General features: G+C 38.9%; 4 protein-coding genes and 1 long non-coding RNA gene across 10 annotated transcripts; 3 read left to right on the top strand and 2 right to left on the bottom strand.

The window, feature by feature from the left end:
* Positions 1-24,699: 24,699 nt before the first annotated feature.
* Positions 24,700-26,682, top strand: LOC145129817 (uncharacterized). Its single transcript, XM_079064629.1, has 6 exons — positions 24,700-24,891; positions 24,975-25,185; positions 25,742-25,813; positions 25,890-26,034; positions 26,377-26,534; positions 26,614-26,682. Exons 2-5 carry the CDS (start codon positions 25,070-25,072, stop codon positions 26,392-26,394), a joined length of 351 nt encoding a protein of 116 aa, XP_078920755.1. The 5' UTR covers positions 24,700-24,891; positions 24,975-25,069; the 3' UTR covers positions 26,395-26,534; positions 26,614-26,682.
* A 97-nt stretch (positions 26,683-26,779) lies between these two features.
* On the top strand, positions 26,780-55,537 carry LOC145129816 (DEAD-box ATP-dependent RNA helicase 52C-like). 4 transcript variants are annotated; one of them, XR_013717669.1, is made up of 8 exons: positions 26,780-26,878; positions 26,982-27,045; positions 27,546-27,632; positions 27,744-27,800; positions 54,099-54,179; positions 54,294-54,582; positions 54,758-54,971; positions 55,058-55,537. XR_013717669.1 is itself a non-coding variant. In XM_079064628.1 (7 exons), the coding sequence occupies exons 2-7, from the start codon at positions 27,619-27,621 to the stop codon at positions 54,973-54,975; spliced, it is 567 nt and encodes a 188-aa protein (XP_078920754.1). In that variant the 5' UTR covers positions 27,061-27,453; positions 27,546-27,618; the 3' UTR covers positions 54,976-55,048. The 4 variants fall into 4 exon arrangements, 1 of the variants encoding a protein (XP_078920754.1); XR_013717668.1 differs by lacking the exons at positions 26,780-26,878; positions 26,982-27,045 and adding an exon at positions 27,061-27,453; XM_079064628.1 differs by lacking the exons at positions 26,780-26,878; positions 26,982-27,045; positions 55,058-55,537 and adding exons at positions 27,061-27,453; positions 54,972-55,048 and having other exon boundaries at positions 54,758-54,879.
* LOC145129818 (uncharacterized) lies at positions 31,774-33,726 on the bottom strand. Of its 2 annotated transcripts, XR_013717672.1 has the most exons (6): positions 33,340-33,725; positions 32,829-32,957; positions 32,638-32,741; positions 32,417-32,544; positions 32,199-32,333; positions 31,774-32,115 (listed from the first exon to the last, which is right to left on the bottom strand). It is a non-coding gene; the product is annotated as an uncharacterized LOC145129818 (long non-coding RNA). The 2 variants fall into 2 exon arrangements; XR_013717671.1 differs by having other exon boundaries at positions 32,638-32,957; positions 33,340-33,726.
* On the bottom strand, positions 36,273-38,472 carry LOC145129075 (F-box protein CPR1-like). Its single transcript, XM_079063828.1, has 2 exons — positions 38,270-38,472; positions 36,273-37,663 (listed from the first exon to the last, which is right to left on the bottom strand). Exon 2 carries the CDS (start codon positions 37,603-37,605, stop codon positions 36,430-36,432), a length of 1,176 nt encoding a protein of 391 aa, XP_078919954.1. The 5' UTR covers positions 37,606-37,663; positions 38,270-38,472; the 3' UTR covers positions 36,273-36,429.
* Positions 55,538-55,702: 165 nt separating the features above from the next.
* On the top strand, positions 55,703-59,179 carry LOC145133103 (uncharacterized). Of its 2 annotated transcripts, XR_013718401.1 has the most exons (8): positions 55,703-56,514; positions 56,879-56,925; positions 57,005-57,193; positions 57,272-57,535; positions 57,629-57,706; positions 57,791-58,350; positions 58,438-58,552; positions 58,923-59,179. XR_013718401.1 is itself a non-coding variant. In XM_079068038.1 (7 exons), exons 5-7 carry the CDS (start codon positions 58,292-58,294, stop codon positions 59,055-59,057), a joined length of 309 nt encoding a protein of 102 aa, XP_078924164.1. In that variant the 5' UTR covers positions 55,703-56,925; positions 57,005-57,193; positions 57,272-57,535; positions 57,629-57,706; positions 57,791-58,291; the 3' UTR covers positions 59,058-59,179. The 2 variants fall into 2 exon arrangements, 1 of the variants encoding a protein (XP_078924164.1); XM_079068038.1 differs by having other exon boundaries at positions 55,703-56,925.
* Positions 59,180-72,089: the final 12,910 nt, after the last annotated feature.

The raw sequence follows: 72,089 nt of genomic DNA, 5'->3' as shown, positions 1-72,089 counted from the left end.
TTGTTGAGCCAATTATTGCCTTGAAGAGTGCATTAAAGCTTGGAGAAGGAAGAAGGATCTTGAGGGTGCAAGAAGGGGGCTTTAGATCTGGGATTGGGAAGATATTTCTGAACATTTGAAGGTATTAAGTCGTTTCCCTTCCTTTAGATCTATTTTGGTTGTGAGTTTTGGGGCTTTTTAGCCATGATTAGTTGTCCATTTGAGTTAGAAGCCGGATCTGGAGTTGCTACTTCAGATCTAAGCATATTTTGGTCTTGGGAAGCATAAAGTATCATCCCTTGAGTTGATTATGGAGCCTTTTTCCCTTAAACCCTAGTTTATGGTGTATTTAGCCTTGGTCTCCTTCCCTACACGTAAAGTTTGCAACTTTACGTGAGGAATAGGCTTGGGAAGGGTAGATCTACAGTTTGGGGTCCATGCATGACTCAAAAGTCCTCTACATGTATGTAGATCTGAATGGACTCGGCGAGTGCTTTGAGTGGACTCGGCGAGTAGCATGAAGATTAGGAGGAACTCGACGAGTGGGATGAACAGCTCATCGAGTCGGATGAGGTTGGGCAGGAACTCGGCGAGTCTGTTGAAGGTTGTCCTGGACTCGACGAGTCTGTTCTTGGACTCAGCAAGTCAGGTCGCAAAACCTCAAACCCTTCGAGTTGAGACTCGAATCAGTGAGTCGAGTGGAGACCCAGTGAGTTGGTCAGGTCAGGACTCGGAAATCAGTAGACTCGACGAGTCATGGACTGGCTCGGCGAGTCGAGTCGCGATTGGAAGGACTTTGAGCACGTGAACTCGGCGAGTCAGTAGGTAGACTCGGTGAGTAGGGTTGACCTGGAAGGTTGACTTTGACCAGGACTTTGACTTTGACCAGAGTTGACTTGGTTGACTGTCGGGGGTCAGTTAGACTAAGTGTTGCATTGATATTGGTAGCTCGGGGAGCTAGTGGAGCAGAAGTTCAGAGAGTTGCCGGGCAACAGCTAGTGGGATCATCAGCGAGTTCAGCCAGTGCAGGTGAGTTTCCCTTTGTGTAAATGGGTCTACGGCCACAATGCCGACCCATATAGTTATGAGTAGAAGACCCGGAGGTTAGCCCTAGGCACAGTATGCTAGTATGATATTCAGGACGAGGTCCAATGATAGCGGGCGGGTGCCCAAGGAATGGTTTATGTGATTGTCTATACTTGTTATCTGTGTGATACTTGTATGTGCCTGGTAGGGAGGTGAGTGTGGGCGAGGTCTCGTACCTCACCAAGAGCAGAGTGTGGATGGTGTTCCACATCTCGTTAGCAATAGATCAGGGGCGAGGCCCAAGTTAGGGAAAGAGTGAGTGTGGGTTGGGCCAGTATCTCACTATCAGTAGGAGCATGGACGGGGTTTCATGACTCATCAGTAGCAGGATAAGGGTGAGGCCCAGGATAGGAGAGGCCTTTGGTCAGGATCCGTTAGTATGTATTTAGATTATGTGTTGTGATATGTTTATGTGCTATTATATGTTAGCGGGCGAGGCCCTATGACAGGCGAGGCCTAAGTGAAACAGATATGTATCCGAGCGGGGCTCGAAGCCAGGCGGGGCCTGGAGCGGCAGGGCCGTTGTAGCGGGAGAGGCCCAGGATAGCGGGTGTGGCCCAGTATGTGCAGTATGTGGTTATGCATGATATGTGGTAGGGTGGGGAACTCACTAAGCTTCGTGCTTACAGTTTTCAGTTTTGGTTTCAGGTACTTCCGGTAGGGGAGGGAAGAGCTCGGGGTGATCGCATGGCACACACCATAGATTAGACAGCATGGGAATGTTTTACTCTGATAATGAACATGTGTTTTGGAAATTAACACTCTGATTATGTTTGAATCGATGATTTTGCTTTAAGTAATGTTTTATTAAAAGAAATTTTTAGTCTTGAATTTTGGGACGTTACAGGTTGGTATCAGAGCCTTGGTTTGAGGGATTCGGACATGCTCTCGGGTGTGTCTGAACTCAAACTGATGAATTGGTATAGAAGTTTTCAAAATGAAAAGACAGTTTTGTAAAAAGAGAGTTTTGAGAAAGAAAAATGTTTTAAAAAAAGGAAAAAGAATTCATAAAGAGAAGAACTTTGAAAAGAGGAAAAGGGTGTGGTGCATGCAATCAGTTGAGCTCAAGTAAGTACCCCAAAATACCCATACAAGTTTATGATATGATTATCAGTTAGTAGAACAACATGCTAGATTAGGACTAAGGATTTAGGGAGGATGCCTTATGTGCCTGTTATATGTGCTTTGAGCTGCATGATAGTGCTAATTAGACAGTAGTGGGATAGCCTGTTCAGGTTATGCTTGAGTTTATGAGTTTGTGTTGCATGCTAGTGCAGATTCTTGCTATGAGATCATGATTGCTTGTTTATGTTATGGTTAGATTTTCCCTTGTCTGAATGTTGTTTTCTTTGTGCATTGTGGGATTCCAAGTGATGGGAGTTAGCCATTAGGTGGATACATCACGCCACATGTGATCAGGGTTGGATAATCTCAGAGTGCTGGATTTGGCCCTATTTCGCAGCTCTTGTTTGGGTCCAACCGTTATAGGGACGAGTCTTTTACTCGAAGGATTATCTGAGCCTTGTCACATGTCATGGTATTCAGGTGATGGCTAATTGGCATTACAAGGAGGCCTTCAGCAGCTGAGGACTGGTTTGAGTTGAGTCAGAGGTTTCCCTAGGGTAAGCCTAGGATGAGATAGTGCTGGGAGCAGTAGTAGTGGATAAGGGACCTAGTGGAGTCGAAGCAATTCCTGAGGAAAGTATGGATAGACGTGGAAGGTAGTATGGGCCCGTACTACTAAAAGCAGAGGATCCGTACTCGATTCGGGAAAGGCCGAGACAAGACCGGGAACTTGGTAGGGTGTGTGTTTGGTCTCGTCGTAGTGATGAGTATTCTGATAGTGGATGTATTATATTTTCAGCATGGTGACGTTGAGAGGATGACCAGCGGGCGGATCAGGCGCCAGAGAGGGATCAGGCTCGGGTTCAGGAGCCGAGCAGCTCGAGGAGCGAATGAGGGAGTTTATATCAGCTGAGGTTACGCGCAATATTCTAGACCAGACTCCTGTGATCTTTGGTACGGTCAAGGAGGGTATACTGGAGATTTCTCGTCCAGGTTCAGGGCGGAGTTTTCACCGATTATTGAGGTGCAGCAGTTGGCACGGGAGTTTTAGGATTTGACGCAGACCACTGAGACTGTGGCGGAGATCACCGCCAAGTTCAGGGAGAGGGCCCTTCTTGTACCGCAGTATGTTGTGGATGAGGAGATGAAGAAGGCCCGATATCATGAGATGTTGAGGGATGACATCAGGGAGTTCGTGAGCAGGTCCAGCTGTAAGACACTGGAAGATATGATTTGTCGGGCTAGACAGAGGGAAATTGATTTGGAGCAGATCCGGAAGAGGAAGCCGGATGAGGTTCAGGTAGCCGCAGGTTCGGGTAAAAGGCCCAAGGGATCGGATTCGAGATCAAGGGATTATCAGGACCGCAGCCGGTGCGGGAAGTATGGTAGGGCGCACGGGGGCGCGTGCAGGAGTAGTAGCGGTGGTGAGTCTGGTTGTTTCAAGTGCGGTCGAACTGGTCATTTTAGCAGGGATTGTACTGTTACCACCACATAGGGATCAGACTTGATATGTTTTCACTACAATCAGCGGGGCCACAAGAAGGCCCAGTCCTCCAGTTTGTTTTCTGCAGGACGGGTGATGACACCTGCCCCTGCAACTTTGAGGATCACAGATGGCCGTCAGGGCCGTTCAGGGGCGCCTGCGGTAGGAGGCAGGGCTTTTCAGATGGCTACCTTGGAGGCGCGATCAGCACCGGACGTTGCAGGTATGCGATTTCTGTTTTCAGTTCTTTTATTTGTGCATGATTATATTGTTATGGTTCTGCATCATTATCGGTATGAGTATTTTTTTTGAGCGGTTGTTTGTGATTGAGTTATATGCCATCTGCATACCTTGGATATTCGAATGGTAGTTAGGGGATATGCCATATTGGAGAAGGTTACATAGGATGCAGTAACTGTAGTATGCTTGGGAGGGACTTGGTATGTCTCGCTAGATCGGAGGTGTATAGTGTTAGAGATGGATTGGTTGGATCCCTAGCTATGGTGAGCTTGGTTTCCTCAGTAGGTTGATATTGGAATGGTGGCAAGGATTGAGAATTCTATCCGAGCTTCGAGCAGCAAGGGTTAAGCAGGATCGAAGTGGGGGAGAATCCTCCGAGTGTGCAAGGGTAAGAGCACGCAGGTCCAGGATGTGTGCACGATCTCTGAGAAGGAAAGGAGGTAGTGCAGCGTATGATGGATTGAGGATTTCAGGGTTGGGAGTTTGAGAAACTCCCCATCAGCTAGTGCATGTGATGGTGATGGTTAGTATGTGGTTGGGAATTCAGGTTGTGGATCGCCTATGGGACTCAAGGGAGTCGGAATGAGGATCTTGAGAGCTAATGGCACATGGGTGCCTTCGTATTAGCAGTCAGTGGTAGAAAGTGAGGTAAGACTACGGGGCAGCCGTAGCATTCACTAGCAGTCAGTGGTGGGAAGTGTTGTAAGACTATGGGGCAGCCGTAGCATTCACTAGCAGTCAGCGATGGATGATGATGTAAGACTACGGGTAATCCGTAGCATTCCTTAGTAGCTTCGTTAGAGGAGTTGGGGCGAGGCCCTTACCTCCTAGTGATCAGTCAGGGATCAGGAATGGGTAGTGGATGAGAATGATAGGGAGTTGCCTGTATAGCCCTAGAGAGGTGAGACCTTGGGAGAGGCCGCTCCAGGATATAGTTGGGTGAGACCCGTGGGCGAGGCCCGTATGAGATTAGCAGTGTAGGTGAGACCTAAGAGCAGGGTTGCTCAGGAGTATGGTTGGGTGAGACCCGTGGGTGAGGCCCGAGCGAGAGTGGTTAGACTAGTGGGACTAGAAGGTTAGAGGCGGGTGGGACCCGTGGGCGAGGCCCGTGAGTTTTAGCAGCACAGGTGGGACCTGGTAGGGACCTTAGTGTCAAGATAAGGGATCGAGGATCCCAGGATTGTAGTGCCTGAATGGCAGAATAGATTGAGCAGTTATTGGTGGTCGAAGTTTCTTCGGAAGTTGCTGGGAGCGACTAGTGGTGGTGTTGGGACTAGCTACCGGTGGGAGCCAGTAATCCAGACATTAATAGGTTGGTAGGGACCAGGGTGGTCTCAGTTCATCCGGAAGGAAGATAAGGAATAGCAGAATTTTCAGTCAGTAGTAGTACGGGTAAGCAGTGTATGGTGGAATTCAGTTAGTTGAATCGAGGGGTGCTCGACACCAAGTCTTGACAGAGAGGAGTGTCAGTGGTTACTGGCGGTAATGAACCGCACTGGAAGTAGCAGGGGTAATGGAGTTGGTGAAGGATAGGACCTTCACAGTGACAGAGGAAATAGTTAGTTATGGAGCGTTGCCTTGGGGAGGCAAGGAAATCGCACAAGGAAAGAAGGGGTGAATCCCTATGGGTTTAGTGCAGTATTCGGAGAGTACCAGAAGGATTATCGGTTGAGTAAGTTGTGCTTTCAGGATGTTCAGGGTTAGGGATGACCCAATATTATTATCCGCAAGGATTAATGTTAGTCGGAATGACCGGGCGGAAGACCAGCAAAGGTAGGCAGCTGGTGTTGGAATAATTTGTAGAGTATGGGAAGCAGATCACAGGCGGTTGACCATAGCAAACTTCGAGGACGAAGTTTAGTTTAAGTGGGGGAGAGTTGTAACACCCAAAGTCATAAAGGCCAGGAAAGGAAAGGAAACCCTAAGTTTAAGGGACGACTCGGCGAGTCCAAGGAGGAACTCGGCGAGTCCGAGCAGGATACGGGTCGAGGAGTAAGTGACCGACTCGGCGAGTCGGCCAAGGAGACTCGACGAGTCTGGTCTGTGCGAGGAAAAACCTAAATTTGGGACTTGGAGCCTATTTAAGCACCGCATTCTCTTCCCTAGGGTTCCTCTACTGCCTCTCTAACCCTGAATACCTAACCCTAGCCGCCATATCCATTGTTGAGCCAATTATTGCCTTGAAGAGTGCATTAAAGCTTGGAGAAGGAAGAAGGATCTTGAGGGTGCAAGAAGGGGGCTATAGATATGGGATTGGGAAGATATTTCTGAACATTTGAAGGTATTAAGTCGTTTCCCTTCCTTCAGATCTATTTTGGTTGTGAGTTTTGGGGCTTTTTAGCCATGATTAGTTGTCCATTTGAGTTAGAAGCCGGATCTGGAGTTGCTACTTCAGATCTAAGCATATTTTGGTCTTGGGAAGCATAAAGTATCAGCCCTTGAGTTGATTATGGAGCCTCTTTGCCTTAAACCCTAGTTTATGGTGTATTTAGCCTAGATCTCCTTCCCTACACGTAAATTTTGCAACTTTACGTGAGGAATAGGCTTGGGAAGGGTAGATCTATAGTTTGGGGTCCATGCATGACTCAAAAGTCCTCTACATGTATGTAGATCTGAATGGACTCGGCGAGTCCTTTGAGTGGACTCGGCGAGTAGCATGAAGATTAGGAGGAACTCGACGAGTGGGATGAACAGCTCGTCGAGTCGGATGAAGTTGGGTAGGAACTCGGCGACTCTGTTGAAGGTTGTCTTGGACTCGTCGAGTCAGGTCGCGAAACCCCAAACCCTTCGAGTTGAGACTCGAATCAGTGAGTCGAGTGGAGACCCAGTGAGTTGGTCAGGTTAGGACTCAGGAATCGGTAGACTTAGTGAGTCATGGACTGACTCGGCGAGTCGATTCGCGATTGGAAGGACTTTGAGCACATAAATTCGGCGAGACAGTAGGTAGACTCGGCGAGTAGGGTTGACCTGGAAGGTTGACTTTGACCATGACTTTGACTTTGACCAGAGTTGACTTGGTTGACTGTCGAGGGTTAGTTAGACTAAGTGTTGCATTGATATTGGTAGCTCGGGGAGCTAGTGGAGCAGGAGTTCAGAGAGTTTCCGAGCAGCAGCTAGTGGGATCATCAGCGAGTTCAGCCAGTGCAGGTGAGTTTCCCTTTGTATAAATGGGTCTACGGCCATAATGCCGGCCCATGTAGTTATGAGTAGAAGACCCGAAGGTTAGCCCTAGGCACAGTATGCTAGTATGATATTCAGGACGAGGTCCAATGATAGCGGGTGGGTTCCCAAGGAATGGTTTGTGTGATTGTTTATACTTGTTGTCTGTGTGATACTTGTATGTGCCTGGTAGGGAGGTGAGTGTGGGCGAGGTCCCATACCTCACCAAGAGCAGAGTGTGGATGGTGTTCCACATCTCGTTAGCAACAGATCAGGGGCGAGGCCCAAGTTAGGGAAAGAGTGAGTGTGGGCTGGGTCCGTATCTCACTATCAGTAGGAGCATGGACGGGGTTCCATGACTCATCAGTAGCAGGATAAGGGCGAGGCCCAGGATAGGCGAGGCCTTTGGTCAGGATCCGTTAGTATGTATTTATATTATGTGTTGTGATATGTTTATGTGCTATTATATGTTAGCGGGCGAGGCCCTGTGACAGGCGAGGCCTAGGTGAAACAGATCTGTATCCGAGCGGGGCTCGAAGCCAGGCGGGGCCTGGAGCGGCGGGGCCATTGTAGCGGGCGAGGCCCAGGATAGCGGGCGTGGCCCAGTATGTGCAGTATGTGGTTATGCATGGTATGTGGTAGGGTGGGGAACTCATTAAGCTTCATGCTTACGTTTTCAGTTTTGGTTTCAGGTACTTCCGGTAGCGGAGGGAAGAGCTCGGGGTGATCGCATGGCACACACCATAGATTAGACAGCCTGGGAATGTTTTACTCTGATAATGAACATGTGTTTTGGAAATTAACACTCTGATTATGTTTGAATCGATGATTTTGCTTTAAGTAATGTTTTATTAAAAGAAATTTTTAGTCTTGAATTTTGGGACGTTATATATATATATATATATATATATATATATATATATATATATGTATATATATATATATATATATATATATATATATATATATATATATATATATATATATATATATAGAGAGAGAGAGAGAGAGCTAGGTTCAAATGTGGATTGACATCTATTGTGTGGACGTGTTGATAATGATATTCTGTGAGAATTACAAAGAAAATATGTTGTTTGATAATATGAATACGTTCAATCTTATATAATTATTTTAATTATTAAGCATTTTCACAAATTAAATCGTCTATAAGGTTATTATACATTTTTTTTTAATTATTCTCATTCTGTAAGAATGTTATCAAGATGTTTATTGAGTCGTATTCTATAAGAATTAAAATAAATAAAAAACGATGAATGAGAACAAAAATGAATTAGAATTGTTGAGAATCCATTAAATAACAATAGTTCTGTGAGATTGAACGTATTCACATTACTAAACAACATATTCTCTTAATAATTTTCATAAAATAGCATTATCCACACGTCCACACAATAGTTGTCCATCCACATTATAACCTAGCCCTATATATATATATATATATATATATATATATATATATATATATATATATATATATATATATATATATATCACACCTCTACATAGCAACTATACCAACTATCATAAAAGGGGCCGGCCTTGGTGCCTTAGACCCATTGGTATGGTGAGAAGACTCACCTGACACTGCTGAATCCCGCGGATAAAACTCCAGTTGCTGGTTGACAGATTCCCGAACTATCAACATCAAACAATACCCAATTAATAATTGGGTTCCAAGCCCAAGGTCCAAATCACACTCCAAAGGCCTAAAAGCAAAGTAATGGGCCAAAGCCCAACATATGGACCAATTTTCCAAATTGGGCCCAAGCCTCTCTAATGGGTCCTATCCTAAGGCCTAATGATTTCCTTAGTCTATAACATGTTCCCAATTGGCCCATTAAGGCCCACAACAACTTAGTCAAATAAGTGGCCCAATAAGAACCCAAATCTAATTAGGGGTTTTCACATAAAATGTCGATTAGGGTTAAGTGCTCCTACTTAACCCATTAAGGACTTAATCTATTAAGTCCAATACTGCCTTTAGGTTATTTTGCCGTTGTTTGTTAATTAATATTTTAGGTTTATTAAATAATTCATGAGTGTCACACCCCCAAAACTTAACGGCGGAAACATTCGGGGGCGGAGGACGTCATGTACAATATCATAACAAATGTAAAATAGCAATCAAAGCAACAATAACCATTGTATTGATAATAAAGTGTTTACATTGAATACATAAAGTAGATAGTGTGATTTCAAAAGTAGATGACCAAAACAAAGACTTAAAGCTACTATGCTCCATCTTCTTGACACTTGTATGAGTACCTGCTTATTAGTTTACTGAGAATACAAGTGATTTGGAAAGTGTATCAACATTTAAGTTGGTGAGCTCATAAGTATTTGATTTAGAAGGTAAGTTTATTGTTTCTTGAAAATGTTCGTATGATACTATAGAAAATCCTATATTTTCTCAATAGCTTGAAGTGTAGCACTTAGCATTGATGACAAAATATATTTGATTCTTACGTTTAAAGAGTGATATATGATACTTTGAATTTGTATATGAAAAGTGACCAATGTTGGTTCCTACCATGATTACTAACTGCATACAAGTTATATAAACTCAAAGACTTGAACCGGCAGTTGATTGGGTGAATCTGCCATAAGTCCACAACCAAACAAGGAACATGAGATAAGGCAGAAATCACACATTCCACTGTCTATCAAATCTTCATTTTATGTAGCCCAAACATATCCACTAAGTAGTCATATAAATATGTAACTATATGTATATGTTTCCAAAAAATCCGATATTTCCTATGAAATGAGTTATGATTCGTTGTGTATAAAATGAATGTATTAGATCCGAAAAATCCCATATTTTCCCTAATAATGTATTTGTAAAATTGTTTGCTTGTAAAGTGATTGTGTTAAACCCGAAAAATCCTATATTTTCCTAAGAGTGAGAGGCAGTCTTAAATGACCAAGACTGTAACTTGTGAGTAAATATGTCATACTTAGTTTGATAACTTGTAGTTTTATCATTAAGTAAAATTAGTTGTAGTTGTATTTATATTGAATTCCGAATGTGCTGATAATACCCTATCATGATTACTTAGCCCCTACAAGTTATATATGACTATGACTAAAACCGACAGTCGATTGGGTGATTCTGCCATAAATCCACAACCAAACAAGGAACAGGAAATGAAGGTGAAATCACACATCCCACTGTCTATCAAATGAAAACCATATATAAAATACGAAGTGATCATATAGTTATTATTCCCCGAACTTGATTGAGTTGAGTATTACTACGTGTATAAGTCATTGTTTCCGCGTTGCAAGTTCCTATAACCATGCTAATATGACGAATATCCTTACTGTAAATGACATTTGTAACCCCTGAACTTTCGTTCCAACTGTAGCTAACAACCAAGGCATGGGATTGTCTGTCCCGTATAGATCTATACACAAACTCACGCTCTCCCTACAGGAGACTCTGGTTATAAATGATGGACTTTCGTTTAGTACTAAACAAAGCCGCTGTCTTACAGATGATTCGCTAACAATAAGTTCACTAGTAACATATGAAATAAAAATAACAATTTTCATTTATAACTTTGTACGATAGAAAGAGTGGATTGACTCATAAATTATACTCATCACAATTTATATACGTGTGTACCTTTTAACCTGTAATTTCCATAAAATGATACTTATCATAGTTTCCATGTATATTATTTATATAATGGAACATTGTTATTAACAACATTTAGAAGTTTATAAGTTTGATAATAATGTTTGTGATTCAAAGTCGATATTTTTGTGTAATAAATATGTAAAGTATAAGAAAACATAATCAATAGTTTGAAACACAAGTTTCCTTGTGTTATACTTGTATTCCCCCCCCCCCCCTATAAAACATATAAAAAGTTTGGAAAAGCTGTAGGGGTATGAACTCACTAGATAAGTGGAGAATCGGGTAGCGCTTCGTTTTACGAAGGATCATTCTTGACGAAACAACGGGTTTCTGGTGAAAAACCAGGCTTCACGCGGGCAGTACTTCGACTGGAAAAGATTTATTTCTTGGGAACTTTGGGACTTCGAGCCTTCGTCGGGATCTGGACGTGTAACTGGGGCGTCGGTGTAACGACCCATTTTTCACGTCCAAAAATTTCATTTTTCAATTAATATTTAGTAAAATCATTTGCAAATAAACATTGTCCGATCAAACCATTTCATGAACATATACTATGTCTGAAAACCAAAACATGTAAACTATCAAAATGTCAGAGTATGAATCCCAGAACAATCCCATGAATGCGGAAAAACAGTGCGTGTGTATGATGTGCCGCTACCACATTAGCTCTTTCCCTTCGACGAAGAGGTACCTGAAACCAAAGCTGTAAACTGTAAGCACGAAGCTTAGTGAGTTCCCCCATCGTACCACATACCATACGATCACATAACATACATACTGCCAGGCTATTCTGGGGTGCCTGACTACCCGGTGCGGCCATTCTGGGGTGCCGACTACCCGTGCGGCCATTCTGGGGTGTCGTCCTACCCGTGTCAAGCCATTCTGGGGTGCTGACTACCCATCGGTCCTAACAACCGATCCTCGGGGACTATTTCACCCCTACTGCTATCACATATATCATAACATAAACATACTATCGGACATATATGGGGTGTCCAAACTACCCTTCGGTCCTAAAAACTAAACTTGGGGTCTATTACCCTCCTACCACTATCACATATAACATATCAGGCCAACATATAAACATATCATCACATACTGTCAGACATATTTGGGGAGTCTGACCTACCCTTCGGTTCTAACAACCGAACTCTACTACTATCACATATAACATATCATGCCAGCATATAACATATCAGGTAGTAGGAAACCTAGATGATATCACAAAGACAATCATCTAACATACAACTCCTACTGGTGGGCCGACATTGTGGCCGTAGACCCACCGCTACTAGAAGGTAACTCACCTCAGAGTAGCTGCTGATTTGAGCGGGAACTAACTGTCTACTGCTGTTGCTGCTGTTCCGGAAGTCCTCCGGCTATAATTCCCACAAACATTCAGTCAAACACTACTACTGTACTTAGGGTAAAATAACAATTTTACCCTTGACCAGGTCAAAGTATAAGTCAAAGTCAACTTCCAGTCGACCCGACTCGTCGAGTTGGCTTCCCAACTCGTCGAGTCCCTACCCATTCGATTATCCTCAATCCGACTCTACTCGTCAAGTCAGGCATTGACTCGACGAGTTCTCCTTCTAACTGATGTCCAAAAGTCCTTCATCCTACTCGCCGAGTTGCATGAACAACTCGTCGATTTCATCTTCATCCGAAGAACACTCTATGCTAAGACTCGCCGAGCTGTATGAACAACTCGCCGAATCTGTTCTTGAGGTAAGAAGATTGCCTTGGACTCGCCGAGTCCCTCCATGGATGGGTCTGGTTTCCGACTCACTGAGTCCACCCGCGACTCACAACTCCACTCAGCAAACACGAAAAAGGGGAAAACTCGGGGACTCGCGGCTCGACTCGCCGAGTCCGATGAACGACTCGCCGAGTCGTTCACATGCAATTACTATATACTCAATTCTGCTTGAATCCAGCTCATACTATACATAGATATGGGCTCTTAGGGTAGGTTTTACACGTAAAGTTTCCAACTTTGCGTGTATACATGCATATGATGGGGATTTAAGGCTTAATAAAGGCTAAAATGGTAGATCTAGGACATTCAAGCACTTTACTCCCATAAAGGCCATGGATCTGAGCTTCTGGAGCTCAACCCTGCCTAGATCTAGAGGTTAATCAGCTCATTACAACCCCTAATCCACAACCAAGCTTGGAAATGGTTCAAGAAGGACTTTAATGGTGCCCTAAGGGACTTTAAGCATAAAAACAGAAGGAAACAGAGTTATACCACAATGAATCTCTGAAATATCACCAAGATATCGGGCCTCCTTCTTCTCCTCTTGATCTACTCTCCTTTTTCTCTCAAAATCTTCAAGAAATCACACCAAAACACTTCAATCTCAAGGGAAAAGGGGTTAGGTCGATATAAGGAGCTCTGAGGGTGAAGGAGTCGGGATTGGGGCGTATAAGGTTGCTTTAAATAGGCTGCAAACCCTTGAAATTAGGGTTTCATCGAGACAACGAGGACTCGCCGAGTCCAGAATATGGACTCGCCGAGTCCAGAATATGCACTCGCCGAGTCGCTAACTTAAACGTGCTCAATATCCCGGCTCTACTCGGCGAGTCGGGCCTACAACTCGCCGAGTCCAAGGCTAAAAATGTAACTTACTTAGATAGGTCATACGTACCAGGAACTAGGTTCTACAAATCTCCCCCACTTATTTTAGACTTCGTCCTCAAAGTCTGCTGCTCTATCCTGGAACAGCTCGGGGTAATGTTCTATCATTTCTTCCACCGGCTCCCAAGTCCACTCTGAACCCTTCCGGTGTTGCCATTGCACCTTCAATAATTCCACCCTCTTGTTCCTCAGATCCTTCGATTTCTGATCGAGGATTGCGACTGGGCGCTCAAAGTAATTCAGGCTGTCATCAACCTGAATATCTTCTAACGGCACCACCGCTGAGTCATCCACTAGGCACTTCCGCAATAGGGAGACATGGAAGGTGCTGTGGATCTGACTGAGTTCGGCTGGCAGATCCAGCCTATATGCCACCTTGCCTACTCGTGCAACAATCCTGAACGGTCCAATGTATCTCGGGCCCAACTTGCCCCGCTTCCTGAATCGAATGACGCCCTTCCAAGGCGACACTTTCAGGAGAACCATATCCCCGACCTGAAACTCCAGGTCTAATCGGCACTTGTCGGCGTAACTTTTCTGCCGACTCTACGCAGACTGAAGCCTGCTCCGAACCTGTTGAATCCTCTCGGTCGTCTTGAGCACCACCTCTGTGCTCCCCATGACCCTCTGGCCAACTTCGCCCCAACATATTGGGGTCCTGCACCTCCGTCCGTACAACATCTCGAATGGAGGACGGTCAATACTCGTGTGGTAGCTGTTGTTGTATGAGAACTCAGCCAAGGGAAGATAGGTATCCCAGCTACCACCGAAGTCTAGCACACACGCCCGCAGCATATCCTCCAGAGTCTGGATGGTCCGCTCGCTCTGACCATCCGTCTGCGGGTGAAAGGCGGTGCTAAAATGCAGCCGAGTGCCCAACTCATCATGGAACTTCTTCCAAAACCTGGAAGTGAATTGCACATCTCTGTCTGATATCACTGACACCGGCACCCCATGCCGCGCCACTATCTCCTTGATATAGATATCGGCCAACTTTTCGGCCGAGATACTCTCCTGGATCGGAATGAAATGGGCGCTCTTGGTCAATCGATCCACGATGACCCATATCGAATCTACTCCCCGCGCAGTCCTGGGAAGCTTTGTGATAAAATCCATCGTAATATCTTCCCGTTTCCACAACGGGATGTCCAACGGCTGCATCTTGTCGTGCGGCCTCTGATGCTCGGCCTTGACCTTCCTGCAGGTCAAGCACCGCTCGACGTACCAAGCCACATCCCGCTTCATGCAGGGCCACCAATAGTCTAGACGAAGATCCCTATACATCTTCGTCACCCCTGGATGAATGGAGAATCAGGATTTGTGCGCCTCCTCCATCAAAATCTGGCGCACGCCTCCGTGATACGCCACCCACACCCTACGGTGTAGTGTCAATAATCCTCGACTATCATAAACAAAGGAGGTGACTTGACCCACTATCCGCTCGCTCTTCTGATGCTCCTCCTTTATAGCCTCCTGCTGAGCTTCTCGAATCTGCTCTAACAGTGGAGTCACCACCGTCATCCTCATACACACATCCCTGATCGGCGCCGCCTTACGGCTAAGCGCATCGGCCACCACATTGGTCGGGTCTACTGAAATCCCGTTCTGGCTGACAAGGTGCCCAAGAAACTGCACCTCGCGCATCCAAAACTCACATTTGGAGAACTTGGCGTACAAGCTCTCCCTCCTCAAGATCTCTAGCACCTCCCGCAGGTGCTCCTCATGCTCCTCCTGAGTCTTGGAATAAACCAAGATATCATCAATAAACACTATCACTGACCGGTCTAACATCGGTCTACACACGTGGTTCATGAGATCCATGAATGCGGCAGGGGCATTGGTAAGCCCGAAGGGCATCACCACAAACTCGTAGTGGCCATAGCGCATCTGAAACGCGGTCTTCTGCACATCCTCCTCCCTGAACCTCATCTGATGATATCCTGAATGCAGATCAATCTTGGAGAACCAAGATGCCCACTGAAGATGGTCAAAGAGGTCGTCAATCCTCGGGAGTGGGTAACGGTTCTTCACCGTTACCTTATTCAGCTCCCGATAATCTATACACATCCGATGTGACCCGTCCTTCTTCTTTACAAACAGAATCGGGGCTCCCCAGGGTGAACTGCTTGGTCTAATAAATCCCTTGTCTAGCAGCTCCCGCAGTTGCGTAGAAAACTCCTGCATCTCGGGAGGAGCCAACTGATAGGGTGCCTTGGCTATCGGAGCCGCACCAGGGACTAGGTCGATCCTGAACTCCACCTGACGCTCCGGAGGTATCCCAGGCAGTTCCTCGGGGAATACGTCCGCGAACTCTCGAACTACGGGCACCTCGCCCACCGTCGCTCTACCCGCATCCCAGGTATCCATAACATACGCGACATATCGCGCGCAACCCTGTTGAAGGTAGCGCCTAGCCCTCGCTGCTGAACATACTGTGGGTCCACGCTGTGGCCTCTCGCCGTGGATCACCAGTTCTCCCCCACGTGGGGTCCTGATCCGCACTAGCTGCTGTGCGCAATCTATCACCGCCCCATTAGGACACAACCAATCCATGCCTATAATTACCTTGTTCCCACGCAACAGAATGGGAACCAAATCCACCAAGTAGCGCTCCTCGAATAACCTCAGAACACAATCTCTGAACACTGTTGATGCCCGGACCGATCGATCATCGGCAATCTCTACCTCTAAAGGGCAATCCAACATGCCTAAAGACTCAATAAACTTATTGCTAAGCGCAAGAGAAACAAACGATCGGGTGGCACCCGTGTCAAACAACACCTGAACAGGGATACCGTTCACATGGAACGATCCTAACGCATATACACAGAGCACATATCAATAACATAACATCTTATAAATAAAATAAAGGGAAATAATCATACCCATCACCACATCGGGTGCAGCGCATGCCTCCTCGGTGGTCAGCTGAAATGCCCGGCTCCTCACCACTGGAGCCTCTGCCTTGCCCTGCCGGCCATCAGTGATCCGCAGGGTCGCTGGAGCTGGCGCCTTCACTGGCGTTGCTGCTGTCAACTGGGGGCAATTGGCCTTCTTGTGGCCCCTCTGGTTGCGGTGGAAACACAACAACTCAGACGTCTGTATCACAGGTGCATGGCCGGTACAATCCCTGCTGAAATGCCCCGTCTTGCCGCACTTATAGCAGCCCGACGATCCCAGTCTACATGCCCCCTCATGAGGCCTGCCGCATTTCCTGCATCGGCTCGTTCCTGACTGGCCTTTCGGCCTACCATCTGATCCCTTGGGATTCTTCCCCGAAGCACCTCCTCTGTCTTCCTCTTTGGGATGTGCTACATATCTATCTCCCTCTCCCTCGCCCTGGCAATCATAGAGTCCAAGGTGGGGCAAGCTGAAAAACTGACATGCTCCCGAATATCAGCTCGGAGCATGTCATGGTAGCGGGTCCTCTTCATATTCTCATCACCCGCGTACTGAGGCACCAACAATGCCCTCTCCCGGAACTTGGTGGTGATCTTCACCACAGTCTCCGACGTCTGCCTCATATCTAAGAACTCTTTGGCCAGCTGCTGAAGCTTGACAACCGGTGCAAACTCTGCCCTGAACTTAGTCACGAAGTCCGACCAGGTCATAGCCTCGACAGCCGAGGCTCCCAACGAGTCACCAACGGACTCCCACCAATCCCTAGCTCAATATCGTAAACACCCTGCTGCAAACCTCACCTTCAACCCCTCGGGGCAGAAGCTAGTCAACTGTGCAGACTCAATGTCTGCAATCCATCGCCTGGAAGCTATGGGGTCCTTCGCCCCGTGAAAATCCGGCGCACCAATGCCCATGAAGTCCTTAAAGGACTGATATGTGCATATTTAGTTTGTATTAAGTATAGATTTTTATTCATTTATTAGCTAAATTATTGCATTTCATTGACAAAAGGTACTTAAAAGTGTTTGAATTGTATTTTCAGTCCAAAAATGAAGCTCGGAAGCAAAAGGAAGCAGGAGAAGCGGTTAGGAGCTCGGGAATTGGATAAAGAAGAAAAACACCAAAAATAGCACCTACTCGGCGAGTAGGATCGACTACTCGGCGAGTCCAAGTGAGGATAATGACTTGGTAACCCAGATGCTTATCGCATACGGATATTGTGAGACGGGCTCGACGAGTCGCCACCTGACTCGACGAGTCGATACGCAAATATATAGATAACTTCTCAGATCGAGGAAAAAAACTTCTGGGATAATTCTGGAGTAATTAGCTGCGATTCAGAGGCTAGAGAAACCCTAGAAGACGAAGATAGAAGCTACAATTCAATCCCGAAGGAGATTTGAGGCAAATTCCATCATTATACTTAATCTTTTGTTTTCCACTATGGTTAGACAATTAGAATTCGTTTATGTGCTGTTATTTACTTCAATCATGAGCTAAAACTCTTAAACTTCTGTTTGGGGATACAAAATTGAGACTATGGTTTGATTATTGGTAGGATTAATTCAATGTTGGTGATTTATTTGTTATTTTAGCTTGCTAAAGAACCTTGTGTGTGAATGATAATTAATTTTCTGTTAATAGGAAGGTAATTAAATAGCATGAACATCGTTTGATTATCAACCTCATATATCTTGTGACTACTTTGTTATATGTCTAGGATTAATGAACATGAAACTAGGATTAATAAGAAAATTAAGTAAATTTATGTGCAAGCTTGTGTGATGACCATCAACAAGAAGTTAATTAAAACCAAATTGATTAACTATTGTGAGTCTAAAGTAATCCGAATAATTAATCTAGTGAACTAAATTGAATTAGACAACTGATCACTGTTTAAGTTAGTTTATTTGCTAAGGATTAGTGTAGTGAACGCGAACCTAATCACTTGAATCGGTAACCAACAAAAGAATTAATCCATTGCACTATTACCTTGAAATCAACCATAGGATCAATTGAGTTGAACTAAACAGAAGTTCCTTCGTATTATTGAATCTAGTTAATTATTTGTTTTTCTAGTTTTTAGATTAAGTAATAGTTAGTAAGTTTCTAGTCTTGTAAAACTAGAGAAAACCCTCTACTTATTAATTAATTTAGATAGAATTAGTTTTTATTTTTAATTTGCCGTTCCCTGTGTTCGATACCCTACTTGCTTAAACTATTCCACAATTGATAGGTACACTGCCTTTGTGTGTTTATTTTACAACTAAAAGTAGGATTAAAACTAAGTGAGTTTACGCACATCAAGGACAGTGTGTGAGATCCTGACTGGACAGATGCCATGTCGCTCCTGAATGCCCTGAGGCGATCTTCCATAAACTCGACTATCCCTTCCTTGATCGACCCGAAGATATTGGGGGTCGACTCAAGGCATATGATGGGGATTTAAGGCTTAATAAAGGCTAAAATGGTAGATCTAGGACACTCAAGCACTTTACTCCCATAAAGGCCATGGATCTGAGCTTCTGGAGCTCAACCCTGCCTAGATCTAGAGGTTAATCAGCTCATTACAACCCCTAATCCACAACCAAGCTTGGAAATGGTTCAAGAATGACTTTAATGGTGCCATACGGGGCTTTAAGCATAAAAATAGAAGGAAACAGAGGTATACCACAATGAATCTTTGAAATATCACCAAGATATCGGGCCTCCTTCTTCTCCTCTTAATCTACTCTCCTTTTTCTCTCAAAATCTTCAAGAAATCACACCAAAACACTTCAATCTCACAAGAAAAGGGGTTAGGTCGATATAAGGAGCTCTGAGGGTGAAGGATTCGGGCTTGGAGCGCATAAGGTTGCTTTAAATAGGCTGAAAACACTTGAAATTAGGGTTTCATCTAGACAGCGGGAACTCGCCGAGTCCAGAATATGGACTCGCCGAGTCGCCAACTTAAACGTGTTCAATATCCCGGCTTTACTCGGCGAGTCGGGCCTACAACTCGCCAAGTCCAAGACTAAAAATGTAACTTACTTAGATAGGTCATATGTACCAGGAACCAGGTGCTACAGTAGGGGTAGTCTCGGGATGCTAAACGCAGAGTAAAAGTGGTCAGAAGAAGAGAAATGAGCAGCCTAAACCCAAGACCTTCGGTTTCTATTTATAGGGTCATTTTTGGGGTCTCATGTCGTGAACCAAGCTTATTCACGTCGTGAACTTGGTCGTCATTGCATGTTTTATCGCAAGTTGGGTGTGACAGACTCTAGGAAGCGTCAGTACTGAGTTCACGTCGTGAACCTCTGTTTCACGTCGTGAACTCTGACACAGTGTTGGGGTTCGCGCCCCGAACTTTAAAAATTCATAAGTTTCGCATATGAACTCCGTTTTTGATGTTCTTTATATCGACGCGAAGCTGAGATTATGCTCTACAACTTTCGTTTAGATTTTGTTGGCTTATTTTGACTTTAAATTTTATTATATTTATTTTTAGTAGGTCGAGATAGGAAAACTCCGTCAAAAATCCATAACTTCTTCATCTGACGTCCGTTTTCGTCTGTCTTTTTACCGTTGCATTATTATCGGTGAGATCTTCGATTCTCGTTTAGATCGTTTTGACTAAAAATCACTCGATCTCTATTTCGAGTTTTTAGCTATCTAATGCTATGTCTGAAACTTCGAAAAATCATAACTTCCTAATATGAAGTCAGATTTGGGCGTTCCTTTTGTGTACGTTTATGGTTTAATGATACCTACAACTTTCATTTAGATACCTAAGGTTGAAAAGTATTTTATTGAAATTTCATATTTTACCCTTAACAATATTTTACCGGTTTTGTTGCGGATCTTCGATTGGTCATAACTTCTTCGTTATAACTCGGATTTCAGTGTTCTTTATATTTTTGAAAACCTAGTTAAGATCTCTACTAATTTATTTATCCCAATTAAGGTTATTGAACAATTTATTTTTGACTTAAATTTGACTGGTGTTACACTAAGCATGTCCCAATCAATCCCAAAATTAGGGTTTCATGGCATTTAGGGCTTTCCAAACCCAATACAATCCGACTAGGCCTAAAGTTAAGTCCTTAGGCTCATTAGGGCTTCATTGGGCCCATATTGTCCAACACCCCAACGAGTCCACACAACAAAGCAGACCGCCACCCAACACGGTGGTTGGTGGCGGTAGGAGGCGACAGCCACCATCCTCACGATGGTGGTTAGGGTTCCTTTCTTTCATTATTTCACTTTCTATTACATTTTATAAGGATATAGTCCCAAAATAACACACACACAACTAAGCACACACACATACACAAAACCACCTTGTAGCGGCTGACGGTGGCAAGTGGTGGCAGTGGGGTCTTTTCTGGATTTCCGGCCAAAAGTCATTCCAACAGCCACATACCATCACCACAATCGAACACAACACCACAAAACACTTCTGGATGTGAACGAGTTCAACCACACCTCCTGGTGGCGTAAAACGACGGTGACAGTGGCGATAACATATGCGTTTGACCGCAAACAGAGATGGGGACGTTCACGGTGGGGAAATGGTGGCAATCCATTATCGCTAATCAAAACCTCAACAGCAGAAGTAGAAGAAGAAGAGCACAACGGTCGTTGCTTGACACGGCGACGGATCACGGTCGAAATCCACCGTAGCGGACAATGGCGGCGCGCCGTCAGCAGCAGCATCACAAGGCAATGACTCACATTGGAGGCGACAACTTGTTTGGCGGTACCGGTGGTGTGGCTGACGAAGGACAGAAAAGGAAGAAGATGTTGATTATGGCGGGGAGGAAGTGAGGGTACACAAACGCAAATGACCGTTGCGACAGTCGGGACGCTTCCTTGGCATCTTTCTTCGTCGGCAAGTTGATGATGGGTTATGAGCATTCTGACACTCCTAAGTGTACATGCAACCCTAGAAAACCTTGGATATATGTTTGTCTAAAATACATGCAAAATATGATTTCCAAGGTTCATAATCCTATCTAGCATACATGGGGAACTTTTAATCTAAAAGTTGGCTAGAATTACATACCTTGTAGTTGATTTGATTCCTTCAAAACCTTGAGAGCCTAGCACCCCAAGTGTGATGCCTCAAATGCTTCATATAACACCAAATGCTTTTGAATAACCTTAGAGTATGTATAACACCTGTATAAATCGGCTTGCCCTCTCTTGTTCTTAGTGTGTAGCCAATTTTGGTGAGTATGATGTCCTTTATATAGCGTGTCACATCTAGGGTTACACCATGTAAACCCTAATGTGACATGACTCTTCATTTCCATGACCTATGAGTTTGTAACTCCCATGGAGCATCCTATGGGTTTAACCCAACTTGATAATCCATGGAGCCTTTTAGCCCACTATATAAGTTATGGATGATTTACATAATCAACCCATATATTTAATTAGTTATCTTTTGATCACTTAATTAATTCCAAATTAATTCTTGATCAATACTAATTAAATAATACTATTAATATATTAGAACTTATAATATATTAATAAACCACAAGTGTTATTTCTCTCATATGAGGAAGTTATGATTCTTCTAAGTTTCGACTTAGTGATATAGAACCCAAATCTCGAAATTGAGATCGAGTGATATTTGGCCGAAACAATCTAAACGAGAATCGAAGATCTCGTTGATAGTAGTTCGATGGTGAAAAGACAAATGAAAACGGACGTCAGATGAAGAAGTTATGAATTTCTAACGAAGTTTTTCCTGTCCCGGCCTACTAAAAATAAATAATAAAAATAAAGTCAAAATTAGCCGATGGAGTCTAAACGAAAGTTGTAGAGTATAGTCTCACCTACGCGTGGGTATAAAAAACGTCAAAAACGGAGCTCGTATACAGAAGATACAGATTTTTGAAGTTTGAGAAATAAGAGTATGCCCAGCATACACATATGCATGGATCGGAATGAGCCACATCGACCTGACCCAATACTCGAGTGCATTAGTCCGTAAGTCATGATGCATTAGGTCTGATCCGAAGAGTACGTCCAACGTACTGCTTGTAGAGGCATTACGCCCAGCGTAATCAGTATTTACGCCCAACGTAAATCGGGGTTTCAGCCCCTATAAATAGAAGTCATGGGCTGCCGAATTTGGTTGCTCATTTCTTCCTCTCCCTCTTTCTCCCGTTTTACCTCGTTTTACGTGCAAGATTTACCCTCAAAGCCCCGATATCATTCACGAGACCCGAAGCAAGTCCCGAATCCCCGAGGATCCCGAGAAGTAAAGTTTCCGAGCCGAGACTCTGCCCGCGTAAATCCCGGTTTTGGAGAAAACGTCCCGGTTTTATCGGAAAAGATTTAAAAGACGAGGTGCTGTCCGATCATCATCTTATCAGGTGAGTGTGTAATTACTTTCTTCTAACACATAAATACGAAATATTCTCTATAAAATACGTGCTGTGTGCATATATGTTATGTGTTATTTAAAATAAGTATTGATTGGATGTTTATACATGTGTTATGTTGTGTGTGTGTGTGTGTATATATATATATATATATATATATATATATATATATATATATATATATATATATATAGGGAAAAGTGAATATACCCTTAAGGGTATATAAGCTTAGGTACCCAAATCACAATACTACGTCGTTTTGTATCATATATATACATTGTAATTGTCCAATGTTCTTATAATTCAACTTCTAACATGATTTACTTCCAAGATTTTTATACATTTCATATTTATCTTCCTCTTACATAATTTTCATTTTTAACTATCATATATATAGTCTAGTAGGTGTTCCGCAAAAAGATGTAATGTAAGATGAAGATAATAGTGAAATTTCGAAAAATCATGAAAGTAAATCAAGTTAGGGTTGAAGTTTAAGAACATTATAATGAATATATCAAACAAAACGGCGTATTATGGTGGGTTTGGGTACCTAAGGTTATATACCCTTAAGGGTATATTCACTTTTCCCATATATATATATATATATATATATATATATATATATATATATATATGTATATATACACAAAGATGTTGGGTAGAACGTGGGTAGATAGTGGATGTGTGATGAAATAAAATGATGAGAGACCTCGATGTTGTTGTTGATCTTGTCATCTAGTGGAGTATGGATGACGACCATGGACTATTTCTAGACAATCTAGTGGAACGTTGGCAGGTTCATAACCTGTAGGTGTTGTGAACGATGTGTTCACCGGTGTACTTTATCCCCCTCATGGTTGCCTTTAGGACATCTATTGTCAAGGAAACCCCTTTGCAGTAATGTCCATCCCGATGAAAATCCTAGATCAGGTCCCTGGTAATAGATGTTGTTTTAGGGACGTAAAGTGAGGATAACGGGAATGGGTAATCGGGTTATTATTGGTTGGTAAAATTAAATATAATTATTTATTGTGGGTTGAAAACCCTATATGCTCACCAGGCTCCCAAGCCCGACCCACTCAGTCTTATTTGCATTACAGGTAGTGGCGCCAAGGCATAAGATGGATGAATCATCAAGTTGTTTTGTTTGTAGGCTTGTAGTTGTATATAACTGTTGTAAGGCTTATAATATGTCGTTTATGTTTTTGTGTCTGTATCAGAACATGACATCCCGAGTTTGGATTATCTAATGAAAATACATTTCTTTACGAAATGCTTTGATAAATATTATTTTATCATATTTTGTTTGAGAACAAATTCCGCAACTCTTTTTAATCAATTGATTTACTCTGAAATTATTTTAAAACCATAAATGAAACCGATCTTTTCTGGCCATGATTTTGGGGATGTCACAAAAAGCTTCATTTGTTTTGGTTGAAAGAAAAAATCATATTACAATTACCATCGATGCGACATAACCCATTTCTTCAAATCATCATATTTGGATTGTGAATGCTTCAACTATATGAAAACTTTTGAATCATAATATCTTCAACAAAATGACGATTTTTTGTATGAAAAATGTACTAATATAATTACATATATAATGAAGGTGAAAGGGTGTTGGGGTTTCAAATGCATAAGGTGTTGAACTTATAGAGTGTGTGATTTTCTTGGAATGAGATTATGTGTGATTATTATTTGAAGGTGAAAGGGTGTGGGGGTTTCAAATGCATGAGGTGTTGACAAATTTTTATGGGGGTTTCAAATGTATGAGATTTAAGAAAAAATGATAACTTTATAAATATGTATGAAAAGAAACTTAAATTATAATCTTAAAAAAATGAGATGATGACCACTCATTAGTCATTACACCCTTGGATTATTTGGTGAAATCCTAACTGTGGGTTATTCACCAAAAGGCTAATGATCTAGCGGTATGGAGTGATCATCTCATATGAGAGGTGAGAGATTCAAGTCTTGGTAGAGACATAAATAATTATTTAGGAGTAAATTAGATAGATTGTCCGTTTCAGAAAAAAAAAAAAAAAGTTAGGGTTATTCAAACACCGTTACATCTTTCTCTCTTCTTTCCATCGTCGTGTACCCCTCTCCCTCTCCCTCTCTCTCTCTCACACACACAACTGTAACCTAAACAAACATAAAAAAGAAATTAAATATCCTCTTCCTACTTATCCTTCGACATAAAAACCGTTACTTTTTACTTCGATCATGCCAAAAAAAAACATCTCTAATTCGCATCTACCTCGCCTATTCAAACGCCTCCAGGAATACGGTTAGTTCGTCAGATCCTGTTCCATATCAATTTCAATTTTCGAATTCCTCATCCGATTTGCCCATTTTAATGATTTCTTCCAGGAAATTTTCGATGATGTTGGCCAATTCGAGAGCGTCGAGTTATCAATACTTCTATGCAATGATGACTTTGCGATATCAGCAAGTCACAGAACAAGATGATGGAGACACGACTTGATTTGATAATGACAAAGAGGAATGAAACGCAGAAGTATTTGAGGAACGATGTTGCTGACTTTTTAAGAACGGGCTTGATTCCATTGCCTACAAAAGGGTAATTGTTTCTTTAACTTTCTTATTCTTTTCCTGGTTTTTTTGAGTTGTCTTTTTTTTTTTGGGTTAAATAGAACGATGAGTTAGACTTAATTCAAGTTTTATACAAATCAGCACCACTGAACGCTCTCTTCATGTGTTATATATGGTTTGACTTTCGGTTGAACTTGAATAGATTGATTGAATTCAAACCAGAAGAATGTTTGGCTGTTTGATTTGGAAGTTTTATATTTATGTAATTTGTGTTTTATAGTAGGCCTAATTGGATAACAACAATTTGGTATCCCTAACAAGCCAATTCTTGAAGGCTTGATTGCGTCATACAAATGATGAATGCCACTTTGGTGTATAAAAATCGAAATGTAAATATTCTTTTCTTCCTTATATATAATCTCAAAAGACTTTTATTTTAATAATAATTTTAAACATTCACGCTTTGAGGTTGGATAGATTGATCATTGATGCTTTATGGAGATGGGATTGAATTTTTTTGGGATTTATTCTTTTCTCTATGTAATCTCAAAACACTTCTATTGCTTTTCATTTGATGATAACAGGTTGGACAATTATATGCTGGGCAGAATCTGTCATCATGTTATAAATTATCTCTCAGCCATGGCTGAACAGAGGTAAAAGATTTACTTTTTTAGACCTTCAAAGTTTCATTTGATATTTTAATTTAAATTAATTCTCAATCACCTGTAGGGAATGCCCTGAGGAGTGCCACGAAGCTATCTCCACTTTAATCTTTTCTGCAACAAGCTTTCCTGATCTGCCAGAAATGCACGACCTAATGATTCTATATGTGCCAAAATGGTGTTTGGCAATAGGTGTAGCACCTATCAATCAGGTAGCTTGACTAAACCAGATAAAGCAAACAATGGAATTTTTGGATTTGGGCAAAATGGTCTTTCTATTGTATCACAATTGTCTTCAAGAGGAATTACTCCACAATTCTTTTCACATTGCTTAAAGGGATATGGAATGGGTGGTGAAAAGCTTGTTCTTGGTGATATTTTGGCCCTGACTATGGTTTATAGTCCCCTTGTCCCATCACAGTACGTATTATTGAAGGGTATTTTAGGAAATATCAAAATTTGCAACTTTTATTTTGATTATACAACAGAAACCACAATGGAAGTGTAATTGTTACTTTCTTATCTTGTAATCTTATATTATCTTGATCTTTCAGGCCTCATTACAATCTTGATCTACAATGTATTTCTGTCAACGATGTTGACCATTGACCCAACAGCTTTCGCCACATCAGATAACCAAGGAACCATTGTTGATACAGGAACAACTTTGACATACCTTGTTGCAGAAGCTTTTGACCCTTTTGTTAATTCTGTAAGCTTTAACTTTTTCTTAAAATTTCTCTAAAAAAAGCATTTGAATTTTGTGTTTGTTTTTTTTGTCTTGATTGAAGATAACTGTTGCTGTTTCACAATTAATAACACCTGTCATCTCAAAGGGGAAGTTATTTAGTTACACCAAGGTACCTCCAAAATGTCTGTTTTATCCTTTTTGACCTTTTGATCTTTTCATTTCATTTCAAGAACATTTAACTGAACTTTTTTTTTTTACTTATAAACAGCATAAATGAGATTTTTCCTGAGGTTTCCTTAAAGTTTGTTGGTGGTGCTTCCATGATTCTTAAACCTGAGAACTACCTTGTACATGGGGATCCTGCTGTGAGTGTTCTTTAATTGTCTCGAAATTTACATTTTTTATACAAATTTATGAGTGGGTCGAAGATCGGGTAACAAAAAGTTCGAATTTTTCACGTGTGGTTAGGATGGAGGTACACCATGGTGTATTGGCTTTCAGAGAGTCGAGAATGGTGTGCCAATTCTTGGAGGTTAGTTAAAATATAGTAAATGACAATTTTACCCTCAAGACTCCACTTATTATATAGACTTATTTTTATTTTATTTATTCTTGTGGCGTTTTATAATTGATTTAAAATTCAATGAAAATGTTGACATTGGTTTTAAAATTCAATTAACTCTTCTGTTTTTGCAAAAAAACCAAAATACCCTTATCATTTATTTTTAAATAAGACATCGGTTTATTAATTTTATTAATTTTTTATTTCATTTCATTTCAAGAACATTTAACTGATCTTTCTTCTTCTTCTTCTTTTTTTGACTTAAAAACAACATAAATGGGATTTTTCCTGAGGTTTCCTTAAACTTTGCTGGTGGTGCTTCCATGATTCTTAAACCTGAGAACTACCTTGTCCCATCACAGTACATATTATTGAAGGGTATTTTTGAAAATATAAAATTTTTTAATATTTTATTTCATTTCATTTCTAGAACATTTAACTGATTTTTTTCTTTTTTGGCTTATAAACAGTATAAATGTGATTTTTCCTTAAAGTTTGCTGGTGGTGCTTCCATGATTCTTAAACTTGAGAACTACCTTGTACATGGGGATCCTGTTGTGAGTGTTCTTTAATTGTCTCAAAATTTACACTTCTTTTACAAATTTATGAGTGGGTTAAAGATTGGTTAACAAAAAGTTTGACTTTTTTCACATGTGGTTATGATGAAGGTACACCATGGTGTATTGGCTTTCAAACAGTCCAGAATGGTGTGTCAATTCTTGGAGGTTAGTAAATATAGTAAATGACAATTTTACCCTCAAGACTCTACTTATTGTATAGACTTATTTTTATTTTTTTTTCTTCTTGTGGCATTTTATAAATGAGACAAAATTCAATGAAAATGTTGACATTGGTTTTAAAATTCAATTAACTCCTGTTTTTGCAAAAAGATCAAAATACCCTTATCATCTTTTTTTTTAAATAAGACACTGGTTTATTAATTTTTTATTAATTTGTTTTATATTTTCATATTTATTGAAATCTTATATGTTTATTATATTTTTTTCTGATAACTTCTTTTCAAATTTATTGATATCTTATATGGTGATTATTATCTTAAATTACGTATGATTTTATCTAATTTTGTAATTATATTTCATATTTATTGAAATCTTATATGTTTATTATTTTTTTTCTTATCCGAATTCGTTTCAAATTTATTGATATCTTATATGGTAACTATTATCTCTTAAACTAGGAAATGTTTTTTAGAAATCATTAGATTGCATCAGACTGGAAATTCTACATTTATGTTTTCTATGAAAACAAAAACAATAAACCAAAGCATTCATTTCAATTTCAGGCTCACAACAGCAGTTACAGTTTATAATATACCAATAAAATTGGATTAAGTTTATTGAATCAAAAGCCAAACCCCCAAATTTTGGATTTGTAAATGTCAAAACGAATTGCTTAGAAGCAGACTGATGAATTCCAAAAGCATCACATATACTTATTAACTGCAGTTATGGATTTTTTTGTCAATATGCAAGTTTAAGCATGTAATTTACATACTTGAAAATTAATGCCGGTCCTATGCAATCAAGATATTAAATTTTTTTAATAGTTTTAATCATTGAGCAAAAAAAAAAGTTACCTCTATCCATTTAGTTCATCTTTTAATGCCAGCTGATAGCATGCCAAAATGCATTTTAACAAAGCCATAAAAGTATACAATTTCACCAAGTTGTAATAAAAAAAGAATTACACTAAACCTGCAGACGACAAACACAAATTGGGAAGCTCCTCCACTTTTGTTATATTCCATTATGTATGATTCACTTTCTTTATTTGTCCCATATGAGAATAACTTATTCAGTGGTCTAATAGATTTAACAGATAAAAAGGATAGAAAAGACATTTTACAGTTTTAAATCTTGTTCCATCCTTATTGTATGTCATTTTTTTATGAATGACTTGGTGCATCGTCGCCAAATCTTGAACCCATGTTGTCGTTTATGATGACTTGTCCAATACCTGTGCCAAATGTAATAATTTAAGGAATTATAAAGAAAATGAGATAATAAATACATAATTAATAGAGTAAATGACAGCTGACCAAGAATCAAATTTTAGTGTACCGGGTGAAAATAAAATCTATTTTGACCATTTATTAAATGCCCTTCAACTTCTGGTTTATATGAGATGTTATGCATACCTGTATCTGTATGAAGTTGTGGAGTAGATTGTTACATTAAACTTATTTCCTTGAATTTTAATGTTGATAACTCATTCCTATTTTAGATGTTGTTATGTACTACTTACTGGTAGTCAAAATACATTTAACTTTTTTCCTTCAACTTAGGGCAGGCTATATATATGGGAATAAGTTGGCAATGAAAATTGGACCACTTTGATTTGAGAATTTGCAATCTATTTGCTCTCTTATATGACTAAAACTTGTAAAAGGTCAAAAACATGTTATGGTTAAAATCATGGATTGTCAAAGTTGAATCCAGTCATTTTTTGCATTTAAAGGGTTATTGTTGTCATTTTCTGCATTTGTAGGGTTATTTATGGTATTTCTTCATTTGAAAAGTTATTTCTGTTATTTTATATTTAAAGGGTAATTTTTGTAAAAGAGTTTTTCTTCATTAAATGATAATTTATGTAAGTTTCTGCATTTAATGGGTAATTTTTGTAATTTTCTGCATTTTAAACAGTAATTTCTGTCATTTTTTGCATTAAAAGGGTAGTTTCTGTAATGTATATGTGTATAATATTTCTATTTTTCTTTTTGGTTTTTGAATTGCTTCTTTTTTTTTTTTTTTTTTATCCTTAACAGAATGAATGTGTGTATAGTTGACTATGTATGCATGTGACATATAGTCATTTTTTGTTGAAAAATGGTGTCAAATGATAATTTTTGATACTGTTTTTATGTTTATTCTGAAACCATGGTATGGCGTCGAAATTATTAAATTGTGGTGAGGACATTTTTCAAAAAGCTGTTGTCAAAATATGTTAAAATTGGCCCAAAGTTGCTGGAAAATGACCAATATGCAAGTCAAAATGGTATTTTTTTTTACAAAAGATTCAACTTCATTCCTTTTTTTTTTTTTTTTTTAATTCTAGATTTTTTTTTTCTTATTAAAGCATCATATTTTGAAAGTACAATGCTAAATTGAATAGCCTTTTAAAAGTAATGTATGTTTGTGTGTGTAATGTTTTGATAAGACAAATATGTTGTTATTTTGAGCATTTACCCTGATAAAAATAGCAACACACTTACTTTCATTGGTTTGTTTATCGAACCAAATAATGAAGGATGTAACAAGTGTATTTATTTTATGGGAAGCTTCATCAAATCATACTAACAAAATCATATGACCTTGTTCTTTTCTGGAATCAAGATTGGGTGGAGTGGGGTTTATGTTGTATTATCGCACTGTATATCTATTTCGTTGATTACAAGCCTCTAATTTCTGATCTGATGTAGACAGTTATGGAGTATAATTAACCTTGGTGTTTTTAATTTCTAAGAATCATTCATTGTCTCTTCTAAGGAAGGCAATTAAGGTACTCATAATCTTTTTAGGAGCACATAACTACTAATCAGGTAGTTTCTAACTTCTCTTTTAATTTAATAATTATTGTTTACTAAATCATCTTTTAAATGGTTAATTTATAGCAGGTTGAATCCTGAATAAGTTGATCGCTTGACAAATGAAATTTCATATTTATGACCTGTAATGTAAGACATATATATATATATATATATATATATATATATATATATATATATATATATATATATATATATATATATATATATATATATATATATATATACACACACGAACACCCAAAAATCCAGTTTTTCATTTTTTGGGGTTTCAGTATAGAAAAGGAATGGGTAGGGATTTTGATATGTATCTTGTCAATTCCTCATTCCTTACTTGATTATTTACATAAATTACCAATTTGAGCGTTAATTCTAGTTCTAGATTTAGATTGGTAATAAATAATATGGACTTTTACAAGTTTGATTCTTGTGATCGGTGAACCAACCATTGGTTGCATTTAGATAATAGTAGTTTTCTTCATATTTTACTTGATATTAATTGTACATGGCTCTCTCTCAACAGACACAAGTTTTCGAAAAAAGAAAAGGTTGGCTCTGATGAAATTTTACATGGCAATGATGGATGATGTTGCAGTTATAGAGGTCGTTGGCTCTGATGAGATTATGCCTCTGAGGGTTGGTTTTAGCTAGATTAGGAACAAAAAAATGATGAAGGTGGAATAGATTTCAACACCATATATATATATATATATATATATATATATATATATATATATATATATATACTAGAAAATTGGTGCAATAGCTACGGCACAATCCGTAGCTATTCTGTAGCTATAAGCAGATAGCTACGGAATTGCTACGGAAAAATATCTGTAGCATAATGGCCCGTGGGAAAATTATAGCTACATATTAGCTACGGAATCGCTACGGAATTTTCCGTAGCTACAATAGCTATGGAATAGCTACGGAAATAAATAGCTACGGATTTGCTACCGAATAGCTATGAAAATGGATAGCTACGGAATAGCTACGGAAATCCATAGCTATTCCGTAGCTAACTTTGTTTTATTTAAAAAAAAAATTAAAATTTAAAAATTGTCAATTTTTTGTCAAAAACCACATTCAATTCACATTTGTCCAAAATACCATATAAAATACACCAAAAAACGTCCATAATACCAAGTTTGACACATTTCATTCTATTGTCCAAAATATCATACAAAAGTAAGTACTAATTAACAAAACATACAATACATAGAGTCAAGAACAACAAGAAGAGCAGATAAAATTAAGCCATACTTTTTTTAGAGGATTTCTACACCACATAATCACAGGCTGAACCCAACAACAGACCTCAAGTCCCTCATCTTGTTCCTAAGCATGGCCAGGTCCATTGTACATGTTCTTGATAAGCAATGTGGTAGATTTATCAGGGTACTAATGAACCTGTTGCAACGCATACCAAATCTACATGCTCCAGTTTTAATATAAAAAGGGCAATGAGCTTTATCCTGCAATATTAAGTATTAACAAACCAAAATTAGTTTAATACACTATAAAACAAGCTAACAAAAAGAGGTAACCAAAGACTGACCTTTTCTGTTCCAAAGTTTGGGACTTGTTGTGAAACAATGTCCAACAACTCTGTCGAAGCGATGGGTGCATTCTTAAAAGCAGCATAAGCTTCAGATTGTGGAGGAAGTGGATTTGATGTAGGTCTATCGGGATCCTGCAAAATGAAATGAGATATGACTTAAAGAAGTTGTGATTGTGTGCTGTGAGAAACACATAAAAGGTTATTAACTTGTGTACCTCTTTTTGGGTAGATTGATTAGCCTCTTTCTTTTTCACCTTGACTTTGTTCTTATTCACTATTATTTCGTTTCCTTTCCATATGATTTCAGGAGGCCCTTCTTCTATGTATTTCCATTCATCATCATCTTCATTCGAGCAAGACGATTACATATATCATACATGTCAGAGCCAATTTAATTTATATGCCCTGTTACACATATCTAATGAAAAAGGATTACCTAGATGATTCAAATATCAGTCTTGAACACTTTGTTGAAACAGAATTTCTATGAACTACAAAGATTGCTGAATTTCTATGAACTACAAAGAGTGCTTCAAATAACTGCCACCCAAGTTTGATCTCAATAAGTAGTAAGTAGACCCAAGGGTAAAAAGGTCATATCTAGAAAAACTGAAGCTGCCAGCAAACCTTTAATCTGTGAATACAGTAGACAATCCCCAATCAAATTAAGCCATGAACTTTTGGGAGTGAAATCACCAATGGAGTGAACTTCTCAAATGAGGGGTATAATCGTCTCATAGTGATTACATCTAAACGCTACATTTTTATAAAGAGAAACAAATTCAATCACTTGTTATGTTAAAAAATGAATATATAAATCACAAAACAATGTTAGGAGGATTCAGAAAAGTTCCAGATTCACTGAATATTACTTGATTCACCTTAGCATCAGAGAAAATCGGTAAAATTACTAGGTAAAGCTAACAACACCAATACTGAACATAGCGAGAACAGGAAGAATACAAACAAAAAAATCGAATTAATGTATAGTTCCCAAACAATCCAAATTCAGTTTCACACAACATACAAAAATCAAATTAATATGAAAGATAGCAAAGATACTGATTCCATTTCACACATCAAGAATTGCAAGAACAACATATTTGAACTTAATTGAACATCTAAATTAGGGTTTTACCTTTTTGGGGAAGAAATCGAGCAAGGAGGCCGAGAGATGAGGAGGGTAGCGAAAGGAAAGGCAACAGGTGACGGGAACAGCGACGGGCGGCGATAAGCGGCGACAGGCAGCGAAAGGAAAGGCAACGAAGTGGACACGAACGACAGGGGAGCACAGTGGTGTTCGTCTACTGCGTTTAGCTTTTTCTCTCTTATGTGGGGAAGAAATCGAGCAAGGAGGCCGAGAGATGAGGAGGGTAGACGGGCGGCGAAAGGAACGATGTCGGAGTGGACACGAGCGAGAGAGGAGCACAGCTGTGGTCGTCAACTGCGTTTGGCTTTTTCTTTCTTCTGTCCGTTGCTGCAAATATGAAGGGGTTTTGGTACCGAGTTGCTAGCAAAAAAAATGGGATAGGTTTCGAACTCGGGATTCATGGGTATCTTAAGAATAACAAATTAGGGGTGAGCAAAAACCGAACCGACTAAAAAAAACCGACAAAACCGCAATAAACCGCAACCGAAAAACCGAAACCGATGCAAAAACCAATGGTGCGGATTTAATTTTAGCAAAAACCAAAGGTCAATGGTGCGGTGCGGTTTCTATCCAAAAAACCGGTCCACCAAAACCAAACCGCACCGCAAGCGTGTATAGTAATAAATCAGTTAATGTATATTATATACATGCTATTTAAAATACTTATAAACGATAATATATTTATTATATGTTTATTTTGTGTTTGTATAAGACTATATGGGGTGCAAAAGAAATGTTATATTGTTAGCCAAACGTACTAATCGATTACATTAAATAAGCTTGTAACAAATTAAGTTAAAATCAACAAACTTTCAATTATTAATTAGTTTGTGAGAGTAATCACATGTTGTATTTTAAGCGACTTATAATTTTTGATTATGTATTTTTGTTTTAAGCTGAAAATGAATGGTTTATAAAAAGCAGCACAATACAAGTTTACATGACATGCTTTTCAATTCTTACAATTTCAAAAAACCGCACCAAAAACATAAAAAACTACATCAAATTCTAAAAACGGTTTAAAACGGAAACCGCACCGATACAAACCGAAATCGCATTTAAAAACCGAAAAACCATACCATTGAAAAACCGCACCCAACGGTTTTAAGAATGCAAAAACCGCACCATGCGGTTTGCGGTTCGGTTTGGCCTTAAAACCGCACCAAACCGCATTATGTTCACCCCGATAACAAACCATCGGGCCGGGGATGCCACATCCAACATAAGATGGTCTCTTATTACCTTTATATACTTCCTTATTATTATTATTATTATTATTATTATTATTATTATTATTATTCCTATTATTATTATGATTATTATTTCTATTATTATTATTATTATTATTATTATTATTATTTCTATCATCATTATTATTATTATTATTATTATTATTATTATTATTATCATTATTATTACTATTATTATTATTATTATTATTATTATTATTATTATTATTATTATTTCTATTTTTATTATGGCGATGACGATGGTGATAATGATGTTGGTGATGGTGATGGTGATGGTGATGGTGATGATGATGATGATGATGGTGATGGTGATGATGATGGTGATGATGGTGGTGATGGTGGTGGTGGTGATGGTGGCGATGGTGGTGGTGATGATGATGATGGTGCTGGTGATGGTGACGGTGACGGTAATTGTGTGATGGTGACGGTGATTGTGTGATGGTGATGGTGATGATGATGGTGTGATGGTGTGATGGTGATGATGATGGTGATGGTGTGATGGTGATGGTGATGGTGATGATGGTGATGGTGATGGTGATAACGGTGATAATGACGGTGATGATGGTGGTGGTGGTTGTGGTGATGATCATCATCATCATCATGATGATCATTATGATGATGATTGTAGTGGTGATGGTGATGATGATGATGATGGTGGTGGTGGTGGTGGTGATGGTGGTGATGATGGTGGTGGTGATGATGATGATGATAGTGATGATGATGATGTTGATGTTGATGATGATGATGATGATGATGTATATGAGTTTGTGAGATGTATGTGAACGTATTCGTAAGCATTATAGTGTTAAACCACTAAACGCGCAATGGATCTCGTATGTATACACGCCTTTATAAATGATATTAATAGCTATAAATTGGTGAAAATATAGATAATCATGTATAATAGAGGTGTGAAAAAAATGGAGCGAAAAAAACGACGTTTAGTGCCCGAAAAATCAAAAATAAGAAAAATCCATAGCTAATTAGCTACGGAAAATTTCCGTAGCTATTTTTTCGTAGGAAAACCCCATGTTTTCTACTAGTGATATATATATATATATATATATATATATATATATATATATATATATATTCTTTCTCTCATACTGTTCCGTGTGAGATTTTGTTTTGTGCAGCTAGCTAGCTGTTTGCATAATGTAATTGAATACTTGCTACACGTGAACAAGGAAGTGTTGCTTGTATCATTTGGATTTTGGTAACATACTTCTAGTTTGTGCCCTCTAAAAGCAAGAATTAGGACCCATTTTTAGCTGTTATCAGTAGTTTGTACATAATTTTGACTTCATTTTTTGACAATTACAAGAGTCCTTTTTTGGCTGCCTTTTCTATAATGAATAGATGGATCCATCTCAACCTTTGTGGTTCAGGAGTTAAACAATATAATATAATCTACAAACCTTTTAGTGTTTTGACAAAGTAGGGTTTTTATCATCTATCTAAATTGGTACTTAACCGAGATTGCAGTAGTCATACATTAGTATTGTTAAAAACAGTAAGTTAAATTTTTTATCATATAGGTATAGAAGAAAATGAAACAAATTAATTCCTTGAATAGCCATCATAACTAATTTACATTAATAAGGTTAGACGCTTATTATATAATTCTTGTGGGAAAGAGCAGTAGAGATTGAAACTATAAATGCCACCAACTTAGTTTAGGAAAAAAAAACAATATGTCAAAATGTTAAACAAGGTAAAACTTTTCTGCATATATAAATAAATATAGCAGCGACAGAAAAACAAACTAAACCACATTAATGTCAATAGAGAACGCAGAAGTAACTAATGCACTAATAATGGAAACTAACTAAGAAACTGAAGACAATTGAGTGGCTGCAGGTGGTATCCAAGCAAGACTATCGACGTAGTTGAATATTTTAAGTCTATCAAGCGGTCGTGTCATTGTCTTAATCTTGAAGGTTTTAGTCTTGGCTGCAACCGGATCATACAAAGCAAAACGAGGAGAATGGTCAAGTTGAAAAAGAAACTCGTTGTGTGATGTGAATCCATATGGAGTTATACGAGCATTAAACTGGGAAAACAAATGATGTTTCACCCATGAATCCGTATGATCATCCCTCACCCACACGTTACATTCATAATGTTTAACGCAACGTGACATCACACAAAGCTTTCCACCCAAAACTCCCAAGTCAGACATGCACCACCTACCGCAATCTATTACAGAATCAGGAAGAGGTATCTCATCACCCAATGTCATTGCACCCAAATCAAATGTCACTATTGTTCGTGGGTTCCCCTCCAAATCAGTAACACAAAGCCAATGAATACGCCCATCCACACAAACATCGTCTCGATAGAAAAACATTTTGATGTGGGAAGGAATCCTTTGGGATGCTGACTCCCAGGAACCCTTTCTCATGCTATACACTTCAACTTGTGGATGTGGTTGTGTTTCCCTGTCGGCGGGTTTTAGGAAGAAAAAAGATGAACTCACCTTAACAACTTTGTAATCATCAGTTTTCGGATCAAAACCAAACCACACATACGGGTGATGGGTTTGGTCCGACAAAGAAGAACGCGGGAGAGTTAACGATGCCGAGAGAGAAGGATTCCAAATGCGAATGAAATAACCATGATTTTTTAAGTAAGAAAAGCATATTAACCCATTCACAGACCCAAACACATTGATCATAGGCTTTTTCTTTTCATGTTGGGGATCAATTGGGAGTTCAAGTTTCATGAAATTACTGACTTCCAGACGAGGAGAACCACAGGAGCGTGCTGTTAATGGACATGTACTAGAAAAATAGTCAATAATCGCCTTCTCAAAGAACAAAAGAATCTCATCATCCTTGTTCTTCTTGTTGTTATGGATTGAATGATGGAGGTGAGATTTTATAAAGGAGGATTCAGACAAGAGAGCATTCCAAGTTTTACACACGAGTCTCATTTGAGCAAGCTGTTTCGCTAACAAGCGGATGAATATATTTGATAAAACGTCGCCCGGGAGCTTCTCCATATCAACTGATGCTCAAGATACTTTCTTTTTTGTATTTCCGCTTTAAACCTCAGAAGCACTGCAAGAGGTAACACAACCATTTACTTATTATATATACACACACACTAAAGTTCTGAGAAGAGGAGCATCAAAGAATTTAAGGTGCTTAGAGCTGTGTGGTGTCATTGTGCAAATTCCTAAAAAGCCTTGGTCTGTGGTGCATATATAGGCATCGCTATTCAGTATTTTATTTCAACTTCACTTCTAAATAAAACCACATCAGAAAAATCATGAGTAACCAAGCATTCCATAGTAAAACAACTAGATTAATTTATGGTTTTTTTCCTCCTAAAATTGGTTATATATATATATATATATATATATATATATATATATATATATATAAAGTCGGGAATGTCTGCACTTAAACATCCCAGAACATAACATGGAGGACACAATTAATTTGTGTGATTTACTAGGCATTTAAATATTAATCATGCGAAAGAAAGCAATATAATAGTTCCTAAAATCGAGTATACGATAGATAGTTAGTGAAAAGAGAAAGAGGAATAGTATTTATTCTTACATTAATAAATCATGTAGATCATAGAAGAAACCTTTTGGTGTCTATCATATATTACGTACATGCTACCCAGTGGACCAGAAAAGAGGAAAAGAGACTTACAGAGACCGAGCAGTAGGAATTAATCAAGAAAGAGGAGCTGATGGAGTAGCGATGATGACGGCCAACAAAACCCTCGTTTTCTCAAAAACGTTTTAGGCTTTGTGACGATATCGATGAACAGAGGCCGACGATGGTATGTTGTAGCTTGCGTCGATGATGACGAAGAGGAACAAAGGCCGGCTATATATATGAGTTCTAAAACTTTAAATTACAATATGTATGTATCTTTATAAAATCTAATACTTAAATAAGATAATTAATATATTTAGAAATAGATAATATTATTTTTAAATTAGATTATAACTAAAGGAAAATCCATAGAAAAATACTAAAATTTTGGTCCAGTTTATTATCTAGTCTTAAATTAAATTAAATCTACTCTAATAAATGAACGTTTTTTTTTCTAATCTAATTTAATTTGCCAAATGTTATTTTATAATTATTTTAAATTAATTTTTTTTTCACATGTCATTTTATGAGTTTTTCTATTTTATTAAATTTCACATAATAATTTAATGTAATAATTATAATAAATATATTAATAAAGGGATATCAATTTCATTAATAAACTTACTTTTTAATTTCAAATTTTCTAAATTAAAGCTCATTAGTTTTTATTTTTTTTATTTTTTTTTTAGTTATTTGTTTAAATTTAAAAGATAAATAACAATTTTATTATAATAATTTATTATTTTTCTTATTTTCTTATAAATTTACAGCTTTAAAATATTTAGACTTTTATATTTAATTTTTTTAAATTAACTAATATAATACATGAGTCTTACAACTAGCTTCATTAATAAAAAAATGATAAGAAACCGACTATTATAATCAATTTAGCCCTATTTTACCTTTTCAACAAGTAACCTGCTGAGGTGGCATGCCAAATGGATTGATGGGCTGAAATGGCATGACATTTATACCCTTTTTATTTTAAATGCTTTTATTATTATTAACTTACTAAAAATTGTTGAATAATATATGTGGGCCCCAACCTCCATATCCCTCACCCACTAAGCACCTCACTATCACCCTCGTCCCTCCCATATATTACCGGAAAACACAGGTACACCACAACTATTTGGTCGGAACCTACTGGGCCGACGTCACACTCGTGTCAGAAAACACTAGACAACCACTGTAACATCCCGATTCCCGAGTATAAATTAAATTGTTTTATGTCCATATTGATAGGGCAACTCGACGAATTGGAGGACCCCAACTCGTCGAGTAGAGATTTAGATGGCCACGTGGATTTTAGGATCAACTTGACGAGTTGGAGGACCCAACTGGACGAGTTGGAGTTGAGTGTGAAAACCCCTAATTTTCAAGTTTTGCACCATTTTTAAAGGATCTTAAGACCTTTACCCCGCCTCCCTCATCACCTTATCACCGTGAGACAAATCCTAATCGAGCTATCTTCCATTTTGAGAGTGTGTAAGGTTAAGAGTGTGGGTTTTGGTGCATTCTCTGAAGAAACTTGAAGAGTAAAGGACTTGGAACAAGAACGAGTCTTTGGATCCGACATCCATTCAGTTGTAGCAACCATTTAGAGGTAAAAAAAAGTCATTGCCTTGATCACTTGTTTGCTAGATCTCTCAATTAGAGAGTTTATGGCCATTTCTAGCTTATTTTTGAGTCATTTGGTTGTTTGAGCATGCTTTGAAGATGAGACTTCAGATCTGGACACTACTAGGTCCCTTAGGCCTAAAGACTTAAGCTTTATCAAAGCTTTGGCCAACTTCCATGCCTTAAACCCTTTATTGAGCTTTGTTTTGGCAAACTTAGCCCTTGATGCCATTCATGGACGTAAAGCTTACAACTTTACGTGGTATTTCAGCCTTAGAAGGCTAGATCTAGAGTTTGGGGCCTTAATCTCGCTTAAAAACGTCTGAATGAGTATTTGGGCTGAAGAAACTCGACGAGTTGGTTAGCCAACTCAACGAGTTCATTATGGTTTTCCCCGATATTCTGAACGTTGTACAAACTTGACGAGTTTGTGAGACAACTCGGCGAGTTGAGTTAGATTTCCCGATTTTTCTGAGAACAGAAGGAACTCGACGAGTCGTATAGATACACTCGACGAATTGGGTCAACATGGACTGTTGACTTAAGTGTTGACTTCCGTTAACTTTTAGGGTTTGGTTAAGTTGTGGACTTTGGAGACCATGGAGGGGTAAAATGGTCTTTCACCCATTTCCGAGAATTAGTAAGGGAGTTAGCTTAAAATCTTTGGAGTTGTTATTATAAATTGTTAATTAGAGATGATTATGAAATATGTAGGTGGAGTCTAGACCAACCGTTGAGTACGAGACATACTTGCTTTACTTACGAGGTGAGTCTTCTCACTATACTTAGAGGGTCCTATCTGAGTTATTGACCGGAGGGTCTTATGTGCTTATACTGAGTTATGTGATATTATGCGTTCTGTCTTTATGATTTATGCTATATATTATATGTGCCTTATTGAGTTAGGACCGGAGGGTCCAAACCGAGTTATGAGACTGGAGGGTCCTCACTGAGATACAGGATTGGAGGGTCCAACCCGAGCTGTAAGACCGGAGGGTCTTTACTGAGACATGAGTGGCTAATTATTGTGTGTGGTATTTTGGGGAACTCACCGAGCTTTATGCTTACAGTGTTGTGTGAAATGTGTTTCAGGTACATCTCAGGATCCTGGGAATGTGTCAGCATGATTGTACACACCAGCTAGTTGATTGAGTTTTTAAGGATTCTGGGATATTGTCAAACAATTTATTGTTTTGTGTTTGGAACAATTTACAATTGGGTTTGAGAAATATTAAATTGTGTTTTGTGTAGATTTAAAAATGAAAATTTTATTTGAGAATTTAGAGTGTTACAAGTTGGTATCAGAGCCTTGGTTTGAGGGATTCAGATGTACCATCGGGTATGTCTGGACTCAAACTGAGGATTTGAGAAATTTTTCAAAAAAAAAAGATTTTCTAAATGAGGAAACGATTTTAAGAGGAAATGAGATGAAGCAGTGTCTACAATCAGCCAGAGCCTGAGCGGTCATTTCCTAAAATACTCTTACTTGATTTTGTGTTGTTATTATGAGCCAATAGAACTGCATGCTAATTTAGGGCTATGGATTTGCTTAGAATTGCATGCTAGTGTGCCTGCTTAGGAGAGATGGCTTTATGCCTGTTATGTTAACCGGTAGTATTACATATGTATAATTAGAGAACTCCAAGGAGTTGAGAAGTAGGATTGCATGAGTTCGGTGATGCCTTTTGTGCTGTGAATACATCGATTGAAGTTGTATGCTAGAGTGGTTTCATGAGCTGGTGGAGGTTGCTCGATGTCTGAATGCTGCTTGCTTTGTGCTTTGTGGAACTCATGTGCAATGCGAGTTAGCTAAAAAGCTAATGGATATTGCGAGGAGTTCCTCAGTAGCTGATGGCAGAGAGGTGTGGGAACCTATTAGAGCCTAGGGAGTAATTGCAGTCCGAGGAGTGCGCTTCTTAGAGGTGAGTATTCATTGGGGAGCGAGCATGTGGAATGGAATTGGTATATCGGGAAGGTCGAGCCGCTACTTAGGAAATCTGGGACGATCTTTGTGGAAAGTATGGGTATATGTGGAAGGTAGTATTGGGCCTGTACTATTGAAAAAAGAGGACCCATACTCGAAACAAGGAGAATTTCGGAGGTTCTAAGTGGCAAGTTGAGGGGAGATAACATGGTTCGAGTACCGTGATTCGTAACAAATTATGTTACCATATTTACCGGTTAGTCGGTTGTGGTTGTTCAGACCGAGAGTGGATATTGTAGATTGTGAGGCTAGAGGGCCATGTCGGTCGAGCTTCAATGGAGTATACCTTGCGAGGAAAAATTGAGTGTAGATCCTGAGGGGTTTGACTGGTGAGGTGCCAGTTAGAGTCGCAAGACTCAAAGAAAAAGTGGAGATGATACGTTATGGAGGATTGCGGTCTGGGTTGAGTGGTTGGCTGATGGATTGTGATGGAAATTTATATGACAAGGATTATGTTATTCCCGCTTTTCGTTTTGGAAGGAAGGGTGAGTGAGCTTTTGATTTCAGAGATTAGAGGAAGACCCTGAGGGGTACTAGATAGTTGTGATACTAGCACCAAAGGCATTTATGTTGTATGAGTGCTTTGAGTTATTCATATGCCAGGAAAGTGTCATCAGTGGGGACTGTGACAGTCGAGGACAAGGATGCGCACCAAATGAGCATTGTAAGGCATATTCTAGTTACTGTTCCAGGTAACCAGGGGAAGTATCTTGGGACGACGACCTTCATTTTCTATGCCGCAAATCGACTGGGATAGTGACTTCTCCTATTTCTATGCCGACTCTTGCGATGGGGTGTTGGTTGAGGATTCAGAGAATGAAGTGTGCGATAGTCCATTATCTCTGGATAAAGAGTCAGTGCCATTTAGGACCGTCAAAATATATGTTTGTGCAGCCGAATGAGATTTTAGGTGACTGGAGGCAGTCATATTGGGAGGCTTCTGAGGTTTCCATCTGAGATTCAGAATATTTGGACTGCTTGGTCTTTATCCGGCAGATCAATGCGGGGTACGCGCCAATAGTCAAGTATGATATATCTGGTGAGCTAGTCTATATTGTAGCCTATTTGATATGCCATTGGTGATGGTTCGAACCCTAATTGGGGGAGAACTGGGTATTCTGTTGGTAGGATCAGCAATCTGTTTGAGTTGCATTGCAAAAGAATGGGTTATGGGGATCTGTGGTTCGAGTATATAAGGCTTGGGTCTTATGGTAATCAAGGCAAGGTACAGAGCGAGATGATGCATGTGGTATGTCCCTAGGTGAGATTTAGTGTCTTCTTGTTTTCTCAATTTCTTCCACCACACCCAAGGGAGCTTTAAATAATGAGAGAAAGTATGTGGGTAAGTTGCCTAGGACCGATGTGATTATTGTAAGTCGACCTCCAAAAGAGAGTGTTTTGGATTTCCATGAGGATAACTTAGAATGAAATTTATCGATAATAGGTATCAATGCTTTGCAAGATTCATGTTATCCCCAAAAGGAACCCCTAGATAGTTGAATGGTAGTGAGCTTGCCTCACAACCAAGAATATCCGCCCAGATAGCAGTTTCAGCATCCGAATCCCCAATGCCAATGACTTTAGATTTATGAAAATTTATCGTAAGCCCTGAGGATGCATGAAAACATTTAAGAATTAGCGCAAGGTTTTCCAGATTGGATCGAGTTCACTCTCCAATAAACAGTGCATCGTCTGCATAGAAGAGATGCGATATGGAAGGACCTTCATTGTGAATTTTGACACCTTTGAATAAACCTTTGTTTTGAGCATCCTCCATTGCAATGTTAAGACCCTCCATGGCTATGATGAACAAAAAGGGAGATAAAGGGATCTCCTTGACGCACTCCTTTGAAGATTTTGAACTCGTCCATCGGAGACCCGTTCACAATTAAACCCAAGTTCTCATTCATCATCAACCCAAGATACATTTAATGGTGTCAAGGTGAATTGTTAAGATTGTAAAGTCCACATTTTGCTTGATGTATCAATCATATCCAATTGATGGTGCGGAATCCCAATCAATTGGATAATGGAAGATCAAAATGAAGAAGAAGGATAAGAAGAAGATGATGAACTTGATGAATCTTCGATGTTTATATGATTAGAATGATGTTCCAACACAAGATTCACACACACATATACACATTCTTCTTTTCTCTCACCTTCTCTCTTTAGAGCACATTTAGTTACACACACGTAGCTGTTAGGTAAAATATGAAAGGTTGAAAACATGTGGCTATGCATGTGAAATAAAAGAATCAAATTCAATTGTTGGACGGCTAATGTGAATGGAAGGAAATTCAACGTCAACATTTGCGGCTTTCACATTTGAGTACTATTGTTACGACGACTCAACATTTGCGGCTTTCACATTTGAGTACTATTGTTACGACGACTCAATTTCATGTGCAAATTGTGGCTCTCTCACCTATATATATGCATGTATGTTTTGCATATTTTGTGTGCAAAAACTTGAGAGAACATCAAGTGTAGAGTGTCAAGCCAATTGTAATCTTGTGAGTTTTAATAAAATTCTCTAGTTGCAGCCCGTGGATGTAGGATTTGCACCGAATCCGAACCACGTAAAATCCTTGTGTTCTTCTTGCTTTATTTTCGTGAGTTTGTGTGTGTGTGATAGTGTGTTTCCGCTGTGTGTACCCGGTCCGGTTCCTAACAGTAGCTCCCCTTTTTGACTCCTCACCCTTACATCTATATATAGTGGCCGAAAACACGTTCACGGCCGTGAACACACATACATCCGTAAACACCAGGCTTTTTACGGTCCTAGACTGGAAAATATAGTTGCCTAGAAAAGTAAAGTATAAACCATATTTTTGACCAAACAATCTCCCCCTTGGTTTATAGCTTTCTTTTCTTTGACCCAACAAAATCCCCCTAAGAATGTAGCTGGCTTTTCTTGTCAATCTTCATTTGGAGCTTGGCTTCAACTTTAATCTTCAATTTCTTTACAACTTCAAGATGAAAAACCAAATCTTCTAGCTAAATGACTTCATCTTGAACAGATGGGCTTTTCTTCAAGATTTGACTTTGAACGCACGTTGGGTGTGGAGGCTTATGGAAAAGATTCTTGAAAAACTGCACTTTCAGCTTGAGAATCTCTAGAGAGAATAACAGAGAGAACGAATCTTCTAGATCACTTCAGCAGGTACATAGATAGCAATAAATTGATTGAAGAGGCTTCAATGCAATCTGTCACATAATCTTCAAGTCAGCTTCACCTTGCTTTTGGGGTTGAAAATTTGTATGTTGAAAGAATAATCTTCATTTATTGTTCCTTCGAATGAGAATTCTTCAATGATCACAGATGAAGATTGTAACGTCCCAAATTTCGAGTATAAAAATTTCATTTGTAATTAAGTAATTTATAAAATCGTTTACTGAAAACATTGTCAATATCATATCAATCCATAAACCATCATGAACATGTCTCAAATTCAAAACATCGAACAATAGTATAAATCAGAGTACAATCCCAGAAAACTCATTGCGGAAATTATGTGTGTGTGATGCGCTTGTACGCCGCCGACTCCTTCCCCTTTGATGAAGAGTTACCTGAAAGCAAAACTGAAACTGTAAGCACAAAGCTTAGTGAGTTCCCCCATCATACCACATACCATACAATCATACATGCTGCCAGGCAACTCTGGGGTGCACGACCTACCCATGTCAAGCCATTCTGGGGTGCTGACTACCTGTGTCAAGCCATTATGGGGTGCTGACTACCCATGTTAGGCCATTCTGGGGTGCCTGCCTACCCTCCAGTCTAGCTCACCCGGTCACGGGGACTATTTCACCCCTATGACTATCACATAATAACATATCATAAACATGTTGTCAGACATATCTGGGGTGTCCGACCTACCCTTCGGTCCTAACAACCGATCGGGGGACTATTCCCCACCTACTACCACTATCACATACAACATAGCAAACTGGCACATAGAACATATCAAGTAATAGCAAAGCAGACAATTATCACAAAGACAATCATCTCAACTGTAATCAACTACTAGTGGGTCGGCCTTGGTGCCTTAGACCCACTTCTACTAGAAAGTAACTCACCTCAATGTCGTGTAGAGTCTGAACTACTTCCGGTGTAGAGATCGACTTTCCTCGACTCCTCGATCCTTACACGACAACTCTATTAAGTCATCAATCCGTACTCACAGCCCCCATAAGGGTCAACCCAAATCCTGGTCAATGTCAACTTTGGTCAAAGTCAACCTCCTTTTGACTTGACTTGCGGAGTTGGTCTACAAACTCGTCGAGTCCCTATTCCTCCAAAATTATCCAAATCTCAACTCCACTCGTCGAGTCTAGCAACAACTCGACGGGTCCTCCTTCAACCATACTATCGGGACCATCTTCAACCGACTCGTCGAGTTCCCCTGGAACTCATCAAGCTCATCTCCCTCATAAGAATGTGTTCAGTCTATGACACGCCGAGTTGTATGAACAACTCGTCAAGTCCATCTTCATGGTTTGGGAGATTTCCTTAGACTCGCTGAGTCCCATGATTTCCAGGTCTATAATCTCGTCCAACTTTGTTGAGTCCTTCTCTAAACTCAACCAGACCCCCAAAACAACAAAGGTTGGGGAACCACTACCCGACTCGCCGAGTCCCAAGAACAACTCGCCGAGTCCACTAAGGTCCATGTCCATAAACTCGATTTCTGCTAAGCTCATTTCATCCAAAGGGTAGATCTAACCTCTTAGGGTCGATATAACACGTAAAGTTAGAAACTTTACATCCACACATGGGTCTTTAAGCTCAAAAGGACCAAAAATGAGACCTACAAGATGCATGGGGCTCTCATGGCCATAGAGTTGGCACCTTTATGCAATGAGACCCCTCCAAATACCAAGATCTGAATCCATAACTCCATATTACACCCTACAACCCGATAATGGCTTAGAATGCCCTAAATATACCAAAATCCAAGCCCTAAATATGATTAAACACATGGAAGATCAAGATAGAAGCTTTTTACCTTAAATGAGTTGGAAATGGAACAAAATCCCTGTATCTTCTAGCTTCAAATTGAACTCCCAAGCTCCTTTCCTCTTCTCAAGCGTCACAATCCACCAAAATGCACAAAATGGCCTTAGAACACTCAAACAAGGCTAGGGTACAGGCTAATGTATTCTGGAAGTATAAGGGACGATGGAGGCGAACATGGGGAGATATAAGTTGTTTAAATAGGGTGTAAACCATCAAATTTAGGGTTTCACTCAAACAACATCTAAACACCGAGTCGGTCTCCCGACACATCGAATAGATCACTTAAACTTCCCATGGATCACGAGTCTACTCGACGAGTTGGGACAACTCGTCGAGTTCCAAAGAAAAATGTAAGAATTACTTGAATTAAATGCATACCAGGAATCAGGTGTTACAAAGCTTTGGCTCATAAAATCTTGATACAGTCTCCGTTAGTCTCATCTACATCTGAATTCACTTTTCAACACTACTAGAAAAACAGCCTTTAACAACGTGCAAACCACGACACGCGCTGATTTATGTTACGCAAAAGAGAGTGATCTTAAAATAGTGTCATCTCTTCAAAAAATGTAATAATTTACGTCACGCATTATTGCGTGCCCTTAGATTAGTGTCTAAAGAAAAAAAAATTAAAAACACGGAGGGCGCTTTTTTTAAACGCGCGTCCTCTGTACCTGTCGCTTTATAATTTTAATGAAACGCGCGTTTAGACGGGAAACGAAATCCCCAAATTTTTGAAAACCCGCCTTCTACCTTTTTTCTATCATTCATCTTCTAAATCGACTCTCCCATCTCGGTCTATCTCTTTCCTCTCCAATCCGCTTCTCCGCTACTCCTGACCTCCTTCTTATCGCTCTCATCAAACATCTCGTTCCTCACCTTTGTCGTTGACCACCGGTCCTTCCCCATCGGCCATGCTCCTACCGAATGATCATCTCTCCAAGCACAATCGGCGGTGTCTATCTACTTTTCTTCTCCTGTTTTTGCACCCTGAAGACGATGACGCTTTTGAAGCTGTTTTCTGCACCTCTATATCATCAGTATTACAACCCTCCTGGGTCAAAATCACTGATTATTGGATCGATTGTGATTTGTCTTTTTAGGGTTTTTTTCATAAGAGACTGGAGGTCCTTGTTAGGATCGAGACACTTAACACACGACTCTAAACACACACACAGCTCACGAAAAACAAGAACACAAGGATGAACACGAGGGATTTAACGTGGTTCGGTCCTTCTCTGACCTACGTCCACCGGTAACTAGGAGTTTATATTTCTTGGTGCTAATCTGCACTCTTTCTTTGTTACACTAGATACAAGTTTTACAAATGAAAGGAAGAAGCCTATTTATAATATTTTGAGTCGTAAGTTTTTTCTTCCATTCACATACATGTGAAATTGATAAGGCCACCATTGTTGAAATTCTGCAGCCGTAACAATTTTTCCATGTTCACATGAGAGTCCTTGTTTCCTGCCACTTCTTTTGACTAACCCAATGGCTTCACACTCAACAATCTCCCACTTGAAGCCACGAAACAATCTTCACCATTGATTCAACTGTGTATATGTATTTCTGTAAAAACTTCTGATCTTGACTCCTTCCTAGTTACCCTGGCCTTCTCTTCAATTAACCTGAAGGCCAGTTGAAGCTTTCGTTAGCTCCAACACATCAGTCATGGCTAAGTCTGCCACTGACCTGTTCTCTGTCTCCATCGGCTCCCACTGAAATGAACTGCCCGATCCTGGAACATCCTGAGAACAAACGACACTCTCCATATGAAGCAGATAATCTGGAGAGACTTTTACAGATGGAATACTGGTTCTCTTAACCCACTGCGTTCTGGGTATTCTAGCTGAAGCACAACCCTTGCTCCCACTGCTATGAATGCCCTTGACTGGTTTTTCTGAACCGTTCCAAACACGTTCAACCTGAATCTGACCTGTGACTCTGGGTTTGCCATCTGCAAAGCAAACCTTCTTCTGTCCACGATACTCTATGAACCGGATTTTGTTTTTCTTCTGAACTGGGACGGTTACTCCCTCAGACGGTAAACTGACCATATATAATGAACCCCTCTTATGTCCACGAGCTATCACAAGATTTCCTTTGACAACCTTCCACTGCCCATTCCTGAACTTAACCTCGTGTCCCTGTTCATCCAACTGCCCAACAGAAATCAACTGTTTCTTTAGACTTGGAATTACCCGGACATCCTTCAAAGTCCATGGACCAACTGGAGTCTTCAAAACTAAGTCACCTATGCTCGTCACATCAAGAACGTCATCGTTCGCCAGTCTTACCTTACCAAAATCCCCTTCTTTCAGATTCCGCAGTGCTTCACGGCTGTGGGTAGCGTGAAATGAAGCACCCGAATCCATAACCCAGGAATCCACATTGCTCTCCACACTACAGATCAAAACATCATCATCTGAATGGTCTACTGCAACGTTAACTTCTTTCTTGTCTTTTGGACATTGATTCCTGAAATGTCCAACCTCTTTACAGTTCCAACAAGTCACATCATTTCGAGTCCTCGACTGACTCCTTCTCCTGTTCCCGCTCCCACTACCTCTGTTATTTCTTCTACCTCTGACCGCATTCAATTGTTCACTTGATGATTCCCCGGAATTTCTTCGTCTGACGTCTTCGCCTAGAATTAAATCCCGAATTCCCTCAAAAGTGAGCTCTTTTGATCCTGCGGAACTAGTAACGGCTGTAACTGTTCCGGACCAACTGTCAGGTAATGATGATAACAGTAGTAAAGCTTGAACTTCGTCCTCAAATTTTATTCCCACTGACCCAAGTCTGGATAAAATCGAGTTCAAATTGTTGATGTGTACTGTAACTGAACTTCCTTCCCTCATCCTTGTGTTGACTAGTTCCCGAATCAGGAAGACTTTATTTGCTGCCGACGGCTTCTCGTACATATTAGACAATGCCTCCATGATTCCCTTTGCCGAGGTCTCCTTCAAAATGTTGAAGGCAACATCCTTTGACAAAGTCAGTCTAATAAATGTCTTGGCCTTCTTATCCAAAATCTCCCAGTTTGCCTGTGTTATCGCCTCCGGTTTTTCACCTAAAACTGCGTCCAAGTCTTTCTGCACGAGCAAATCTTCAATTTGCATCTTCCACCAACCAAAATCTTTCCCATCAAACTTCTCAATCTGAAGTTTACTGCTTTCTGCCATTTTCTGAAAGATTAGGGGCTAAACTGCAATTTTCTGAAAGTGCAGGGGCTAAACTGCAATTTTCTGAAAGTTCAAATCTGCTACAGTGTTGCTACAGTGTCTGCTACAGTGTCGTCTTCTTCGGCAGAACTCCGGTCTACAGTGCCGTCTTCTCCGGCGGAACTCCGGTCTACAGTGTCGTCTTCTCCGGCGGAACTGGTTTTTCCGGTCACTATTCCGGCAAACCTTTGACCGGCGATTTGGACGTCTTCCGGTGGTCAAAAAATTCAGAAAAAATATTTTCGGAATCTTCGGAACGAGACCTTTCCAACGGTATACACCAAAATCGTTTTTGACGAAAAAAAATTTCGACAAAAAACTTAAAATCACCTTCTGGAGCTACAACCTTGCTCTGATACCACTTGTTAGGATCGAGACACTTAACACACGACTCTAAACACACACACAGCTCACGAAAAACAAGAACACAAGGATGAACACGAGGGATTTAACGTGGTTCGGTCCTTCTCTGACCTACGTCCACCGGTAACTAGGAGTTTATATTTCTTGGTGCTAATCTGCACTCTTTCTTTGTTACACTAGATACAAGTTTTACAAATGAAAGGAAGAAGCCTATTTATAATATTTTGAGTCGTAAGTTTTTTCTTCCATTCACATACATGTGAAATTGATAAGGCCACCATTGTTGAAATTCTGCAGCCGTAACAATTTTTCCATGTTCACATGAGAGTCCTTGTTTCCTGCCACTTCTTTTGACTAACCCAATGGCTTCACACTCAACAATCTCCCACTTGAAGCCACGAAACAATCTTCACCATTGATTCAACTGTGTATATGTATTTCTGTAAAAACTTCTGATCTTGACTCCTTCCTAGTTACCCTGGCCTTCTCTTCAATTAACCTGAAGGCCAGTTGAAGCTTTCGTTAGCTCCAACACATCAGTCATGGCTAAGTCTGCCACTGACCTGTTCTCTGTCTCCATCGGCTCCCACTGAAATGAACTGCCCGATCCTGGAACATCCTGAGAACAAACGACACTCTCCATATGAAGCAGATAATCTGGAGAGACTTTTACAGATGGAATACTGGTTCTCTTAACCCACTGCGTTCTGGGTATTCTAGCTGAAGCACAACCCTTGCTCCCACTGCTATGAATGCCCTTGACTGGTTTTTCTGAACCGTTCCAAACACGTTCAACCTGAATCTGACCTGTGACTCTGGGTTTGCCATCTGCAAAGCAAACCTTCTTCTGTCCACGATACTCTATGAACCGGATTTTGTTTTTCTTCTGAACTGGGACGGTTACTCCCTCAGACGGTAAACTGACCATATATAATGAACCCCTCTTATGTCCACGAGCTATCACAAGATTTCCTTTGACAACCTTCCACTGCCCATTCCTGAACTTAACCTCGTGTCCCTGTTCATCCAACTGCCCAACAGAAATCAACTGTTTCTTTAGACTTGGAATTACCCGGACATCCTTCAAAGTCCATGGACCAACTGGAGTCTTCAAAACTAAGTCACCTATGCTCGTCACATCAAGAACGTCATCGTTCGCCAGTCTTACCTTACCAAAATCCCCTTCTTTCAGATTCCGCAGTGCTTCACGGCTGTGGGTAGCGTGAAATGAAGCACCCGAATCCATAACCCAGGAATCCACATTGCTCTCCACACTACAGATCAAAACATCATCATCTGAATGGTCTACTGCAACGTTAACTTCTTTCTTGTCTTTTGGACATTGATTCCTGAAATGTCCAACCTCTTTACAGTTCCAACAAGTCACATCATTTCGAGTCCTCGACTGACTCCTTCTCCTGTTCCCGCTCCCACTACCTCTGTTATTTCTTCTACCTCTGACCGCATTCAATTGTTCACTTGATGATTCCCCGGAATTTCTTCGTCTGACGTCTTCGCCTAGAATTAAATCCCGAATTCCCTCAAAAGTGAGCTCTTTTGATCCTGCGGAACTAGTAACGGCTGTAACTGTTCCGGACCAACTGTCAGGTAATGATGATAACAGTAGTAAAGCTTGAACTTCGTCCTCAAATTTTATTCCCACTGACCCAAGTCTGGATAAAATCGAGTTCAAATTGTTGATGTGTACTGTAACTGAACTTCCTTCCCTCATCCTTGTGTTGACTAGTTCCCGAATCAGGAAGACTTTATTTGCTGCCGACGGCTTCTCGTACATATTAGACAATGCCTCCATGATTCCCTTTGCCGAGGTCTCCTTCAAAATGTTGAAGGCAACATCCTTTGACAAAGTCAGTCTAATAAATGTCTTGGCCTTCTTATCCAAAATCTCCCAGTTTGCCTGTGTTATCGCCTCCGGTTTTTCACCTAAAACTGCGTCCAAGTCTTTCTGCACGAGCAAATCTTCAATTTGCATCTTCCACCAACCAAAATCTTTCCCATCAAACTTCTCAATCTGAAGTTTACTGCTTTCTGCCATTTTCTGAAAGATTAGGGGCTAAACTGCAATTTTCTGAAAGTGCAGGGGCTAAACTGCAATTTTCTGAAAGTTCAAATCTGCTACAGTGTTGCTACAGTGTCTGCTACAGTGTCGTCTTCTTCGGCAGAACTCCGGTCTACAGTGCCGTCTTCTCCGGCGGAACTCCGGTCTACAGTGTCGTCTTCTCCGGCGGAACTGGTTTTTCCGGTCACTATTCCGGCAAACCTTTGACCGGCGATTTGGACGTCTTCCGGTGGTCAAAAAATTCAGAAAAAATATTTTCGGAATCTTCGGAACGAGACCTTTCCAACGGTATACACCAAAATCGTTTTTGACGAAAAAAAATTTCGACAAAAAACTTAAAATCACCTTCTGGAGCTACAACCTTGCTCTGATACCACTTGTTAGGATCGAGACACTTAACACACGACTCTAAACACACACACAGCTCACGAAAAACAAGAACACAAGGATGAACACGAGGGATTTAACGTGGTTCGGTCCTTCTCTGACCTACGTCCACCGGTAACTAGGAGTTTATATTTCTTGGTGCTAATCTGCACTCTTTCTTTGTTACACTAGATACAAGTTTTACAAATGAAAGGAAGAAGCCTATTTATAATATTTTGAGTCGTAAGTTTTTTCTTCCATTCACATACATGTGAAATTGATAAGGCCACCATTGTTGAAATTCTGCAGCCGTAACAATTTTTCCATGTTCACATGAGAGTCCTTGTTTCCTGCCACTTCTTTTGACTAACCCAATGGCTTCACACTCAACAGTCCTATACTACCAGAAAGATCAGAGCTTTTTGATGATGATAAACGGACCCATCCACACTCATTCTGTTATCTACTGAAGTTAATCTTCTTTCATTCTGCTGATATTCTTAGAAAAGAACTAGAGCACGAAACCTTTGTAAGGCTGAGAATCATCCCATCTGGTAATCTTCTCTCTCTCTCTCTCTCTCTCTCTCTCTCTCTCTCTCTCTTCAATTTCATCTACACAGAAACACATACATACACACACAAGTATATGAAAAATGAATAATCCTCCCATAAAAATGGCAGTTTGTTGAGGATTACTCTGAGTGGGAGTCCTGGGTACCGATCGCCTTTAGAATCATTCATGCTAAATTCATCATTTGGGAACCTTCTACAGAATGGATCGGTGCTTGTTGACATCTCATTGGTTGATGAGAAATTTACAGCTCAAGGTACCTGCTATGGCTGTATATAGATATTTCCAAAGCTGTTTGAGTATCATTTTTAGACTACAAGAACTCAATTGATTTTACCTTGTTTCCAGTTTAGTGTGATGCATGAGATCATATATTTATAGAGTGTTTGTGGATGTTGTCATGTCTATGTGTGATATTCACTCATTGAGGTGTACAAGTGTTTCAGTTGCATTAGTTTAGTTAACAGAGACACAATAGGTGAAACTGAGGCAGACTTTTGTTTATGTTTCAAACTAGTGGTACCGATATGAAAGTTCTTGCAGAAAGAGCAACAAAGTCCAAGAAACTCAGTATACATGTCTTAATGTATATGGGATTGTAGTTATTATTTATTATCTAAGAGAAGACAAAATCATTATCCTATAGGTTAAAGAGATCATCCACTCAGGGGCCAGGGGCTGCCTACATCTTACTTCTTCCCTTCCATTTACACCATTCATGTGAGATGTAGGTATTGATATTGATATTTATTGATAGAGATAAAATAATTTTTCATAGTAATGGGTAAGATCATATTTATAGTATACTAATTTCACTACTTCTATTATCTTAAATGTGTAGATTTACTCCCCTGCACCTTGTGCACCAAGGCAAAGAAACAGAAGAACGGGAAAGAAAGATGAAGCTAGTTGATTTAATTGTGGCAACACCTGGAAGATTAGTTGATTTACTTGAAAGGGCAAAAGTGTCATTACAAATGGTAAGGTATTTAGCTCTTGATGAAGCTGATCGTATGTTGGATATGGGATTTGAGCCTCAAATAAGAAAAATTGTGGAACAAACAGACATGCCTCCACCTCCTGGAAGACAAACAATGCTTTTCAGTGCCACTTTTCCTAGAGAAATCCAGGTTTTTAATTTTATTTTATTAATTTGAATCATTTTAATATATAGTTTTTTAATTTATATAATGTTTTCCCGCTACTACAATTCATGGAGACAAAACACAACCGGTAAAAAAAAATAGAGTTAAAGTTAAAAAAATGAATAAAAGTTAATTTCTAATTTTTGTTTTTTATTGATAGGAAAGGGAGTTGGCATTGAGGTCATTTAAGAGTCGGAAGACTCCAATTCTTGTTGCTACTGACGTGGCAGCATGTGGGTTGGAGGTGATTGATGTTGGCTCAAGGGCAGTTTGGTCATTACCGTAAGTGGAGTTCGAGATTATAGCATATGTTCATGTCTTATAAAATAAAAATCTCCAATGGTTGTGGAACAATAATTATCTCTTTGGTTCAGGTAAATATCTACAAGATTTGTGCTATGAAAAAAAACATGTTTGTTTGGATCAAGGGGTAAAGTGTAAGTTCTCATCGTTTTTGCAGTTTAGAAATGCTACAAATAAACAACTTCAAAGTGGATTCGATCATATTCCTACCAAATGTTCGATAAAATGTAAGTTCTCATCATTTTTGCAGTTTAGACATAGCTGTGAAGTGGATAGAGTAATGATGGAAGATGTTAACATTTTTTTTCTTGATGTCTGCTTTGTGCCTTGTAAGGATCCAGACATATGAAGTTAAAGGTTAATGATATTTTACTTGTTTGTAATAAAATATCTATTGAGTCGCCGAACAAATTCTTATTTCCATATATGATTGTAAGATGTAGGGATAAGCATAGGCGGGTATCCGGCCTAATTGTCTGGAACCGAAACCGGAACCGCCGGTTCTTGAAACTTTGGAACCGGAACCGGAACCGCCGCACCGGTTCCGATACCGGGTACCCGGTTTCTAATTAAGTTTTGTAAAATGAAATCAATAAAAATTATAAGACTAACAATCTGTTGTGAATTAAAAAGTATTTGTGAGTGGTTATTAATAACCATTATTAATTCATAAGCAACAGATTGATATATATATATATATATATATATATATATATATATATATATATATATATATATATATATATATATATATATGTTTAGTACTCTTCTCGTATTCACTTTTTATTCTTGATTTTGGCAGCTATATATGAATTGAAATAGTATGGGAAAGAAATTTAAAAACCATTATGTTGTTATAAAATTAGTAATAATGCATACACTCGGGTCCAACTTCATTGACATTATAAAATTCAGTTATTAACAAACTCTGAATCCACATCACTACACTAGCTTTTCAAAAGCACTGAAGGGTCCTCTGTGCTACTAGAGGACCCTTCTGTCAAAACATTCAAACTGTTGCAGTAGTCTAGATTCCTTCAAAGGGGGGTTTTGAATTGAAATTCTGGTCAAAACTCAAAAGTCAAACAGAGTTATTTGGTGGCAGTGTTGCTAAATCATTCCAGCAATACAAAAGCTTTATAACTTTTGCAGCTGAAGGAAATGCCTTCAAGGACAATGTAGAGAAGCTGGTAAGATTCCTGAATATAATTTTCAAGTTATTACCCCATGAGCTCGTACTCCATTGACTTAACTCCTTAAGTACTATATGTATGTTCATTTAAAGTGATTATTAGTTTATTACAGTTTGCTATTACTAATAAATGTTTTTTTTGTAAGTTACTTCATTCTATAACTCCTCATATCCAACCATTTAAATGCAAAATATGTTACAACTTTAACTCCAATTGTTAGATATCATCAACCGAAGATAATATATTGATTTGAAGACAAAAAACAATTCATGAAAAGGGTTGAATTTGTACATTTAGAATTCTTATTTTTTTCTTGTGGAGCAGGACCTTGTGATTATTAGAAGCAATGAGGATTATTGCGGTTGCATTGTCACCTGCTGCACCAAATTTATTGTCAACATTTGGGCATTAGGAAATCATGGTACCCGTGATTTCTATGTTCCCTGTGTTTTTTCTATTTAGGAAGCAAACACAATTAGTGCTTTACACATAAAGTTGACAAAACGTTTATGCATAGAGTGATTGTATTCAAGTCTATGTTAAAAGGCTGGGGATTACATGTGTTAAGCACCTTTTTCTTCATATGAGTTCAATAACCTACAATAATTTAGAATTCATATCATTAATATAATACTTCCCTATATAGAAAAATTCTTTAATTATCGACCATTATAACGAATGAAATACAGTAAGAAATTTTCCTTAATCGTCTTAAATGACTTGAAGTTTATATGTTAAAGTCTATTTTAATAACTAATCCATCTTTTTTCATCACTTTCAACAAGCTAAGAAGCACAACATATACAGGGAAAGAATCATATATAATTATCAGGTAATATATTTGATATATATTTTATATTTTATATGTTGTATAATCAGCAATCACTGATTTCCCTTTCCTTGGTTTTCAGCCTCTTCATAGAGAACTATATGAACTGAATCCCTCAAGCTTCTTTGTGCCCTCTTTCATAAACGCATTCATGGCTAATGATGATGTCAGCAGAAATCAAAGTATCAGAAACATAATGTCTGAACTTGTTCCAGGAGTTTTCACATTCGATATGCTCCACCCAGATTTCTGTGCAAAGATGCTAGCTGAGGTGATACTAATAGTCTTCTATTTCTATTTTTTATATACTTTACTTTTTATATTCTCTTATCAAATTCTAATTTCTTAGGTTGAAAATTACGAAAAGTGGATTCTGGAAACAAAATCATCCACCATTCGCCTAAACACCATGAACAAATAGCAGATACTAACAAATGACATGGTGCTAATAGTCTAGAAGTTGTTGTTGTTCGTGTCATGGCCCTGTGATGGGTACTGTTGAAACCAGAATGTATGAACAAGGAATAGGAGGTTTTGTAACACACAAGTTTTGGGAATGTGGGCCACACAACAATGATTTTACCTTGTCTATTGTTATATATGTGCCCCATAGGTTGTTTTTTTGCTGTTTATAAAATCTTTTTATTTAATATGTATATAGATTTTTTTTCGTGTATAACATTTTTTGAACATGTGATGGTTACAGGGATGCTGTAGTTTCTGCTATTATTTTCCATCCAAGTCGTGTCATGGCTCTTAGTGCTTCTTATGGTGTTGATTTCAAGTAAAGTTTTTTAATTTATTTTATAATTGTGAATCTATGTTTGTATAATTAATTGTTGTTTGTGGCTTTGTTTGTTTGGGTTAGCAATGGTGAAGATAAGTTGATGTAGAGGAGCAGATGTAGATGGGCATGAAATGATGTTGGTTCATACAGGAAGAAAGTTATGACTGCTGTTGCATTAAGTGAAACAGGTAGGCACGTTACACAAATCTCAAGTAACTAAAGGTAACCACCAACTACATTATTCATTTTGTTGCTAGATCCAAATACCAAATTTACAAATGTATATCTGTTGTTGCTTCTTAAATTTCACTTTATGTTTTATGCGTTCAAGCTTTAAAATCCAAATGGAACATTGTTAAAAAGGATGCAACTCAAGATAATTGAAGGTAATTGAGTTAACTGGGATAAATGCAAAAAATAGCGGGGTACTTTCATTTATTTGTTTATTATAACATCCTACTTTCAATAGTTTTTTTATGAAGAGATCATACTTTGAAAAACCTACAAAATTATAATATTGTAACTAATGAACTAATGATACGAACAAATATATGAACTAATATTGGAGTTCCTGCTGTTGGCATGGCGTTCCCTGGCTACGTTACTCAGCCCAATGGAATGGGGAATTCAGAAATGACATGGTACGTTAAATATATATAAGTAAATAAATATTTAAGATAATAATAGTTAGGTGATTAAATGGTTAAAATTGTGAAATTTTGTTGTAGGCTACCTATTTTGGCTGGTGCTGCTGGGGCTTTTGGCTGCTTCACCTTATATCACAATGGATGGTGCTTATCATGCTATGCCATCTGGCCAGACCTCTGCATTGCCTCCTACAAGGTCTGTTACTTGTTATTATGATTAACGATTCTGAGGGTATTTAGGTCATTTACTCAGAATTTTGCGTTTTCAAGTTTACTAGTAGATCACACTTGCTTGGCTAAATGTTATTTTGTATGCTTTCAAACTTGTCTTCTTCCTGAATTCTTTTTCTTTGTAAGTTTAGCCTTATTCTTTTCTTCAATTAAGTGTTGTCTGGAGAGTGTTGTATGAACAACAATAAATCAACATTTTTTTCATTCTTTTTCTTGTATGAACAATACATAGTCATAGTTTGACTTAATTAGTTGCTTATTTTGTTTATTAGTTGCTTGTTTTCTAGCTTATTATAGTCACTGATTGGTTTCTTGTTATGCTTAAATCTTAACAGCTATCATGGCAACCTTCAACAGTAGTTTTGGACAGGCACCTTCTTGCAAAAGATATCGTGTACATGTTCTTCTGCTGCTATTGTGGATTCGGGAACATCCATGCTTACTGGTCCAACTGTATGTATCTCACGTGAAGCTTCTGCTAGAATTATTAATCTTAGAGATTTCAAGTTTTTCATATTTCTTGTATCTAATTAGTTTGTAAATTTCCGTTATAACTTTTATTGATTTGTTTTATCTTTCCATGGAACGATTATTTGTATGACATTATATTTTGTGCAATGAATTGTATTTTTGTATATGATATTTTATTTATTAAGTGACATTAAATGAAAATTTAATTCAAAAATTAGTAAATCTAGAAAAAATATTTTTTTTAAAACATATAAAATTACGATACGCAAAAATGTGTGTCATCTTCATTTATGACATGGCCTTTCTTGACAGGGGCTTCCTTGATACGCAATGCGTGTCATAAACACGCGCGTCGTAAGGTTACGACCTGCAAATGCGTGTCATCTTCCTTTGTGACAGGGCCTTCCTTGATACGCATTGCGCGTCGTAAATGAGCGTCGTAAATGCGCGTCATAAATGCGCGTCGTAAATGCGCGTCGTCTATAGACGACGCGCAAAAACGCGTCATCTCTCTTTATGACAGGGCCTTCCTTGACGCGCATTTGCGCGTCGTCTGAGCGTTTTACGACGCGCAATGAGCGTCGTAAAAGGCTGTTTTTCTAGTAGTGCAAGACAAAGAAATTTTGAGATAAAAACCAAAACTAAAAGAAAACTTAGCACACAATATTTTTTGGATTTTTCATATTTTCAAAAAAAAAAACATAAACAAAAATATTTTTGGATTTTTGAAATTTCTGAAAAAGAAATAAAACAGAAATAACAATGTTAAACCACAATTCTAGATACATATTATTTAGTGTATCCCATAGATTCCCATGTATATCTTACTGCTCAATCTACTCGAGCGTCATATTGACAGACCAAACGGAACTATCTAAGTCAGTACTTGTCAAGTCCTTTTAAAATGTCAATCTAAATCTAGTCTGGTCCATTGAAATCCTTCGTGCCTACCAGCACATTGAACACAGAGTCTAAACAATTTAGCTTCAGTGCTTTACACAAATTTCAGATTGCCCTTCAGCACTAGACTTCATATCACTTCCCAATAATACCTACTAACGAAAAACTAAAAGAAAATAAAAGATTGTCTTCAAAACGAATCAGTTTAAGGTAAACTCAAGAGTATCGAGAGGAAAACTCAAACCGTAAGTCACCGATTGAATTTGCATCCAGAAGGTCCGAGAACAGCACACATAATCTCAGAACAGATCCAAACAATCTTCACATTGTTAAGCACAAAACCCTATGTGTGATCCTTTCCTTTCTTCCCTTCTCGCAGAGCACACATACTATTAAACAAAGTTTTGAATGTTGTATAGTTGAGAGATGTCCCCTATCATGTGCCTGGAACAGCCACTACCAACAAACTGAAGTCTGATGATATGACTCCATAGCTGCTCCATCACAGAGCGAGATCAGTTGGTCTTTGGAACCCAGTCCATTTTGAAACTGGGTCGACCTTTTTTCATCCTTGCAAGGTACTCTCTCCCATGACATATCCTGCTTATCACAAACAGAAAATGTAGAAATATTAGAATCATTAGAAGATTTGGGTGATTGAACCTTTGGTACCCATCTGTAGTTGGGTTTAACCCATTTCTTGTTCGATCAGATGGGCGGCTCGACACTTGATTTTGAACCTAAAATCGGTCGCCGAGATAACTTTGATCTAACTGATTTTGGTTTTACTGGAGCATCTTTTGGATTCGACATATTGGCCTTCTGCTCGTTCCAGTCACCATTGGGCAATTGTGACTTTGAAGGGGCTCTTTTGGAAAAGTTCCCTCTTTGAGCATTTTGCCATCCTTATGTGTAATAGGGAACGTATGCACGATTTTGACAATTTCTGGAAATGTGTCCAGGTGTTCCACAATGAAAACGTGTCTTTTTCTTCATGTAGGAATTGTTTCTTCCTGCCCCTGGTGGTGTGCCCTTGCCTTGTCTCTGATTGTTCCCACAAGCACACTTGCAACAGGCACTCTATTTAGTTTGAATTGGTGGCCTGTATTTACCAACAACAGGTTTAGAAGTAACTGAGTTAGAAGCAACAGATTCAGAGTTCAAGGAGTCATTGGTTTCTTCAATAGTGTTGTCCTTATTCTCATCTTCAATTACTTTACCTGTACAAGAAGTAGAATCATCAAAAATGTTCACCTTAATATTCTCAGTTGACCCAGATTGTTCAGTATTAACTGAACCTTGTTCGGGGAGTGGGCCAAACTGAACATAAATTTCTTCCTCATTGGTCTCAAGGGGTGGGTTATAGTTGTCATTGAAGGGAGGTGGAACACTATTATACCCTAGACCCTTACTTTGATTATCTTTGAACTTTAGTTGTTTTTCAATCATGGATGCAACTACCTCACTTAACACGTCAAATTTCTTAAACGTGAATTCATCATCATTATATTTAGATTTCAATGCATCAAGTTCGGTAGTGAATTTGGCAAGATGTCTCTTAAAATAGTCATAGTTTTCACATTTGTTGCTATATTCCTCTTGAAGTTTTCTAAAATCCTTAGTTTTAGCCTCCAGTTGTGTTCTTAAGGGTTTTGGGGCCTTCCTAAGAGTATATCCTTCATATTTAAGGTCCTCATTTTCTCTTTTTAGTAAATCGTTTTGTTCACGAAGAAATTTAATCGTAGCTTCATACGATTGAGAACATGAAACTTGATTGACCGGAATGTTTGAAGAACTCATTGTTTACCAAAAATACCCTTTGACTAAAAACTCAAAAGTCAACCTTAAAAATTCAAATTTAAAAGTCAAACTTAGAGTCAAACCGAAAAGCTAAAAGTAAAAATTTGAAGGTTAAACGAAAAAGTCAAAGTTTAAAGTCAAAGGTCAAACTTGAAAGTCAAAGTCAAAAGTCAAAAATTAAAAACCAAAATTTTGGGTTGAAAATGGAATTTTAAAATTCAAAAAATTGAATTTTTGGGCCAAAAATGTCAAAATTGCGAAATTATGGTCGAAGCAGCGAGTCTTTTTGAATTAAATCGGGAAGGAGTTAAGCATGTGGCATCCTAGATGAGTTGGTAAGGCGGCTGGCTGACCGCAAACGAGGTTGGACCGAATACGTGTTGAACATGAACCGAACACGTGCGTGGCCGAAAACGTCCGAAGTCGGCCGTAAAAGCTGCTTCGGTTCGGCCGTGAATGCTTCTTCTGACCGCAAACTCTTCGCAAATTACGGAAAAACGGCGTTTTTCACCCCTTTTAAGCCCAAAACTCGATCAAAAACTTGTTTTTATGAAAAACTTGAAGAACAAACCCCCAATATTTCTTCAAAAACTATCAAAAAAACGCAAAATCCTTCAAGAAAAAGTGCAAAAACTCTATATCTTTCCAAAATGATTGACACAATCCAAGCTCTGATACCAACTATAAAGTCCACATTTTGCTTGATGTATTAATCAGATCCAATTGATGTTGTGGAATCCCAATCAATTGGATGATGCAATATCAAAATGAAGAAGAAGGATAAGAAGAAGATGATGAACTTGATGAATCTTTAATGTTTATATGAATAGTATGATGTTCCAACACAAGATTCACACACACATATACACACTCTTCTTTGTTGCATGCTTACCCTGACTTAAATATGGATCTGCATAGGAAGTAGAAACATTAGTATCCTTTTCCCTAGCACTACTCTCCGTCACGGGTACAACAGGTTTGCCATACTCAAGAAATTCTTCTCTGTCTAGCTCTTCTTGGGTCAAAGGGATAGTAGTGTAATTGTGATTAAAAGGAGGAGGACACACTCATACCCTAGACCTACTTGTTTCTTATCTTTCCATCTCATTTGTTTTTCTATCATATTCTCAACTTTTTCCCTTGACACATCAAACTTTTTAAAATGGAAATCAGCATTTTCAAAATGAATTTTTAATGTGTCAAGTTCTTCAGTTACCATGGCAAGCTGTTTCTTGATAAAATTGTAGTTCTCACACTTGTTGCTAAACTCTTCTTGTAATTTCCTAAAGTCCTTAGTCTTAGCCTCTAATTGTTCTTTTAATGGTTTCTGGCCTTTACTAATATTATACCCCTCATATTTCAGGTCCTCGTTCTCTCTACACAGTAATTCTATCTGTTCACGCAAAAATTTAACAGTATCAATACAAGTTTGAGAACAGGAATTTTGACTGACCTCTTTCTTTTCAGGTTCTGGGGTAGTAGACACCATGAAAGAAAACTGTAATTCCATCATCTCTGCTTGTGGATCCTCTTCAGCTTTTTCTTCAGGGATGTCACTGATTTGGGCCAAGTGAGCATTTTCAGGTCCAGAAATGTTTAGAGCTTGAATTTGATCCTCCCAGCCAAATGAATGAGCTACCACAGCTAGATTTGCAGTTTCGTTGTCGGTATTAGCTCCCTTGTTATTTCCCACCTGCACCATCGTCCTTTCATTATTCACTCTTCGATTAGGTTTAGCACAGTCACGAGCAAAATTACCAGGCTCGTGACAGTTAAAGCATCACATCTTTCCTTTGTTGAATCGTACTTTGTTTTCAGCATTCACTCCCCAGTTATTCTTCCTTGTTTTCTTTGCAAATTGTTTGGCCCTGAAAACAGCCATCGCGATCTGCCAAGTGATGTCCATCTCCTCCACATCTTCTGGGTGGATTTGATCTAAATCAGCAAAAGAAATATATGGAGGTAGTTCTCCAGCCACAAAAGCGTTGTAATACTTCACCAACCCAGAAGCTAAAGCCAAGTTCTCTTCAGCTTCCTTGGGAGCAAAGGTAGCAGCATGGGCTTTTGAGGAAGAGGCTGCATATAGACAAGTCACTGATGGAGGAACAACCTGGGATGGTGTTTGTGGAACAACAAAGGCTTGATTTTGTGGTGCAAGTGCAGTGAAAGATGAAAAAGCATTGTTGGAGGAGATCCCAAGATTTGTAAGAATTCACATGATTGATTTCTCTCTGTTTTTAATCAAGATCACATACTTTGATAATTGTCATCGTTTCCGCTAGAATGAGTCTGTTGAGATCTTTTGTCTTCTTGATGACTGAGACATTCATGTCCCATGATTTTGGTAGAGAGTTAAGCAACTTCTTGTTGATCTCTAATCTTGGCACTGAGATACCGACTGAACTCATCTTAGTTGTAAGTGTGATAAAGCATTGTAGTTGAGTTCCAAAGATTCCCCATGAATGTGATTGAACATATTGAAATTCTATCGTAGCATGTCCTGATGGCTTTGCTTCATATCCTCATTTCCTTCATACACTTCGATTAGAGCTTCCCACAAAGCTTTGGCAGAGTCGTATTCACGGAAACCTTGAGCAATCTCCGGAGACAAAGCCGTTGTTAGAGTTGCAAGGGCATTCTCTTGTTCTTTAATTTTCTCAAAGTCTTCATCTGTGTACTTTGCAAAGTCCTTGTCAACAATTGTTCCATTTTTGAGTGTAGTCGTGATTCTGACAGGACCCTTTAGAATACTTTGCCATATTTTAAAGTCCTTCATATTGATGTAGTTTTCCATTCGATATTTCCATTCCGGAAAACCTTCAGCTGACAGTAAGCGTGGGATTCTGGTAGTGGTTCACATAATCGAGTCCAATTCTTGATGAGCTGTTAAATTTTGTGATTCCATTTTTTTTGTTTTTTGGATTTTTCCCTTTTTTTAATTTTTTTACTGGATTTAAAAAACAAGACTTGAAATGAAAATGTGACCGAAAACAAAAAGAGGATCTATAACTAAGAGAGGTTCACGACCATAAACAGGAAATGATTCATGGTCAATGAACGGTTCACAGTCAATGAATGGTTCACGGTCAAATGAGAAGTAAATGGTCAATGAAGGGTTCATGGTCAACAAATGGTTCACGGTCCAATGAGTTGATCGTGGTCAAATGAGAGGTTAACGGTCAATGAAGATGAGTGGTTCATGGTCGTACATAGAGTTTATGGTCGTAAACGATTCAACAGATGAAATCGTAAACACCTAGATTACGATGAAAACAAATGATTTTGAGCTAATTTCGATTCCTTTGGCCTTGATCTTCACAATCCAATATAGAAAACCATCAACCACTTGAACAAACACGAAAATGAAGAAGATCTTCAACCATAAACACCACTTGAACGAGTTTGACACCAGATTAGCTTTGATACCAATTGTAAGTCCCAAATTTGCTTGATATATCAATCAGATCCAATTGATGGTGCAGAATCCCAATCAATTGGATGATGTAAGATAAAAATGGAGAAGAAGGAGAAGAAGAAGATGATGAACTTGATGAATCTTCAATGTTTATATGATTAGAATGATGTTCCAACATAAGATTCACACACACATATACACACTCTTCTTCTCTCTCACTTTCTCCCTCTAGCACACCTTGAATTACACACACTTAGCCCCACCCTAGTGTTCCACTTTCTCATAGTATATATATATATATATATATATATATATATATATATATATATATATATATATATATATATATATATATATATATATATATGGAACTAAGGCAAGCCCAAAATACAAGGCCTTGACCGAAAAACCATTACTTGACCGAAAACACGTTCACGGCCGTGAACACCTATACAACCGTAAACACCAGGTTGTTTATGGTCCTAGACTGAAAAATATAGTTGCCTAGAAAAGTAAAGTATAAACCATATTTTGACCCAATAATCTCCCCCTTGGTTTATAGCTTTCTTTTCTTTTGACCCAACAAACTCTCCTTAAAAATGTAGCTAGCTTTTCTTGTCAATCTTCATTTGGAGCTTGGCTTCAGCTTTAATTTTCAATTTCTTCACAACTTCAAGATGAACAACTGAATCTTCTAGTTGAATGACTTCATCTTGAATGGATGGGCTTTTCTTTAAGATTTGACTTTGAACGCACGTTGGGTGTGAAGGCTTCTGGAAAAGATTCTTGAAAAACTGCACTTTCAGCTTGAGAATCTCTATAGAGAATAACAGAGAGAACGAATCTTCTAGATCAATTCAGCAGGTACATAGGTAGCAGCAAATTGATTGAAGAGGCTTCAATGCAATCTATCACATAATCTTCAAGTCACCTTCACCTTGCTTTTAGGGTTGAAAAATTGTATGTTGAATGAATAATCTTCATTTCTTGTTCCTTCGAATGAGAATTCTTCGATAACCACAGATGAAGCCTTGGCTCAGAAAATCTCGATACAGTCTCCATGAGTCTCATCCACATCTGAATTTACTTTTCAATACAAAGAAAAATTTGAGATAAAAACAAAAACTAAAAACAAACCCAACACACAATATTTTTGTATTTTCCATATTTTCTGGAAAAAAAAAACAGAAACAAAAACATTTTTGGATTTTTTTGGTTTTTCTGAAAAAAATAAAAATAAAACGAAAATAACACTATTTTTGGATTTTTTTAATTTTATGATTTTTTTTGTTTGATTTTTAAAATTTTTTAATTCTCCCCCTTAAATTTGTGCATAGGGAAAACTATGTACAAATTTAACAAAAACAAAAACATTGACTAAATTTAAAAATTTTAGGATCAAAGTTGTCAGACAATTCAATATCTTTTATCAGCACACACCTACATGTTTGGATCTGGTCAATCACCGATATTGTGGTCCACTTAAACACAAATGATATTTGACAAATTGGACAGATTATAAGTGATAGGACATTGCACCTATATTCCTAAATAGACCATTTAGCTGACGACGACCAATGATATTGTTGTCCACTTAAATTAAGCAGCGAGATCTATAGACAACCTATTAAATGGTTCAATTTTAGATGTACTAGAGTGTGTTTCACATTTCCCGATATACCCTGGCAATCAAGTGCTTCCAAAGAATTCTTTACTTTAGATGAGTAGACAACCATTAAGAAAGAAGATAGATTCCGAAGTGCATATGTTGTGCCCCAGGTCGGATCTCTTCTAATCACGTAAAGGAAACAACATGTGACTAACATAGATAGAGGGGTTGAGAGATAGAATGTTGCATATGTTGTGTTCCAGGTCGTATTATTTCAATCACGCAGAGGAGACAACATATGACTAACATACATAAAGAAATGTATAGATAAGAAGGTGAATAGAAATAGAGTTGCATATGTTGCATTCGAGGTCGGATCTCTTCCAATCACGCAGAGGAAGCAACATATAACTGACAAATAGAAAGCAAAAAAAAACAATTTTCTACGGACCTACTTTATCATAACCCCCCTTAGTTGCCCTATCAGTACCAGAATTAAGGTCATGAGACCATATATCAACGAAAAGTTAAACCACGATTCTAGATACCGATTATTTAGTGTATCCCGTTGATTCCCATGTATATCTTACTGCTCAATCTACCCGAGCATCGTATTGACAGACCAAACGGAACTATCTAAGTCAGTACTTGTCAAGTCCTTTTAAAATGTCAATCTAAATCTAGTATGATCCATTGAACTCCTTCGTGCTTACCAACACATTTAACACAAAGTCTAAACAATTTAGCTTCAGTGCTTTACACAAATTTCAGATTGCCTTTTAGCACTGAACTTAATATCACTTCCCAATAATACCTACTAACGAAAAACTATAAGAAAATAAAAGATTGTCTTCAAAACGAATCAGTTTAAGATAAAATCAGGAGCATCGAGAAGAAAACTCAAACTGTAAGTCACCGATTGAATTTGCATCCAAAAGGTCTGAGAGCAGCACGTATAATCTCATAACATATCCGAAAATTCTTCACATCGTTAAGCACAAACCCCATGTGTAATCCTTTCCTTTCTTCCTTTTTCCCGCAAAGGACACATACTCTTAAACTAAGTTCTGAGTGTTGTACATGTGAGAGATGTCCCATATCATGTGCCTGGAACAACCACTTCCAACAAACCAAAGTCTGATGATATGCCTCCATAGTTACTCCAGCACAGAGCGGGATCAGTTGGTCTTTGGAACCCAATCCATTTTGAAACTAGGTCGACCTTTTTCATCCTTGCAAGGTACTCTCTCCCATGACATATATACTGCTTATCACAAACAAAAGATGTAGAAATATATTAGAAGTTTTGGGAGATTGAACCTTTGGTGCCCATCTGTGATTGGGTTTAACCCATTTCTTATTCGATCGGATGGGTGGCTTAGTACTTGCTTTTGAACTTGAAGTCAATCATTGAGATGACTTTGACCTAACCAGTCTTGGCTTCATTAGAGCATCTCTTGAGCTTTGCTTCTTGGCCGCCATTCCGTTCTTGCCATTGGGAGTTTGATTTTTGGTCTTCTACACATTCCAATCACCATTGTTTGAACGTGGACTCGAAGGGCTTCTTTTGGAAAATCTTCATCTTGGCGCGTTCTGTAATCCTTGTGCATAGTAGGGAACATATGCACGATTTGGACAAATTCTGGCAATGTGACTAGGTGTTCCACAGTGAAAACATGTAACACCGTAAAAATTAACACAAATTTTCACATTTTCAAAACACATTTTCCAAACACATTCATTAATAAAATCTCATTGTATCGTATCATTGTTCACAAAACATTTCCCAAGATCAAATCATAATAAACTCCGCGGGTGTGTGTACAGATCATGCTGGCGCCTTCCCGCGATCATCATGGGTACCTGAAACACATAACACATAACATTGTAAGCATAAAGCTTAGTGAGTTCCCCAAAATACCACACATAACACATACTAGCCACTCGAGGCTATAACTCTATGGGCCCTTGGGCCCTAACTCTGTGGACCCTCTGGTCCTAGCTTTGTGAACCTTCCGGTTCTAACTCTGATATACTCTGATATACACATGGCATAAATCACATAGAAATAATGCAGTGCAACACATCACATAAATAACATATAATAACTCTGTCACATAGCTCTAATTACCACTCAAGGTAAAGTATAGTGAGAAGACTCCCCTCAGATGTCTCGGTAAATCCCTAACTTGGTAGCAGTATAGTCTAGCCTCCGCCTAATCACATAAAGTAAAATACGCTCATAAATATAACTCTCGAGACTAGACCCAACCCTCTCTTAGCACCCTCAGATGGGTAAAAGACCATTTTACCCCTATCTTGACTCAAAGACCCCATTGTTGACCAATCCCTAAAAGTCAACGGTCAAACTTTGACCTGACTCGTCGAGTGCACTTGGGCGACTCGGCGAGTCTACACATGTCCACTATCTCTCTAGCCTCTCATGACACGTCGAGCCTCCCCCTGCTCGACGAGTTACACCTAGCATGAATCGCGGGGCCAACCTGACTCAACTCGTCGAGTTCAATTATGAACTCGACGAGTTCCACCTGTAATCCTCTACCCACCTTCTAACTCACCGATTCATTCCCCCAACTCGACAAGTTACTCACTGAGTGACTTACGGGAAACCCTAGCCCTACTCGCCGAGTTTGTTCTTGGGACTCGGCGAGTTCATGCCATGCTTATACATAAATGACCTCCTGAGGCCAGATCTGTTCCTCTAACCCATATATCTGCCCTCCTTGATCATAATAAACACGTAAAGTTTGGATCATGATGCCCATGCAAAGGCCCTATGGCTCTATTTGAAGAAATGGCCTCAATATGCCACCCTAAGCTCATATAACCCAATGACACCCCATAAAGATCAAGGGGCTTAGATCTCTGGACCTCTTTGGATCCAGATCCGCAGCCCCAACACAAGAAGGGACCAATTGCACTAACAATCATACTCTAAAATGGGCTAGAAACCCTAACTCTCAAGGATTAACACCCAAAACTAAAGAAGGATCGAATATGTACCTCAAGATGAAGTCCTTAAGCTTTGAAATCCACAAATTAGCTCCCTCTTCAGCTTCCTCTTGCCTTGGTCACCTTCTTCTTGCAAAATCACCCACACAAGGATCAAAAATGGCTTCCTTTCTCTCTCAAAAAGCTCACACACTCCGGGGTCTCTCTCTATCAACTGGTAGCCGCAAATAAAGGCCACAAGGGCCTTTAAATAGGTCTCAAACCCCGGAAATTAGGGTTTCATTAAACAGTGCGGACTCGCCGAGTCCACTAGTCGACTCGCCGAGTCCGGTCATTAACCCGGATGGTAATTCGCGACTCTAGTCGATGAGTCTAAGCATCAACTCGCCGAGTCTCTCTCAAAATATCCAAAATAATAAATAAATAATGTACCTGGAAATCCGAATGTTACAAAACATGTCTTTTTCTTCACGTGTGAATTGTTTCTTCCTGCCCTTGGTGGCATGCCCTTGCCTTGTCTTTGATTGTTCCCACAAGCACACTTGTAGCAGGCACTCTGAATTGCTTGTTTTGGTGTCCTGTATTTACCAATAGCAGGTTTAGAAGTAACCGAGTTGTAAGCAATAGATTCAACGTTCAAGGAGTCATTGGTTTGACAATCATCAGAATTTGCAGAACTAGAATTAGTTCTGTTCTCCTTGTCCTCATCCTCTACTACTTTACGTGTACATGAAGTAGAAGCATCGGAAACGTTGATATGAATAACCTCAGTAGGCCCAGATGGTTCAGTGTTAACTGAAGTTGGGACAGGGGTTTAGCCATACTAAGCAGGAATTTCTTCCTCATTGGTCTCAAGGGGTGGGTTATAGTTGTCATTAAAGGGAGGTGGAACGCTATTATACCCTAGACCCTTACTTTGATTATCTTTGAACTTTAGTTGTTTTCAATCATGGATGCAACTACCTCACTTGAAACATCAAATTTCTTAAATGTGAATTCAACATCATTATATTTAGCTTTCAATGCATCAAGTTCGGTAGTTAATTCGGCAAGTTGTCTCTTAACATAGTCAAAGTTTTCACATTTGTTGCTATATTCCTCTTGAAGTTTTCGGAAATCCTTAGTTTTGGCCTCTATTTGTGTGTTTTAAAGGTTTTTGGGCATTCCTAAGTGTATATCCTTCATATTTCAGGTCCTCATTTTCTCTTTTTAGTAAATCATTTTTTTCACGAAGAAATTTTATCGTAGCTTCACAAGATTTAGAACATGAAACTTCATTGACCAGGATGTTTGCAGAACTCATTATTTACCAAAAATACCCTTTGACTATAAACCTCAAAAGTCAACCTTAAAAGTCAAACTTAAAAATCAAACCGAAAAGCTAATTGTGAAAACTTGAAAGTTAAAGAGAAAGTCAAAGTTTAAAGTTAAAGGTCAAACTTGAAAGTCAAAGTCAAATTTTTAGGTCAAAAGTCAATTTTGAGAGTCAAAAATTAAAAGTCAAAGTTTTGGGTTGAAAAAGAAATTTTAAAATTTGAAAAATTAAATTTTTATGCTAAAATTGAAAATAAAACCGAATTAGCAAAGCTATATGATTTAAAAAGTGGGAAATGTATAACAAGTGGCTTGCTAGATCAAGTGGTAAGGGCGTGGGTTGTGTGCGTGAGAGACCCAGGTTCGAATCTTGCAACTCCATGGAATTTTTGAATATCCACTGTTGTTGTGAACTCGACCACCCACAAGGACCGCACACGTGCGCGCCGTTGACCGCAAACCTCGTGGGCCGAACACCTGCTGGGCCGAAGATCTGAGAACCGTAAACGAGTTGGGCCGACTTTAGAAGCCCAAAACATTGAGGAACCCTAATCCGAGATTACGGTGCTGCAAACACGATTTTGGGCAGTAAACGCTTCGTCGGCAATAAACCCTTCTTCGTAGATTACGAAAAAAACAGCTTTTTTCACCCCTTTTAAGCCCAAAACTCGATAAAAACTCATTTTTATGAAAAACACAAAGAACAAACTCTCATTATTTTGTCAAAAAACTATCCAAAAAACGCAAAATCCATCAAGAAAAAGAGCAAAAACACTTCAGACCTTGCCAAAATGATTGATACAATCCAAGCTCTGATATCAATTGTAAAATCCACATTTTGCTTAATGTATCAATCAGATCCAATTGATGGTGCGAAATCCCAATCAATTGAATGATGCAATATCAAAATGAAGAAGAAGGATAAGAAGAAGATGATGAACTTGATGAATCTTCAATGTTTATATGATTAGAATGATGTTCCAACACAAGATTCACACACATACATATACACTCTTCTCT

The sequence above is a fragment of the Lactuca virosa genome, chromosome 8, assembly GCF_052849685.1.
Source record: "Lactuca virosa cultivar CGN04683 chromosome 8, Lactuca_virosa_CGN04683_v6, whole genome shotgun sequence".
Lineage (NCBI taxonomy): Eukaryota > Viridiplantae > Streptophyta > Magnoliopsida > Asterales > Asteraceae > Lactuca > Lactuca virosa.
Note: the sequence above shows the minus strand (reverse complement) of the source record. Positions and strands in the feature narration are given on the sequence as shown.

Coding starts and splice junctions, on each gene's coding strand:
- LOC145129817 (XM_079064629.1), top strand. CDS start 25,070: ATGATGGAGACACGACTTGATTTGATAATGACAAAGAGGAATGAAACG. Junction 25,186..25,741: donor ATTCCATTGCCTACAAAAGG/GTAATTGTTTCT, acceptor TGATGATAACAG/GTTGGACAATTATATGCTGG. Junction 25,814..25,889: donor TCAGCCATGGCTGAACAGAG/GTAAAAGATTTA, acceptor AATCACCTGTAG/GGAATGCCCTGAGGAGTGCC.
- LOC145129816 (XM_079064628.1), top strand. Junction 54,180..54,293: donor TTACACCATTCATGTGAGAT/GTAGGTATTGAT, acceptor TTAAATGTGTAG/ATTTACTCCCCTGCACCTTG. Junction 54,583..54,757: donor CTTTTCCTAGAGAAATCCAG/GTTTTTAATTTT, acceptor TTTTATTGATAG/GAAAGGGAGTTGGCATTGAG.
- LOC145129075 (XM_079063828.1), bottom strand. CDS start 37,605: ATGGAGAAGCTCCCGGGCGACGTTTTATCAAATATATTCATCCGCTTG.
- LOC145133103 (XM_079068038.1), top strand. CDS start 58,292: ATGGCGTTCCCTGGCTACGTTACTCAGCCCAATGGAATGGGGAATTCA. Junction 58,351..58,437: donor GGGAATTCAGAAATGACATG/GTACGTTAAATA, acceptor ATTTTGTTGTAG/GCTACCTATTTTGGCTGGTG. Junction 58,553..58,922: donor TCTGCATTGCCTCCTACAAG/GTCTGTTACTTG, acceptor AAATCTTAACAG/CTATCATGGCAACCTTCAAC.